The 71,656-nt window shown below is 44.2% G+C and overlaps 4 protein-coding genes and 2 long non-coding RNA genes across 7 annotated transcripts; 2 read left to right on the forward strand and 4 right to left on the reverse strand.

Annotated features, from left to right (window-relative positions):
- Positions 1-10,810: 10,810 nt before the first annotated feature.
- LOC130189771 (mitochondrial import receptor subunit TOM20 homolog) lies at positions 10,811-18,582 on the reverse strand. The gene is made up of 4 exons (XM_056408706.1): positions 18,574-18,582; positions 15,091-15,321; positions 14,931-14,953; positions 10,811-10,883 (listed from the first exon to the last, which is right to left on the reverse strand). The coding sequence occupies exons 1-4, from the start codon at positions 18,580-18,582 to the stop codon at positions 10,811-10,813; spliced, it is 336 nt and encodes a 111-aa protein (XP_056264681.1).
- Positions 18,583-26,995: 8,413 nt separating this feature from the next.
- On the reverse strand, positions 26,996-29,025 carry LOC130189764 (uncharacterized). Its single transcript, XR_008830865.1, has 4 exons — positions 28,950-29,025; positions 28,716-28,811; positions 28,394-28,578; positions 26,996-27,583 (listed from the first exon to the last, which is right to left on the reverse strand). It is a non-coding gene; the product is annotated as an uncharacterized LOC130189764 (long non-coding RNA).
- A 6,907-nt stretch (positions 29,026-35,932) lies between these two features.
- LOC130189759 (E3 ubiquitin-protein ligase TRIM47-like) lies at positions 35,933-37,578 on the forward strand. Its single transcript, XM_056408694.1, has 2 exons — positions 35,933-36,033; positions 36,566-37,578. Exon 2 carries the CDS (start codon positions 36,568-36,570, stop codon positions 37,576-37,578), a length of 1,011 nt encoding a protein of 336 aa, XP_056264669.1. The 5' UTR covers positions 35,933-36,033; positions 36,566-36,567.
- On the forward strand, positions 37,521-38,267 carry LOC130189772 (E3 ubiquitin-protein ligase TRIM21-like). The gene is made up of 2 exons (XM_056408707.1): positions 37,521-37,782; positions 37,839-38,267. The coding sequence occupies exons 1-2, from the start codon at positions 37,617-37,619 to the stop codon at positions 38,243-38,245; spliced, it is 573 nt and encodes a 190-aa protein (XP_056264682.1). The 5' UTR covers positions 37,521-37,616; the 3' UTR covers positions 38,246-38,267.
- Positions 38,268-39,186: 919 nt separating this feature from the next.
- LOC130189773 (BTB/POZ domain-containing protein 3-like) lies at positions 39,187-40,102 on the reverse strand. The gene has a single exon (XM_056408708.1). The coding sequence runs from the start codon at positions 40,100-40,102 to the stop codon at positions 39,725-39,727; it is 378 nt and encodes a 125-aa protein (XP_056264683.1). The 3' UTR covers positions 39,187-39,724.
- Positions 40,103-47,664: 7,562 nt separating this feature from the next.
- On the reverse strand, positions 47,665-49,716 carry LOC130189765 (uncharacterized). Of its 2 annotated transcripts, XR_008830867.1 has the most exons (4): positions 49,625-49,716; positions 49,391-49,486; positions 49,069-49,253; positions 47,665-48,254 (listed from the first exon to the last, which is right to left on the reverse strand). It is a non-coding gene; the product is annotated as an uncharacterized LOC130189765 (long non-coding RNA). The 2 variants fall into 2 exon arrangements; XR_008830866.1 differs by having other exon boundaries at positions 49,391-49,716.
- Between the last annotated feature and the right edge of the window lie 21,940 nt (positions 49,717-71,656).

A 71,656-nucleotide genomic window follows, 5' to 3' on the forward strand; every position in this document is an offset into this window, starting at 1 on the left:
ACTCCCCTCAAAGAGGAAGCCTTCAGAATTAGGATTACATTCCTGTATTTGAATTGTATTGCTGGATCTCAATTCCTCTGATTCTTCCATCTGCAGTCAATCTGCTCGCATGATTTACATCATCAAAGTTGTGCCTTCCAAGAGCTGTTCCAAATGAAAAGTGAATGTCAGATGTATGAACCGTCCTGACTGAGTTTCCACTGAAGCTTTATACCTGCTACAAGCTCAGGTCAAAATGGTGTTTAGTATGATGTGATTTATAGGTTGGCTCAGATTGTTTATCATTGATGTTTGTTCCTGCTGTTTGATTGTAGTGCTCAGACATCAGCTGTGTTCTTAGTGAAGCAATAGGTGTCAGATTGGCATCCAAACTGAGGGTGTCAGGTATGAGGGGCCGTGAGGGACATTATTCAGAATACCCTCTCACACACACAACTGAAATGCTCTCACACACACTACTGAAATGCTCTCACACACACACACTAGTGAAATGCTCTCACACACATTAGTGAAATGCTCTCACACACACACACTAGTGAAATGCTCTCACACACACACACTACTGAAATGCTCTCACACACACTAGTGAAATGCTCTCACACACACTAGTGAAATGCTCTCACACACACTACTGAAATGCTCTCACACACACTCGTGAAATGCTCTCACACACTACTGAAATGCTCTCACACATACTACTGAAATGCTCTCACACACACTCGTGAAATGCTCTCACACACACTACTGAAATGCTCTCACACACACTACTGAAATGCTCTCACACACACTCGTGAAATGCTCTCACACACACTACTGAAATGCTCTCACACACACTACTGAAAAACTATATGCTCACACACACAACTGAAAATCTCTCACACATACTAGTGAAAATCTCTCACACATACTAGTGAAAAGCTCTCACACACACACATGATATGAAAAGCTCTCATACACACATATGAAAATTTCACTTGAAACGGAAGGTGCAGTGTTGCCAGGTCCGTGGTTTTCCCGCGGCATTGGGCAACTTTTGAAGTGTTGCCGCGGGTTGAATTTTGTGTCCGCTGGTTCGGGTAGACCTATTTTGCATGCAAATTACATGAATATCTTTCAATAAAAATCCATATTTTAAATGAAATAATTTATTTATACCCAAATCCTACCATAAACTGCTTTTAATGCTGGCATACTAAACATTTGGTGTTACTTTGTAGATATTACAATACATTTGGCAATGATAGCAATGCTGTTGGACTTTAAAAGCAGTGTATATGGTTTGGCACGGCATGTTTTGAGTTCTGATATTGGGCTGTTTTTGGGCTGGGTTTTATTGGCCATTGGGCTGGTTTTGTCACACAGACCTGGCAACCCTGGGAAGGTGTTTCAGTTGAAACGGAAGGTGATCAAGGATGGCAGATCAACAATGTGCTCAACAGCCCTTAAGCAACGGCGTTACTAAACAACATATTGGCCTCAGCGGAGACAATCAGAACACTGTCTAATGCCTCAACTGTTCGGCAGCAGCCGGTGTTACACCCCTACTGGTTTTCAAACCTACTGGTTTCACGCTGGTGTTGTGTTCTCTTAACATCTGCAGCGGGCTCTGTCTCGCCACCAGATTCGTCACACATTCACAAACATATTGCTGGAGATCTTCAAGCCACCGCTCATATCCATTTCGGCGATTACGATTGTATGAGTGAGCAGTGCATCACAGCCACGGATGAAGAAATACATTTTCGAAAAAATAAAAATAAAAAGATCGCCCGACCTGGTTTCGATCTCTTTCACGCAAAAGGAGTCTGCACTCAAAGACATGCAGTCTGTGCGCTGCGCCACCAGATATTAGTTTCAGTCCAAGTAATTTATATATTGATCCATTAAGTCGAAGGGATCTGAAACAACTTGTTACCTTGAGCGGATATGTACACTTTGAAACATGTTTAGCGATGCTTGTTCGCAACATAAGAAATGTGACTTAATGTTTCAAAGTATGAATGTATCTGGTGGCGTCTTTGAGTGCAGTCTCCTTTTGCGTGAAAGAGATTGAAACCAGGTCGGGCGATCTTTTTATTTTTATTTTTTCGAAAATGTATTTCTAGTAGATGGCGTTGGTCAGGTGGTCCACGCCTTTCTCTCGTCGCCTGTGGAGCGCAGCACAGACACGAGGAGTGAAGACGAGCACTCGGGGCGTCTCACAGGAAGCCCCTCTTCTTCTTCTTCTTCTTCTTCTTCTTCTTCTTTTTAGGCGGCTGGCATCCAAACTGGTGCATTACCGCCACCTACTGCCTTTCTTTGCGAACTAGAAATATCTAGCACTTTATCTCCTCGAAAAGAAATAGAAATAATAATAAACTAAACTAAGAAGGGAGCCCTGTCAACTTCAGTGCCCTAAATTCTTCTCTTCAACCCTGTCTCCTTCAGATACTGCAGCACCCTTCCTGCCCCCAAGGATAATGCATCCCTCAATTGCACCCCTCCTCCTGCCAGCCTCCTCTTCAACCTGCCTCGCTCGCTTCTACATTTCTGGCAATGCCACATGACATGATCCACCGTTTCTGCTGTCTTGCAGTACTCACACAGTCCGGTTGGTGTTTTTTAATTAATTGCATTGTTTTGTTTAGCTTTGTATGTCCAATCCTGAGTCTACTCAATATGTTTTCCTCTCTAGTGCTAAATATTGTTGTCCTCCCCTTGTTAACCTCCTTCTGAATAGTATACAGATGTCTTCCTGTGCCTCCTGCCTCCCAACTGTGCTGCCATTCCTTCATAATGTTTATTTTTATGATTGATTTAGCTTCTGATTTGCTAAATAAAATGTCCTTCTTGTTCTGACATTTCAATGCTTGCTTTGCTAGTTTATCTGCCGCTTCATTTCCCTTTACCCCTCTATGTGCCGGCACCCACATGAATGCTACCAACATACCCATATGCTTAAGACGGAAAAGTGCTTTGTGTATTTCATTGATTAAGTCCTGCCTGCTGTTAGATGTGAGTGATTGTAATGACATTAATGTTGAACTGGAACCGAACAAATGATGACCGTACTTATCTGACCCTCCTCCACCCTCTGTAGTGCTGCTAGAATGGCCAATGTCTCGACTGGATACACCGACAGATGGTCCGACGATCTCCGTTTGACTTCATAACGAAAAGATGGGCTGGTGACCGCAAAACCGGTTCTACCTGGACGAGGATCTTTCGATCCATCCGTGAACGACGGAGTAAATGATTTATATGTCGTCTTTAGCCGATCCTCCACCATTCCTGCAATATTATCAATGTTTTTAAGTGCTTGGGTTTTCTTCAGTGAGAACAAATTGATCAACTGATACTGAGGAAAATAACCAAGGAGGTGTTACCGATAGCGACGCGGTAGCAGTGGATTTGATCTGATTCAACCCCATCTCCCTTGCAGATTGTCCACGACTCCACGCGAAGCAGCCCCGTTTGTCCCTTTGGCTTTCCCAACACGGCATGAGCCCCTTTGGTTGGCTGCTTGTCCACGGAATGCCCTTCAGATTGGCCCAATAGCTCAACATTAACTGTTTACGTCTCAAATGCAGCAGCATCTCACCCACCTCCACCTGGAGAGCAGACACAGGACTTGTTCTCAAAGCCCCACAACAAAGTCTCAGAGCCGGAGATTGCACCACATCCAACTTTTTTCGTGACGTTTTTGCCGCAGTTCCAAACGCTATACACCCATCATCAAAAACTGATCTCATCAGCGCAATATCAATATTCTTCATTGCAGGCCTGCTGGCTCCCCATTCCGACCCGGTTAGACACCTCATCACATTTAAAATATTTGTACATTTCCTAACTATCATCTGAATCTGCTTATTCCATGTTAGCTTATCATCGAACCACACCCCTAGAAACCTCAAAACCTTCACTTGTTCAATAATTTGCCCATATAGCTTTAGCTGAGTAACCACTCCTCTCTTCCTAGTAAACATGATTGTTTTAGTTTTCCCCACAGAAGACTTGAATCCCCATGCATAAGACCATCTTTCCACTTCATTCACGGCCTCTTGTACCTTCCCTTTAATGTGGTTTATGTTCTTCCCCCTCTTCCACAACGCTCCATCATCTGCGAATAGGGATCGTCCAATATCACTCTGAACTCGAAGGAACACATCATTCATCATGATGGAGAACAGTATTGGACTGATGACACCACCCTGAGGTGGACCATTCTCCACCGGGTATCTTCTCGATAGTGCTGTCCCAATTCTGACTTGGATAACTCTGTCAAGTAAAAAGTCTTTCATCCAATTGTATACTCTGCCCCCTATTCCCATAATATTCAACTTAATCATCAACCCTTCCTTCCAAACCATGTCATAAGCCTTTTCCACATCAAAGAACACCGCCATCACTGACTCCTTATTCACCTGGGCTTTTTTGATTTCTGTCTCTAAACAAATAATTGGGTCCATAGTTCCTCTACCTTTCCGGAATCCACTTTGATGAGGTGTTATCATTCCCCTGGTCTCCATATAATAGCTTAATCTCTCGGTTATCATTCTCTCCATCATTGTACCTACATGAGAGGTTAGTGCTATGGGTCTATAATTTGTTGGATTTGATGAATCTTTGCCCGGTTTCCTGATTGGAATAATCACAGCTTCTTTCCATGATCTAGGAAGTCTCCCCATTTCCCAAATGTTATTATAAAATGATACCAATTTCGTCATTGCTAACCTCCCTAAATGCTTCAGCATTATATAACATATTTCATCCTTCCCTGGTGATGTCAATCCGGCTCTTTCTATCACCATTTTAACCTCTTCCAAAGTAAATGGGGCATCCATTGAACTATTAGTATTGTCTCTTCTTTCCAGAGCACCAGGATGAGCCGACCGTGTCCTTTCCCTCCCTAATTTACCCTCTACAGCAGTGGTGCCAGGGTTACGGCCCGCGGGCCGGACTCGCACGCCTGTACGTCACATCCGGCCCGCGGGTGATAAGGGGAGAATTTTATATTATTTTATTTTTCATCTAATTATATTTTTTTAGATTGATTTTTGGTGGAATCTGTCGACTGCACGTCACACCCGGTCCGCGGGTGATAAGTAAGGTTGGGTACCGGAAACCGGTGCCACATTACAACCGGTAATACTCGGACAAACGCAACGCACATTTCGTGCTTCTTTCCGTGCCTGAGCCGATTGAAATTGAAAAAAACTATTGTTGTGAACTTCTCTGGTGACTCCGCCCTGTCAGCAGGTTGCGAGCCTCTCATATTTAAGTTTGACAGCGGAGGCGTGGCCGTGTGTGACTGCGTGAACCCGTGTGGAGCACACCAGCGTCAGGCTGGACGACGGGGAGACCGGCACCGGTCCCCTGAACACGGGGAGACCGATGATGACGAGCAGCCGGAACTCAGATTAGTACCGGAACGTTGATTGCAAGTCTTGCATTCATAAAAGTAGCCCAAGACATAATAAATTAGCCATTATAACTGTAAATAACCCCTTAAAAGGTTTATTGTTTTGTGTCGATTGCCTTATTTTGTATCTTCTTTATTGGTTTTGATGTATGCCTTTTTATATTGTATTGTTTTAATGGTTTTGTATATGTTTTAATCTACTTCCGGTTTGAGCTACATTTGACTTTTATTTTGAAATGTTAAAAGGAAGCGCACCTTTATTTTATGTTAATATACAAACTTGACGGTACGGCTAAATGTTACGGACGGATGCACATTTTATTTAAAGTTTGATAGTTTTAATGGACCCGTATGAGGCTAACGCTCTTACGGTGGTGACAAGGAGGTTTTAATTCAAAGGATTTGGTTCATGTTTATACAACGGAAGAAAGGAAATAAAGAAGTTCACCAGCAGTAAAGTCTCACGCCGATTGATATACGGGGATCCGTTACAATAACCATGTTTAAGCTAGCTCGTAGCTTGCGCTAGCTACGCGCTACGAGCGTGACAGTCTGTCAGCAGATGTGTTGGTGTCCAGCGGTCCCGGCTGTATTCCCGGTGTTACCGGGAATATAATGACGGAGGAATAAAGACCGTGGGGCGTCACTTTGTTTCAGTGTAACTCGCTGTCAGAAGCAAAACTTTATTTGTCACGTGTCATCTTCAGTCCCTCTGATTGGTTGTTCTCTTTGCCCATCAACACAGTGACAGGTTAACCCTATAAAGTCTGCACATGACAATACATATCACATCATATAATGGAGAACATGTATTGTGTATGTTAACAGTCTGATATCCGTTGTGTCAGTGCTCCATGATAACGGCTTCTACAGGAATATGGCCAAAGAGGTTTTAATGTCCTCATTGTGCGTTTAAAAAAAGTATCGGTTCAGGCACCGTTTAGCACCGGTATCGTTTAAAAGTACCGGTTTAGCACCGGTGTCGTTTTAAAAGTACCGGTTTAGCACCGGTATCGGAAGAACAAAAAAAACGATACCCATCCCTAAAGGGGAGAATATATATTTTTATTTTAATATTTTTTTAATTTTCGGTGGAATCTGTCTGTTGGTCTGTTGCTTCTTCCCGCCTCAGCTGAAGCAGCCCCGGTAGTGCTGATCGAGATGTCGTTTTCAAAAAAGAGGAAGGTTGACACTGAAGGTCGCATCTTTCAGGAAAGATGGAAGGAACAGTATTTATTTTGGGAAGTAGGAGGCAAACCCGTGTGTCTTATTTGTTCTCAACAAGTGGCTGTAGCTAAGGAGTATAACATAGCTGATGATATGAATTGTTATATGAATTTGATGACATCAATGTGCTTTGTTGATATGAATTGTTATATGAATTTATCTCATGTGAGTGTGGGGAGTTATGATATGTTTGGGATATGTAATCCCAATTTAAACCAATACAAAATAAAAACTAAAAAAATATAATAAAACAGTTTACACTTGTGTTATTTATAGGAAATGTGTTTTGTTGGCACCTATAGTCTATTTTGGTGCATTTCTAATTTATATATGTAGGCTACTTGCATGGATAGGAAAATGTTACGTTTTTAGATGGTAACTGTCTCCTGCTTTAGGCTATGTAATTGTAGGCCTCCTTGTGAGGCAATTTTGGTGCCAATGCAATTTCTTAATGATGTGTCGGCCTTCATGAATAATTTCAAATAGCCTACCTATCCATGTGTTGAGTCAGTGTTTGGCCTTTTCAGTCCGAAAGTGTTATCCGGCCCCCTGAGATCTCACTTGAAAGAAATCTGGCCCCCTGTCCAATTTCACCCTGGCATCCCTGCTCTACAGGAAGCCCTCCTCAGGGAGAGACTTTAACTCGCTGAGGACCAATGAGAATGCACGGGCGGCAATCAAACTGAAGGTGCAGCCGGTGTCGGTGAGGAGGCGTTACCCTGAGCCAGCAGCTCCTCCCCCAGCTGGATCTCCTCCAGGAAGAACTTCTGCACGGCCTCGGCGTCCTTCAGGTCCGGGAGCTGCAGGACAAACAACCGTCAGCCACGGGAACTCGAGCTCCTCGCTCGGGTCCTTCCGGGTCCCTGAGGTCAGACCTCACAGGAGGTCATCGTCCCGAGAGGAGCTCTGATCTGTGAGCCAGTTGAAGTCCAGCTGCATGCTGGGAGAAACGCTCCTTCAATCCCCATTATCCAATAAGGAGCCAGATAAAAGCAACCAGCTGATCACCGACTGCTGCCTTCAGAATAAAAGCCTAAAAATGATGCTGACTGCTTCTACTACCAATATAATCATCAGTTACATAACATACAGTGTAGATGTTGACATGATGTGATGAAGACTTTGTAGAGAAACCACACAGCTCACTAATCTGCTCCGAGTTGATTGACAGGTGATATCAGGAAGTGATCCAACAGGTGTGAGCTCACCTTCACCATGCCCGCCGTCTCTTTGGTTGCCTTCTGCTTTCTCCGCCCTGCGACACACACACACACACACACACACACACACCGTTTTACGACATTAAAAACAAAGACAGTTGAGACACATAAGTCCACTTAGAAGACAAACTTTGTTTTCTTTCTAATGTTTTTAACTATTCCTTTAAAGCGGTGGCTCTCAAACTGTTTCTGTGGCGCCCGACCTTGAAGAAAGATGTTCATGCCCCACCGCCCAACAAAATGGTCTCTGCTGACTTTTTATTGAAAAAAACGTTTTGTGATTACTCCATCTGTGCCTTTTCAAATAATAGAATAAATCAAATTGCAATTACATTCAAGGAAACCAAATGTGCAATCACTTTGTTAGAACAATGCAAATAAAGTTATATACTCAATATACTCTCAGTTTATACTCAATGTTGAGCTTTTGTTTTGAAGGGCAACAGCAGAGAAAACTCCAAGCATGTACCTCAGTGGTCGCCAACCCGTCGATCGCGATCGACCGGTCGATCTCGGAGACGTTCGCTGTCGCTCTCAAAAATGAAATGAAAATAAAATCAGAAACACATTGTTCCTCATTCTCGAAAACGTTATAAAGTGTCTTCTGAAACGTTTTCTTCCTGACTGGAAGATCGACGTCAGAAAAGATCTCCGCCTGATTTTAATGAACGCCTGAAAACGGGTTCTCTAACACAGCGGCGTGGTCAGATGTGCGCCCCGAAAGAGGGGAATGTAGTCCACAGCAGGGCCGGAGTGGGGCCACTTTTCAGCCCGGGAATTTCAGGCTCAAGACCAGCCCACTTTTCTCATGGTAGTGGAAATTGGATAAATGAAGCAACAGTTCAGCTCTTACTATCCTGTAGTTCTTTTATTAATACCATGGTCCAACAAATAATGTAAAGGTTAAATACAACAATAATAATCCACTTAAGATGAGAAGTTAACAAAAAATATGCATAACATTAAAAAAGGCAGAATAGCATAGCAGGGGTGTCAGACTCAGATTAGGCAGTAGGCCAGATTTGTTGGAGTGAGACCTCATGGGGGCCGTCATTGTCATGGTCATTATCATTTTTCTGCATGAGTATTATAAAGTGGTGATTTACTCCTTTACTACACCCACTTCTGAGCAAACAATGCATATTGGTTCATCAAGTACTGTCATATACTGCTCTTTCTTAGAATATATAACTTTAATTCATATTGTTTCCTGTTATCCTCTCTACCTGTCCCTGTCGTCATGGCCTCCTCATTGTAAATGTCGGGCTCATCATTTTCAGCAGGAGACTCTTATCTGCTGCTCCGAAGCTACAAAGAAAAATTAAGTCATATTACTGCATATCAATATCAATATTTCCATAATATTTGCAAAGTCTATGGATCGCCATATTTTGGGTGAGATAAAAAGGGTAATATTTTAATTCAATTTAATATTTTGCTTGGGAATAGGTTGACAACGCTACAATGATATTAATCAAGGCTACAACGTTAGCCGAATAGTTATGTTGCTAATCATTAGGCCTTTGTCTCTCTTTACCAGTTGCCACTTGTGTTTGTCCTCTTGAAAATAAATCTGTCAGCTTGGCACATTTGGCAGCATCCTCCTCCAATGCCTTTCTTTTTTTCAACCTGGCTTTTCCAGCCCCTCCTGCCCTCTTCCTCCCGTCCATCCTCCCTGACGCGTATCGTTGCGGTCGGGCCGCCCAGCTATCCGTAGCTGAGAAAACTTTGAAAAGACCGCGAAGGGCCGAACCAACTCGATTAGGAAGTGCTCCTCTCCCAAATTGAGTTGGTTGGTTCCATAATGGACTGAACCAACTCTATTATTTGGGAGGGGTGAACTTCCTCGCATGGTACAACCCATGCAGAGGCTGCGGTGTCAGAATGCGGAACGTGTTTAACCCACTTTAAGAGAAGATGGACTAACGTGACAAATGTTAACAAATACAATTCTCGACCGGCCCAGAAGTGAAGCGGCCCACCGGGAACTCTCCCGATTCTCCCGATTACCCACCCCGGGCCTGGTCCACAGTGGTCCTACAGGTGGGGCGTGCCCCTCTAGTGGGGAAAAGTGGTACTACAGATGGGGCGCAGGGGAAATGCAGAAAGACCAAAGTGTTTTGATTTCATTCAATTATAATTAGGCCAAATAAAAAGGCCTCAAGCTGCAAATCCAGTCTGGACAGTCGTTTTCTTTCAACGCCTCAATAGGTAGATCTTGCCTGTCACGAAGGCCGAGGTCAGGGATCTTGGGCTCAAAAAGGTTGGTGACCACTGATGTACCTGAAGGTTCAGGCATTTCAACATATATTTATTAACGACTACGTTTTATGTCGGTGTACTTTGAACTTGTGTATTATGTGAAGTTCTCATAAAGCTCTTTCTGCATTTCCTCCTGCCGGTCTTTCATAAGAGCTGCAGATAAGAGTGAATAAGAAGTCCTCATGATGTCAGCAGTGTTGGAATAAATGTTAAATATTCAACTACAAAGTAGAAAAGCATGTTTGATACTTGTTTTGAATCATACTGGGATGTTTGCAGAAATTGATTGAATGGCCCTACCCAAAAAATATTTCACCTGCCGCCACTGGCAGACGACTGTGTGAGTCTCAGGGAGGTGAAGGTGAGGTTTACACCCACAGAGCTGCAGGTAAGAGGCGGAGCCACCCTGAAGAGGAGAGCTGCTGCGACACACTCAGGAAACGAGAGTTACGGTAAATGTTCACATTTAATGACGTTCGACAATTAAATGCAGTTTAAGAATTCTTTAACTAGTTTCCTGCAAGAAAAAAAATCTATATCAATAACATACGGCCATTTAGTTTGTTTAATAAAAGAACAAAGACCCGTTCTTTGGGAAAGGGAACCTTACATTGACTTCTGTTGTAATCTGGCGCTATAGAGAAAGTTACAGGGGGCGGGGGCTGCCGGGGGTAGATAGAGCTTCTGTTGGGGACTATTTTCAGCGGCGGATGAATCGACATCTGGTGCTGTCGTGTGTTTGTGGCAGCAGGGACGGAGAATTGAGTCTGAACCTGACGTTTAACGACAGTGAGAACAAGAAGGAGAACTCTCGCACTCGTCCTTCACGTGGTTTTGTGTTTTCGTGGCAGCCCGTCGTGAAGAGCACAGAAGCAAAGGAGCCACAGGAGGAAGCTGCAGAGGTCAAAGGTCAGAAGAAGAAGACGAAGAATCAAAAGCCGCTTCCGGAGAAATCGGAAGCCGACCAGAAGCTGGAGACCAGGTGAGGCGTTCAGGGACATCTTTCGATCTGTTAATCCACGGAGCCGCCGTCTCTCTCCTGGTTGTTTATGTGAATGAACGGTGGTGCCATCCGGACCATGTGTGCGTGAAGGAGCGCTTCTGTAGCCCGAACATTGAACTGTTGGCCGTGGGGATGCGCCCGTACTATTTGCCGAGAGAGTTCACGTCCGCCATTGTGGTTGTCGTGTACGTGCCGCCATCAGCTGACGCTGAGGAAGCTGTGGACACCATCCACTCCACTGTGTCTGCTCTGCTGAATCATCAGCCTGGAGCATTCATGGCTATCACTGGTGACTTTAACCACACCACATTGGAAAAAGCTCTGCCAACCTTCCATCAATACATAGACTGCCCAACAAGGAACAATAAAACTCTGGACTTGCTGTATGCTAATACTAAGGACGATACAGCGCCACTGCCCTTCCCCTCGGCAGGTCTGATCATGACCTGGTCCGCTGACACCCAGGTATGTTCCTCTGGTGAAGAGGCTGCCGGTGACCACCAGGACTGTGAGGAGGTGGTCTCTGGAGGCTAACGACGCCTACAGGACTGCTTCGAGTCAACGGACTGGGATGTGTTGTGGACCGCACGGGAGGACATCAACAGTATGACCGACAGCATCACGGAATACATCAAGTTCTGTGAACACACCACCATCCCATCACGGACTGTGCGCTGCTTCCCCAACAACAAGCCCTGGATCACCAGGGACCTGAAGGCGCTTAACATGAAGAAAGCTGCTTTCAGGTCTGGAGACAGGGATGAGCTGAGGAAAGCCCAGCGCAACCTAAAGGTGAAGCTCAGGAGGGCAAGGACTCCTACAGGAGGAAGCTGGAGGCCAAACTCCAGCTGAACAACACAAGGGAGGTGTGGTCTGGCATGAAGCAGATAACTGGCTTCAAGGTGGGAGGAGACAGCCAGGGCTCCTGGAGAGGGCCAACGAGCTGAACTGTTTCTTCAATAGGTTCAGTTCACAGCCCTCTCCTGTCTCCTCCACACATCACACCTCCCAAACACCTCCCCCCCTCTCCCCCCTCCCGAGCTGCACATCCACCGAGCCCTCAATAACAAAGGGCTCCTCCACCTCCCCTCTCTGTGACGACTGACCAGGTGAGAAGACAGCTGGAGAAACTACACCAGCGCAGAGCTGAAGGTCCTGATGGCATCAGCCCCAGGGTCCTAAAGACCTGCGCCACCCAGCTGTCTGGTGTCCTGCAGCGCCTCTTCAACCTCAGCCTGAGGCTGGGGGAAGTCCCGTGCTGTGGAAGACGTCGTGCCTGGTCCCTGTCCCCAAGAAGTCAACACCATCTGGCCTCAACGACCACCGACCGTCGCCTCACCTCCCATGTGATGAAGGTGCTGGAGAGGCTGGTCTTGGCCCACCTCCGCCGCAGGTGAAATCGTCGCTGGACCCTCTGCAATTTGCTTACCAGCCTCATGTGGGAGTGGACGACGCCATCATCTACCTGCTGCAACGAGCTCAGTCGCACCTGGATGGAACCGGTGTCTCTGTGAGAGTCACTTTGACTTCTCCAGTGCATTTAACACCATCCAGCCACTGCTGCTGAGTGAGAAGCTGCGAGGGCCGTGGACGCTGGCCCACCATCTCCTGGATCACTGACTACCTCACAGGCAGACCACAGTTTGTCAGAATGGGGCGTGTGCTGTCTGGAACGGTGGTCAGTGATGTTGGAGCCCCACAGGGAACTGTTCTGTCTCCCTTCCAGTGACTTCCAGTACAACACGGAGTCATGCCATCTGCAGAAGTACTCTGATGATTCTGCAGTGGTCGGGTGTATTAGGGATGGACGGGAGGAGGAGTACAGGGCAGTGGTGAGCGACTTTGTAAAGTGGGCCGATGAGAACCACCTGCGGCTGAACGTGGCCAAGACCAGAGAGATGGTGGTGGACTTCAGGAGGAAGGCGACAGCTCCTACACCTCTGAGTGTCCTGGGAGTGGACGTGGACATGGTGGAGGACAAGTACCTGGGCGTCTCCATCGACAGCCGACTGAACTGGAAGGCCAACATCAACGCTGTGTACAAGAAGGGGATGAGTCGACTTTTTCCTGAGAAAGCTTGATCCTTCAACGTGTGCAGCAAGATGCTGGAGTTATTCTACCAGTCGGTTGTGGCCAGTGTGCTGCACTTTGCCATTGTCTGCTGGGGAGCAGCATCGAGCCGGTGACACCAGCCGCCTCAACAAACTGGTTAGGAAGGCTGGCTCCATCATCGGCTGCCAGCTGGAGCACCTGGAACAGGTGGTGGAGAGGAGGACGTTGAAGAAACTGGTGTCCATATTGGACAACCCGGACCACCCTCTCCACCACCTCCTACAGGGACAGAGGAGTACTTTCTCCAAACGTCTCACCCTCCGCTGCCACAAGGACAGATACAGGAGAACATTCCTGCCGACGGCTATGAGGCTCTACAACAGTTCACCTCTTGCCAGATCACCCTAACCCTTCTTATATTTGTGTTTTTTTATTTTTTTATTTTTATTTTTATTCTTGTGTGTTGCTGCTACTGGCTCGACAAATTTCCCCTTGGGGATTAATAAAGTATATATATATCTATCTATCTATCTATCTATCTATATCCTCGTAACTATACTCTACCCTGTGCAGCACTCACTGTCCAGATTAAACATGACTGTTACCTGTTGTTTTGTTACGATAAGGACACACATAACTACACACAGGAGTGTGTCTTTTGACGACACATGAAGCAGCTTGCTCCAGCCTTCATTTAGGATTTCGACGGCATTAACGAAACGTTTTCCACCTTCATGACGATCATATCACTTGTTCACTGGTGATAAAAATATCTAAACCGACAATACAAAACAATATAAACACGGATTTTCAAAGAATCGAACAGCCGACTTGTGCACCTGCTGTTCTGTTCGTTGCTTGTGAACTACCATTGAGCTATAGGTATTTCACCCGATAACCCGATTTACATTACAATGTACTTTGCAATAACAAAAACTGACTTTGAGCAAATTAAGTAAGTAATATAGTAACTTTGGAAGACATTAATATTTATATAATATATTCTAACACCGACTGCCTTTTCTTCTAACATCATAGACCCACCTAACTCAAATACGTGATTGCATAGGCAACAGCTTTATTAAAGTTGATGCGACAATAGGAAACGAGTTCCTGATTATCACTATGAGTGATTTATCTATTCATCTAAAACTTAAACTGACTGTAATCAACCCATATTCCTCTATAGCTCAATGGTAGTTGGGATGCAAGTTAGGAGGCCCTGTGGTCAGATGATCGCAGGTTCGATTCTTGGCGTTAATCTTAATCCATTTTTTATTGTTTGTATCGCCAGTGAACAAGTGATATGTTCATGAAGGTGGAAAACGTTTCGTTAATGCCGTCGAAATCCTAAATGAAGGCTGGAGCAAGCTGCTCACCCGTCATGTGTCAAAAGACACTGACTCCTGTGTGTAGTTATGTGTGTCCTTATCGTAACAAAACAACAGGTAACAGTCTTTAAAACATTAGCGTTACATAAAAAGAACGTGACAGAGAGGTTGCGATGGAAATGTGCATTTCCTAGTTAGTCAGACGGGTCCTGAGAGGCAACTCGAGGCCACTCCACGGCACATCTGCCTCATGCACGCGTGCAAAACCAGTTCATTCAAAAACCAGTTAATACCGCACACCGGAAGTGATGGACGTCGGCCGGCGTGATGGAGGCCGAGGCGTTGGCGAGGTCGTCACGGAGGGTCCACGTGAGGAAGAGGAGGAGGAGGAGGGCTCGGGGGCGGTCTCCTCCTGGTCCTCATGTCGTCCTCGCCAGACTCTGGCGCTCACGATCCGCTGCAGGACCGGAGCACAACACACAGCGGGTTAGTCTCTTCTCGGTGGCCCGTCGTTATGTTCTTCTGCTCCCGCTTGTTCCGCGTGGAGAACCGAAGGACTCGCGGAGGTCCGAGGGGAGCGCTGGGCCCGCCTACCTGGCTGATGCTGGGCAGCTTGGTGAGCAGCATCTGGAAGACGGGCGGAGGCAGAGTCTGCTGCAGCACCTGCAGCAGCTGCTGCGGCTGACCGCACACGGCGATGGCGTTGGTCAGGTGGTCCACGCCTTTCTCTAGTCGCCTGTGGAGCGCAGCGCAGACACGAGGCGTGAAGACGAGCACTCGGGGCGTCTCACAGGAAGCCCTTCTTCTTCTTCTTCTTCTTCTTCTTCTTCTTCTTCTTCTTCTTCTTTTAGATTTTTGTTTTTAGGCGGCTGGCATCCAAACTGGTGCATTACCGCCACCTACTGCCTTTCTTTGCGAACTTGAAATATCTAGCACTTTATCCCCTCAAAAATAAAATAAATAAAAATAAACTAAACTAAGAAGGGAGCCCTGTCAACTTCAGTGCCCTAAATTCTTCTATCCAACCCTGTCTCCTTCAGATACTGCAGCACCCTTCCTGCCCCCAAGGATAATGCATCCCTCAATTGCACCCCTCCTCCTGCCAGCCTCCTCTTCAACCTGCCTCGCTCGCTTCTAAATGTCTGGCAATGCCACATGACATGATCCACCGTTTCTGCTGTCTTGCAGTACTCACACAGTCCGGTTGGGTGTTTTTTAATTAATTGCATTGTTTTGTTTAGCTTTGTATGTCCAATCCTGAGTCTACTCAATATGTTTTCTTCTCTAGTGCTAAATATTGTTGTCCTCCCCTTGTTAACCTCCTTCTGAATAGTATACAGATGTCTTCCTGTGCCTCCTGCCTCCCAACTGTGCTGCCATTCCTTAATAATGTTTTCCTTTATTATTGATTTAGCTTCTGATTTGCGAAATAAAATATCCTTCTTGTTCTGACATTCCAATGCTTGTTTTGCTAGTTTATCTGCTGCTTCATTTCCCTTTACCCCTCTATGTGCCGGCACCCACATGAATGCTACCAACATACCCATATGCTTAAGACGGAAAAGTGCTTTGTGTATTTCATTGATTAAGTCCTGCCTGCTGTTAGATGTGAGTGATTGTAATGACAATAATGTTGAACTGGAATCCGAACAAATGATGACCGTACTTATCTGACCCTCCTCCACCCACTGTAGTGCTGCTAGAATGGCCAATGTCTCGACTGGATACACCGACAGATGGTCTGACGATCTCCGTTTGACTTCATCACGAAAAGATGGGCTGGTGACCGCAAAACCGGTTCTACCTGGACGAGGATCTTTCGATCCATCCGTGAATGCCGGAGTAAATGATTTATATGTCGTCTTTAGCCTATCCTCCACCATTCCTGCAATATTATCAATGTTTTTAAGTGCTTGGGTTTTGTTCAGAGTGAGAAAAAATTGATCAACTAATACTGAGGAAAATAACCAAGGAGGTGTTACCGATAGCGACGCGGTAGCAGTGGATTTGATCTGATTCAACATCATCTCCCTTGCAGATTGTCCACGACTCCACGCGAAGCAGCCCCGTTTGTCCCTTTGGCTTTCCCAACACGGCATGAGCCCCTTTGGTTGGCTGCTTGTCCACGGAATGCCCTTCAGATTGGCCCAATAGCTCAACATTAACTGTTTACGTCTCAAATGCAGCAGCATCTCACCCACCTCCACCTGGAGAGCAGACACAGGACTTGTTCTCAAAGCCCCACAACAAAGTCTCAGAGCCGGAGATTGCACCACATCCAACTTTTTTCGTGACGTTTTTGCCGCAGTTCCAAACGCTATACACCCATAATCAAGAACTGATCTCATCAGCGCAATATCAATATTCTTCATTGCAGGCCTGCTGGCTCCCCATTCCGACCCGGTTAGACACCTCATCACATTTAAAATATTTGTACATTTCCTAACTATCATCTGAATCTGCTCATTCCATGTTAGCTTATCATCGAACCACACCCCTAGAAACCTCAAAACCTTCACTTGTTCAATAATTTGCCCATATAGCTTTCGCTGAGTAACCACTCCTCTCTTCCTAGTAAAGCAGATTGTTTTAGTTTTCCCCACAGAAAACTTGAATCCCCATGCATAAGACCATCTTTCCACTTCATTCACGGCCTCTTGTACCTTCCCTTTAATGTGGTTTATGTTCTTCCCCCTCTTCCACAACGCTCCATCTTCTGCGAATAGGGATCGTCCAATATCACTCTGAACTCGAAGGAACACATCATTCATCATGATGGAGAACAGTATTGGACTGATTACACGACCCTGAGGTGGACCATTCCGAATATGTGGTTCTTTTCCAGGTACCCCCCAGGGATCACCCCGAAACAGGCGAATTCGAAATAAAGGTCTCAGAGTCTGGGTCTCTTTTTGGGGTTATAGCCCACGTCGACCCAGTCCCGAATATGGCTCTTTGGTCTTTGTACCCCCCAGGGATCACCCCGGAATAGGCGTTTGAACGCGGCTCTCTAGCGCCACCAAGGTCCCAGAGTTTCGGTCTCTTCATGGGGTGATAGCCCCGGTCCACCCGGTCCCGAATATGTCCTTGTGGTCTCCGTAGCCCCCAGGAATGACCCCGCAATAGGCGGGCTCTCTAGCGCCACATAGGTATGAAAAGGCGGTACTTGTGCTGTAACTCCTTAGGGGAAGGTCCGATCGGGCTGAAATTTCGTACACATGTTCTGGGGGACTAGACGCTCATGACCCATGGGTCAAATATTTTTTAAATAGGGGCCCGTTCGAGATATAGGTCTTATTCGAAATAAAGGTCCCAGAGTCTGGGTCTCTTTTTGGGGTGCTGGCCCAGAGGCGCCCCATCCCGAATATGTGGTTCTTTTCCAAGTATCCCCCAGGGATCACCCCGAAACAGGCGAATTCGAAATAAAGGTCCCAGAGCCTGGGACTCTTTTTGGGCTTATAGCCCAGGTCGACCCAGTCCCGAATATGGCTCTTTGGTCTTGGTACCCCCCAGGTATGACCCCGGAATAGGCGTTTGAACGCGGCTCTCTAGCGCCACCAAGGTCCCAGAGTTTCGGTCTCTTCATGGGGTGATAGCCCCGGTCCACCCGGTCCCGAATATGTCCTTGTGGTCTCCGTAGCCCCCAGGAATGACCCCGCAATAGGCGGGCTCTCTAGCGCCACATAGGTATGAAAAGGCGGTACTTGTGCTGTAACTCCTTAGCGGAAGGTCCGATCGGGCTGAAATTCGGTACACATGTTCCGGGGGACTAGGCGCTCATGACCCATGGGTCAAATATTTTTTTAATAGGGGCTCGTTCGAGATACAGGACTTATTCGAAATAAAGGTCCCAGAGTCTGGGTCTCTTTTTGGGGTGCTGGCCCGGATGCGCCCCATCCCGAATATGTGGTTCTTTTCCCTGTACCCCCTTAAGAAGAGGCACCAAGGGGTACATTCTAAATAAAGGTCCCAGAGTCTGGGTCTCTTTTTGGGGTGATAGCCCAGGTCGTCCCGGTCCCGAATATGGCTCTTTCGTCTTGGTACCCCCCAGGGATGATCCAACAGGTGTGAGCTCACCTTCGCCATGCCTGCCGTCTCTTTGGTTGCCTTCTGCTTTCTCCGCCCTGCCACACACACACACACACACACACACACACACACAGTCAGAGTCCAAACTACCAACGTTTTACGACATTAAAAACAAAGACAGTTGAGACACATAAGTCCACTTAGAAGACAAACTTTGTTTTCTTTCTAATGTTTTTAACTATTCCTTTAAAGCGGTGGCTCTCAAACTGTTTCTGTGGCGCCCGACCTTGAAGAAAGATGTTCATGCCCCACCGCCCAACAAAATGGTCTCTGCTGACTATTGAAAAAAACGTTTTGTGATGACTCCATCTGTGCCTTTTCAAATAATAGAATAAATAAAATTGCAATTACATTCAAGTAAACCAAATGTGCAATCACTTTGTTAGAACAATGCAAATAAAGATCTATTTCGACCTCACTCTGACCGTCACCACGGTCTTCACCTTGAATGAAGCCTTCTTCTTCCTATCTGCGAGATCATAATATCAACAATGTCATGTGACTGACCGTAAGAGGCTGGCCGTAGGCTATAAAGCAACCGGAAAACCACGCCTCTTCCTCTTTGCCTTCTCGCCTCATTGGAGATCGGTAAGTATGTCGGGAAGCCAATAATCCGTCACTTAGTGTGCAGGTGACTTGTGTCCCTGAGGATTTCTGTGGTTTTTCCCATGAGTTATGTATGTAACTCTCTGGCTGTTGCAGGTAAGATAAATGATATCACCTGCGGCTGATTGCCATAGCCTGTTTGGCATTTTTGCGCCCTGGTACGTCCGCGTACAGGAAAGGGGTGATTTTTGGTTCTTATGAACTGTATTTGTGTTTATACTTCGAGCCAGTGAGCATATATCCACATTGACTACTGTTCGCAGCAGGAGGGGTTAATTGGTACTATTATGGCTCCCCAGACCTGTCTGTTCTGTGGGGCAGCCATGGACATTCGTGACGGTCACCGTGAGTGTCCGTCTTGTTTGGGCATGGCCCATTTAATGGATGACGTTGATTGCCCATGTCCAGCAGCCATTGATCTGCCTCTGGAAGAAAGGGCCCGAAGGGCTAGGCTTGAGGGGCATTCCCAACACACTGTGGCAGCTGCTCCCCCTAGTAGGGAACGAGAGCGTTGCATGGAAAGCCGCTCCCGCAAGCGTAAACGGGGGCACTCCCAGGGGCGGGGAAAAAAACGTGCCCCAGAGACTAACTCTAAGCCACTGCAGAGTCCAGCCCCACCTGTAGATGGGGCAGGGGGGCAGGAGGATACTCGGTGTCAAATCCTGGCCGCCATTCGTGGTCTGGCAGACAGGGTGAGTAGAATGGAAGCTCAGAGAGCAGCTCCACTGACTGCGGCTTGTTCGGGGGGGATCTCCCCGAGGGACTTGCCGGCATATGAAGAACATCAGACAGACCATCCTGATGCTATATCGCTTTATGCACAGGTTTCTCTCTTGGGGGACGAGTGCCACCCAGAGATTGCCGAAGAGTCACATGGCCTTAGCCTATCTAACGCAGGTGAGTCTGCGTCCATAGACAATGGTACTGGCGATTGTGTTCCCAGTGATGTGTGCCCTGACTCCCAGAGTGTCTTGGAGAAAGCTGAACAGTCTCTGCATACTCGAGAGAGCGTGCAGCGCACATTCAGTCGGCCTGCAGCGATGAGGCAGAGACCAACCGGCCAGCAGCACCAATTTCAGGCTGCCTGGGGTCATCCAGAGCGCTGGATGCGTGGCAGGCGCCAGGGCTCAGGCGCACATGGTTCAGGTGATGCTGCAGGAAGACTTCGACTGCAGCATCAAGGGTTTCAGCCCCGGCCTACAGCATCGGCGGCGGCCCCCACCTTTTTCCAGGGTCCATATGACGTTAGTCAAGCACTCAGTCCAGGCAAAAGTTCTGTCCGAGGAGATTGCAATCCTCCTTCGGAAGAAAGTAATTACGAATGTAAGGCCCAGCGAACAGCAAGCTGGCTTTTATTCAACATATTTCCTTGTTCCCAAAAAGGATGGTGGGATACGTCCCATCCTGGACCTCCGGCGCCTAAATTCTTACATTAAGGTTCTGCCGTTCAAAATGCTGCACACACGGCACATTCTAGAGTCGATAGAACAAGGGGAATGGTTCACCACTATCGATCGAAAAGACGCGTACTTCCACGTCCCCATTTGTCGGGCACATTGGCAGTTTCTACGGTTCGCTTTTCAAGGGCAAGCTTACGAGTTCAAGGTCCTTCCGTTTGGTCTCTCCCTTTCTCCGAGAGTCTTCACCCGAGTGGTAGCAGCCGCTCTGTCACCACTCCAGAGGGCAGGTTTAAAGATCCTGCCATACCTGGACGACTGGCTGGTCTGCGCTTCATCTCGCGAACAGGTCATGCAGCATACCGGGAGGGTCTTAGCTCATGTCCAAGCCCTTGTTTTCAGGGTGAACTTAAAGAAAAGCAACCTCGAACCGAGGCAGGAAACTGTATTCTTGGGGCTTTGCCTGAACTCTCTTATGATGAAGGCGTCCCTTACCCCTCAGAGGGTGGCGAGAATCCTAACGGTCTTGCGTATCTTCCGACTGGGCAAACGCCTACAGTTGGTTCACTTTCAGAGACTGCTGGGATTGATATCAGCAGCAGTGTTGGTGATTCCGCTGGGCCTGCTCAGGGCTCAGCCCCTACAGCGGTGGCTGAATGCGTTCAACCTCCATCCACGGAGGGACAGGCATGTGAAGCTCAGAGTGACTTAGTCATGTCAGAAAGCTTTGAGGCCATGGTGGGACCACAAGTTGCTCACACAAGGTGTACCCTTGGGCAATCTGCCTTCAAGGAGGACGTTGGTGTCCACAGATGCCTCCATGACAGGCTGGGGAGCAGTCTGGGAGGGCAGAATGGCGAGAGGTGTTTGGAAACCTCCATGGGACACCGAACACATCAATGTGCTCGAGCTGAGGGATGTGCATCTGGCTCTCAGGGCTTTTCTCCCATTCATACGCGGCAGGCATGTCCTGGTGAAGTCGGACAGCTCTGCCGCAGTTTACCATGTCAATCATCAAGGAGGCACAAAGTCTCGGCGTTGCCTCAAGGTGGCACAGAGGCTTCTGCCTTGGGCTTTTCCACGTCTGGCCTCGCTAAAGGCTGTCTATGTACCAGGGGTGCTGAATCAGGCTGCAGACCTCCTCTCCAGATCGGGGCCTCTCCCGGGGGAATGGAGACTACACCCAGAAGGGGTGGCGAGTTTGTCAACTCAATTTGGCATGGCTCAGGTAGACCTGTTTGCATCCAAGGAAACAGCCCATTGCCAGCTGTGGTTTTCCCTGAGGCCCCCAGGCGGTCCTCTGGGCCTGGATGCTCTGTCTCACGAGTGGCCGAAGGGGTTACTGTACGCTTTCCCCCACTACCATTGATTCCTCATGTGTTGGACAGAATCAACCGGGGGCACTACAAGGTTCTGTTGGTAGCCCCACGGTGGCCGGGGAGACATTGGTTTCCGGCCCTCCTTCGCCGAGTTCACGGCCGACCTTGGCCCTTGCCACTCAGGGCGGACCTTCTGTCCCAGGCGGGAGGAAAAATGTGGTACCCCAAGCCAGCTGTTATGCAGCTGTGGGCTTGGCCCCTTCTCAGTCCGCCTCTCATGACCTGAGTGAAGCTGTTCGGGAGACCATAGATAATGCTAGAGCACCCTCCACACGCTACAATTACAAGCAAAGGTGGAAATTGTTCTCATCATGGTGCCACCATAAAGGGGCAGATCCCGTCACCTGCCCGGTGGCTTTGGTACTTGACTTCCTCCAGTCGCTGCTGGAGGCAGGTAGGGCAGCTAGCACCCTGAGGGGCTACACTGCAGCTATTTCTACTTTCCATGACACACTGGGGGGGCTTTCGGTAGGGAAGCACCCCATAGTGTCCCAGTTTCTAAAAGGTGCTAACCGTCTACGCCCAGGCAGGAGTTTACGGGCTCCATCTTGGGACCTACCTTTGGTGTTGAGGTCCTTGGCTACAGCCCCATACGAGCCACTGGAACAGTCAGATTTTAAGTTTCTGTCACATAAAACTGCATTCCTTTTGGCCATTTGCTCTGCCAAGAGGGTGAGCGAGCGACACGCACTGTCTGTGAGCAGCGAGTGCTTGAGGTGGAGAGCAGAATATGCAGGGGTGTCCCTGTGGCCGAACCCGTTCTTCCTCCCTAAGGTGGTCAGCCCTCAGACAGTGAATCAGGCTATTGAAATGGAAACATTCCAACCTGATCCATCTTGCCAAGAGGGAGCGGCTCTTCATACATTGTGTCGAGTCAGGGCACTGAAGGCCTATGTTGATCGTATTTCAACATATATTTATTAACGACTACGTTTTATGTCGGTGTACTTTGAACTTGTGTATTATGTGAAGTTCTCATAAAGCTCTTTCTGCATTTCCTCCTGCCGGTCTTTCATAAGAGCTGCAGATAAGAGTGAATAAGAAGTCCTCATGATGTCAGCAGTGTTGGAATAAATGTTAAATATTCAACTACAAAGTAGAAAAGCATGTTTGATACTTGTTTTGAATCATACTGGGATGTTTGCAGAAATTGATTGGATGGCCCTACCCCAAAAATATTTCACCTGCCGCCACTGGCAGACGACTCTGTGTGAGTCACAGGGAGGTGAAGGTGAGGTTTACACCCACAGAGCTGCAGGTAAGAGGCGGAGCCACCCTGAAGAGGAGAGCTGCTGCGTCACACTCAGGAAACGAGAGTTAACTTCAGAGTCAGAAACACTGCAGTCGAGACGAGTCTCTGCTTTTCTCTCTGAGACGATTCAAAGTGACGTCTTCAGGTTTTTCTCAACAACTCAACAGAGTCTCTTCCAAACACTGGTGAGTACATCTGATCATATTCACACCTGTGATCACCAGGATTAACACAACACTTTAGCTTTACTCGGGCAGGAAGTTCCTCTCTTATCACTTCATACCTGATGAATTATTAACAATATAACTATGGCTGTCTGTCCACAGTCCCACGACACAGAAACTCACTTTAACTGCTTTAAACTGTCTCAGGAGGACTTTAGTAACTTTGACATCTGTCTGAAAAGAAGTGTTTTTAGTTTCCGTCGGAAGGTTTTAGAGACTCTCTGCTTTCCTGATGTCAGTGGGGAGCTCGTTCCACCAATGAGGAGCCAAGACAGCAACCAGTTGAGACTTTTTCGAGTAATTAGCTCGAAGTGACAGAGTCACGAGTCGATTGGTTGTTGTGAACGTGTTGGGGTGTGAGGCTTGACCAAGTCCTGGATGTAGACGGGGCCCGATCCGTTCGCAACTCGGTACACAAGTACCAATGTTTTGAAGTGGATACGGGAAGCCACTGGTAACCAGTGAAGGGAGGCGAGTAGTGTGGGTGAATGTAGGTTAAATACCAGTCGAGCTGCTGCATTCTGGATGAGCTGCAGAGGTCGGATGGCACTAGCAGGTAGACCTGCCAGGAGGGAGTTAGTAGTCCAGGGGTGAGATGATCAGAACCTGGACCAGAACCTGTGCCTCCTCCTGAGTGAGAAGAGGTTGATTCTCCTGATGTTGAGCAGCATGGACCTACAGGAACGTGTTGCAGGTGTAATGTCGGCAGTCAGGGAGAGTTGACTGTCGAGTGTCACACCAGGTTCCTGCAGTCGAGGTCGGTGTCAACAGAGATATTGAAGGTAATAGTCAGGCTGTGGGTGGGAGAGTCTTTACCTGGAAGGAGAAGTAGTTCAGTCTAGTCAGGGATCATTTTCAGGTGCTGTCTGGATCTCCACTGAGAGACGCCCACAGTTGGTGTCATCAGCATAGCTATGGTAGGAAACGCCAGAGCTGAGAGAGTTGGTGTAAAAAGTAGGGATGCACCGATCTGATCGGCGCCGATCCATATCGGCCGATATTCCCATTATCGGTTTTGATCGGCGTTCTCAAAACGGACGATCAGATGACGTAACATCTGCGAGAAAAACTATCAGAGACGTTTCAATCGCGGCGCATTGCAACGGAGATGATGCGCCCGGCGAGGGCCGCAGAGTGAGAGGTCAGAGGGGATCCTCACCACCGAGCGGCGTCCCCGTCCCCCGAGTTGAATCTCTGGGTCGACTCAGCCGACTCTCACATGTCTGAGCCCCTAGAGACTGATGCTCACGGTAAACACATTCGATCCTGAGCGCGCGAGGGTTTTGATAACGTTAGCGGAAGGATTTACGTGACAACATCCGGTTTTGCAAAGTTAGCGGAAAGAATCACGTGAAACAACATCCGTTTTTCAAAATAAGATGTCGACAAATCAAACATGAACATATAAAAGTAAACAATTAACTGATTTTGTATCTTTATAGATCGTTTCTGAGATTTAGCTTAAATTATGCTAACATTAAAACATTTTTACTGTACCAAGGAAGAGTTTATAAAAATAAGTCAGACTTTTGTATTGTAGCGTGAGACATTCTTGCAGCTCTCTACGTTGTTGCAGTCACCAAAGTGGTTAGCTAGTAGCTCCTAGTAGCTTAGCATTCACGGGAGAAAAAGGGCAGACGACCAACGTCTCTTCAGTCCGGGAACTCAACCGGTGTTTTATTCTGCGCATGAGCACAACAGCACCCCAACGGACACAGGTACACATGAACGTGTTACATTACAGCACAGAGCACTCAACATGGCTTTGCTACTAAGGAATATGCTCAACACTCCCACTCAAAGACATGTGTATAGCTCTCTATGGTGGTAAATAAAACCCCAAAAATACACAACTTCAAAATAAAACATTTTGCATACTGGCAGTGTTCTAAAAAAAAATCATCAAAACATTTCCATCTGTCAGTTTACATTACTCACCAAACAAATACCCCTTGAAACTCTCAAACGTATTCCTCGTCACTGGCTTGGTAAGAACATCAGCTACCATGTCTTCAGTAGGACAGTATTTTATAGATATGTTCCCTTCTGCGTGTGCAGACCGTATGAAGTGATACTTTATATCGATGTGTTTGCTTCTCTGTCTGCATACTGGGTTCTTGGATAAAGCTCTCGCCCCCTGGTTGTCCTCATAGATCTTGACTGGTACATGCTGGTTACCACTATCTATTCCCTTCAGTAGTTGTACAAGGTACATACTCTCCTGAGTGCCATGTACTCTGCTTCGCAGGTGGATAATGCCACTGTTGGCTGTTTCCTACTCTTCCACGATATAACTGGACCATTCTCAGTTCAGCTGAAACAGTATCCACTTGTGCTCCTCCGATCATCCTTATCGGCTGCCCAATCAGCATCACTATATCCCTCCAGCTGTCGTAAGCTTTCCTCACATTTCTGATCGTGTAGTTCTTGATCTATCGTACCCTTTAAGTACCGCAGAATGTGTTTTGCTGTGGCCCAATGTTGTTGCTTTGGTTCTGCTAGATACTGAGATCGTTTACTCACAACCCAGCTCAGGTCAGGTCTGGTACATGTCATGATATCAAGCGACCTACTATCTCTCTATATCCTGTCGAATCAATAACTTCACCCTCACTGTCAAAATGTAGCTTTTGCTCACATGGGGTGGATCTCGGTTTGCATTCGGACATTCCAAATGTTGCTAATATTTTCTCTGTGTCTCTTTTGAGTCATTTTGATCTCTCCCTCACTCTGTCTGAAATCGATACCTAGGAAGTGTTTAAGTGGACCCATATCTTTCATCTTGAACCTTCTCTTCAACATTTCTTTGACATCACTGAGTACACTGCAAAAACTCGGCCTCAAAAAACAAGAAAAAAAAGTAATAAAATGAGGGAATATTACTTGAAATAAGCCAAATTATCTGCCAACAGAACAGGAAAATTTGACTTGCCAAGATTTCTTAAAACAAGTAAAAGTATCTAGCCTTGAAGAACCCACAAATATCTTAAAACTAGTGTAGCCAGATGAAAAACAAGTAAATTTGTCTTGATACAATGAAACAATTTAAGAATTATTTTCTTAATATGTAGGAAAATGTGCTTAAATTCAGCAAATACAAGTACCATCATCTTGCAATAAGGATATATGTTAGGCAATATATCTTAAAATAAGTAATGTTACACTAAACACAAGTACATTCGTCTTGATACAATGAAAATGTAAGAATTATTTCTCAATATGTAGGCAAATGTGCTTAAAATCTGGAAATGAAAGTACCATCATCTTGCAATAAGGCTATATGTTAGGCAATACATCTTAAAATAAGTAATTTTACACTAAAAACAAGTACATTTGTCTTGATACAATGACAAATTTAAGAATTGTTTTCTCAATATGTAGGAAAGTTTCCTTAAATTTAGCATCCAATGCTTATGCAATATTCTTGGAATATCATGAAATTTACAGAGAAAAATACCATAATATGCTTAAAGTCAGTAATTTGACAATGTATATCATACTAGAAATGTGTAGTTCTTCTGTAAACCCAATGAAAAACACAGTACAACTGTATAATATATTATGGTACTTTATTGAAAAGTTCCAATTAACGGTGAACATACAAGACATGACAGTAAGTTTTGTAAAAACAACAGTTATACTGTAAACTTTATTACAGTTACGGTATTTTATTACAAAGTTCAAAGGAAGTTGCTGGCAACTAAAGTCACCAGAATTCCTTTGCAAAAACATGGTACAGTGTATAACAATAGGTTGGCATAGATTTTACAGTCAACATTTGATTATTGTAAATTACAAATGGAAATATCTTAATAACACCTTTGGAAAACAAGATACAAACCATCGTTGATGAAAACCTTAAGAAACTAACATTCTGTGAAAACAGGTTGAACTGATCCACTCACATGTGTTGTATACTCACAAAGCATTGTTGAGATCTTGAAGAAACAGGATGTGGACATGAAGGATATCCCATGAATAAGCAAAAGATTAGCCACTTGCCCAGAGTTGATGAAGAGCAATGAGTCTCTGTGTCCAGACTTGACTGAAGAGGGCACCCAGCATGGTAGAGTCTCACACAGACACAAAGTTCAGGAAGTTCTTCTTGAAAACTCGTATGTTGACATCAGGTGATCCTCTCTGCAGCCAAAAAAACAAAGCAAAGGCAAAGTTAGATTGATGCAGTGCTTGAGCATGATGCTGAAACAGATACACATTCACTGCCTTCTGGTAAACTGAGCTCCAATGATAAAGTCACCTTTATAGTTAAACAATATTAATAAGTCAGGTTCAATGTTGAATAAGGACATATTTTAGCATAAAGGCATTACAATGTGTTACATGTCTGTAATCTTGCAGCCCACAGATGAGTCCACTCAGGCAATCAAGACCATCATCACGTTTCACGTGGTTCGGGTTTCCAACCAGGGTAACAGCCCATCCAATTAATTCCATCATTTAAAAACATGTTTGTATTTTTTTAAGATACACTAACATAAAACCTTTTGATATACCCCTATAAGCAATAACACAATTTTTATTGCAAAAAAAGGATAAACTAGATTACAGTCGAGCCTGTTGTGGATTTGTATAACTGAAATACTCAGTGTACAATAGCTGATATATCTTCCTCCGCCTTACATTTAAATTGTTTTAATGAGACCCAGTCCAATTGCAAACAATGCCCTCCTGCATTTACCATTACATTTATAGTACATGTCACCTGTGTGCAAAGACAGAGTTGCAAACCTATTTAGGGTGGATTTGGGAAAGATAGTACACATGACGATATGCCATCGAATTAATTAAATGTTTCTGCTATACGTGGATCTAATTTAAGGGGGATATCAGTTCAAACCACAAGAAAATTAATAGAGGATGATCAATTGAGGGAGGTTTGAGTTGTGCTTGCACCTATCATTTGCTATACTGAACTACATCACCGCTTACCTCGATTTAGCCTCGACAAGACTGGTGTCTGAGTCATTAGGTCCAGACTGAAGACAGGTGGGGACCGAATCTCCTGCAGACATGCCATGATGTTCAGGAAACTGGAACTTAAGGCAGGCGTAGTCATCATTACTGCTTGAAGACTCACAGGTCAATCGGTTGTCTGTGGGCTGACATGATTCTCTCTACAGCCAGAAAAAAGACAATTGAAAAGAGTAACAATAATATAACTTTAAATAGCATTTACAACATGACAAAGTGGTTACAACAATAACAATTTATTCTGTTGTTAAATTAACACACTGAACTTAAAACCACTTACCACCGTTTATCCTTGACAACTTGTATCCGATCATGGGTCACACTAGTGGAACAGCAAAGAAGGTGTTGAGGTTCATGCTGGTAGTCGTAGTCACACCTAAAAAGACAGAGTAAATAGATAAAGGACAAGGGGAAGACGTACATCCTCTTCAGTAAAACCAAAATCATCTCAAGCATCAACTTTTGCTCTTTTCAATGCCAAGGTTGTAAATCAAAATGAAAAGGCTAGATTCACACTCAAGTGCCCCATGTTGTCGTCATCATAGCGGCCAAGGTTTGATTTCCGGTGGGCCTTTGCTGCAGATCCTCCCCTGTGGTGCTTGTGTGCTTTTGTGTGTTTCTCTCTAACACAAATAAAGAAAAAACATCAGAAAATATGTCATGCTTCTTGCATTTAAATGGATTATAATCTCACCGTGTTGCTGGGTGTCATTAAGGTCACGAAGTTGTTCCAGAAATTGGATGACAATGTCTGAAAGGTGGCAGGAGAAAATAATTAGCATTTGACGATGAACTAAATGTTCTTAATTTTCTGTACATAAATGTAAACATCGACTCAAAGGGCACTCTTTGGTGACGTCCTCATCTGATAATGTGGACGGTAAATGAAGATTTGATCATGAAACCATCCCCTCACTGGACAGCTCACGGAGCTTCTGAGGAGCTGTGAGCTGTCATGTCCGCCACAGCGCAGTTATAAGCGTCATGTTAACAACAGTCACGTGAACAGAGTCCCGACCACGTCAACAGCATCAAGTTAAGAGCGTCACGTGAACAGACCTGTACAATAACGTGTCTGGTCACGTGACTGTCCGGACTGACCGCTCCGGTATATGTGAGCTTGTCTATACATGTCTGCTTGGAACCAGTTTCAAAGCACTTCAATAGAATGGTCGTTATTAGATGAAGTGTGTAGCACGTGACCCCTCAGGTGTCTTAACCCACCTGCCACAGTAATGAACCTATAACACAAGCGTTAGCTAAACATTACCTGAGCTAACATGTGGTAAAGTAAGCTAATGTTGGCTCGTTCAACACAGAAACCGACAACCTACGTTACATCGACGATGTTAAAGAAACGTGAAGACACTTAACCATCAGATAGCTAAGTTAACTTACTCTTGACGTCCAAGGCGACACAGAACTGCAGAACACCATGCCTCGAATTCAAAAGTAGCTACCCGCTAGCTCACACGAGGCTAGCTCAACTCCTCACCAGAAAGCCGAGTAGAAACCTCAAAGTGTCACTAATGTTGCCCGTTCAATACAACGTTACTCTCTGAAATTAAATTAAGTTGGCATTCTTACCTCAAGAAGAGCTGTCATGTCAGGAGGCTGTTGTTCAATCTGTGGCGTTTCGTGAGTCACTGAGTGAAGTAGGAGAGCAGCGCGCAGCTCAAAGTGCGGAGAAGTGGCGCGAAACCGGGTTCAACAGTTCAATCTGTGATCGTTGCTTTCTGATCACTGCACCTGGCCTCGCCTTTGAACTCTCTCTCTCTCTCTCTCTCTGTTCTCTTGTCTGTCTCTGGCTGTCTGTGCTGTTTTCTTCTCTAGTAACTAGATTATTTGAAGAATACAATACAATAAAATAAAATCGCAGGACAGGACATATTACATTTAAGAATTTAAATAATAAAGGACATTTAAAAAATAATAAAAATGAAAGTAAATACAGTGTATCTAAGTGTATATTAAGTGAAAGCGGTGTAATGTTCATTGATGTTGTTCAATTTGAGGAGGATCTGGCCAGAGGTGATTTATTGTAAAGTCTAATAGTTGCCAGGAATGTTCTCCTGTAACTGGAAGGTTCTCCTGTATCATGAAGGTTCTCCTGTATCAGGAATGTTATCCTCTATCAGGAATGTTCTCCTGTATCAGGAAGGTTCTCCTGTATCTGTCTTTGTGAAGCGGAGCTGAAGCAGTTTGTTGGAGAACGTGCTCCGCTGTCCCTGCAGTAGGTGGTGGAGAGGGTGCGGTCCATGTTCTCCAATATGGACAAACATTTCTTCATGTCCTCCTCTCCACCTGTTCCGGATAGTCCTCTTTGCAGCCAATGATGGAGCTGGCCTTCCACACCAGTTTAGTGAGTCGGTTGGTTTTCTCCAGTTACAATGCTGCTCCCCCAGCAGACTACGGAGAAGTTCAGAGCACTGGTCCAACAGCCTGGTAGAACATCACCAACATCTCAGAGCACTGGTCCAACAGACTCGTAGAACATCATAATTGAGATTTTTCATATATTACAAACATTTGAGGACTTCCTTGAAAACCTTCAAAGGAGTGCATTTGTTTTCTTCTCGTTTTTTAAACCGCTACCAAGCAGGGATGCTAAGTGCTAGATATTGCCAGCCTACATGGTTGGGCCCCATTTGGGAGGGGCTACAACCTGGAAAAGAAAGCTAAAATCTGACATGTTTAGAATAAAAGAAGCTAAAATCAGCCCAAACTCTTAACAGGGTCTCAGATTTACAAAGCCACACACCCTCTTCAAGTCCTGGATTTCAGACAGCCAATTAACTTTTGTGGGTGTTTTGGGGGAAATGTCACCCCTTCATCTCATTGTAGGCCCTGTCTTGAGTGTTTGTGTTCAATTTTGGATATCCAGGACTAATATTTAGGAGATTATGACCATTTTTGCAAAAAATATGCGAATATAAGAGAATGAGGCCCAATTTGACCATTTGGACCTTTTTTGGGGGCCCTTAAATTGCAGCTATCAGTCCCAAACTTTAGGGTATTCATATTCAGATGTCCTCTAGAGGATCCACATCTCTAAGTTGCTTGAAAGTACGAAAATTAAATAAAAGACTGGTTTTAAGGATTTTCCTCTTGTGAAGGTTTTGGAGATTTCACCCCATGACCTCAATGTATTATATTTAGGTAAATATTATAAGGTTAATTTGAAAGACAATTAGGAGGTTACGGGTCAGTTGGCTGAGTAGTGTGTGTGTGTGTGTGTGTGTGTGTGTGTGTGTGTATGCATGTGTTTAAAAAGATGTTAGTGTCAGAATTTATTTTAATTTATTCATTATCATTTCTGATTACAAATATTTGACACAGTGCTGTCGTTGATGTACATTTTATTAATAAAAGTACACTTGTTCTCTGATCTTGAGAATTCACATTTATCTTTTATTGAAGACGGAATCTGACAGATCTGCTCACTGATGTCATCGAAGGTATAGGCGCCAAAGTACTGAATGGTAATATGTCAGAATTTGGACTGGTGAAAAACATATTTCCTTTTGATTCCAACGCAAGTAAAATACCATCTTGGAGATAGAATAGAATTGCACAACAGTTCAAATGACTCAGTGTTTTCCCCAGATATGTCTATTATATACAATTGTGTTCTGTATTTGGTCTAGGAATACATAATTGCTCCGCTGTGTTTTAATATTGACACCAAAACAATAAACTCCATTGAGTTTTTATTAGTGCTGTGAAAAATAACGCGTTAACTCAGTTAATTAAATTACAGGTTTAACTAGTTTTTTTTTTTTTTACGCATTTAACGCATGCGCAGAATGAGCTTCCAATCCGTCTGTTGTTGGTCATCTCTAACCAGCAGCATGTCATTCTGTCTCTACGTGTCGCAAGCCTTTTATTCTTTTAATATTGCTGATTATGGCTTACAGCTTAAGAAAACTCTAAAATCCTATCTCATAAAATTTTAATATTTCCTCAGACCAAGTAAAAAAAAAGATTTATAACAGCTGAGTGTTTGTCAAGGCTCAGGAAACCCTTGCAGGTGTTTCGAGTTAATTAGACAATTCAAGTGATTTGTTTAATACCCTACTAGTATACTTTTTCATGATATTCTAATATTTAGAGATAGGATATTTGAGTTTTCTTAAGCTGTAAACCATAATCAGCAATATTAAAAGAATAAAAGGCTTGCAATATTTCAGTTGATTTGTAATGAATCCAGAATGCATGACATTTTTGTTTTTTTAATTGCATTGCAGAAAATAAAGAACTTCATCACAATATTCTAATTTTCTGAGACAGTCCTGTATGTGATTAATCATAATTAATCCACAGAAACCTGTGATTAACCTGATTAAAATTTTTAATTGTTTCACAGCCCTAGTTTTTATCTGTTTTTAATTTGTAAAGAGATGGAAAGGATGGGAAGCTTGAAATAAGAAAGTCTGACTAACAAAGCAGTTCTGTACTTGTCAGTGTTGACCAAACAGCCTTATGATTATGTCAATTCTTGTTTCAAGCATTAACTTGCTCAAAACAAGTAATAACATCTCATTAACAAGTTTTAATACCTTATTAAGATAATTAAGGACTAAAACACTTAAAACAAGTGAAATGCTCCAACACGAAAACTGCCTTGTAAGAAGAAATATCTTGTCAGTCAAAAAACAAGCATAGATTGCCTTAATTTGAGATATTTCATCTTACTTAGATTTTAATTTTTGCAGTGCAGCCGGTCGGGAGGAAGGCCAACGTCCGCGAGCAACGCGCGCATCACGGCGCTCAGCAGCTCGTCAGGCGTCGTGTCCTGCAGACAAGCAGCAGGGCTCGTTAACCCCAAAGGTCAGAGGTCAGAGGTCAGGGGAGGAGTTAGAGTACAGGGAGTATTCGTAGCTTCATGGAGTTAAAGTACAATAAGTATTCTCAGCTTTTAAAGTACAATACGTTTTCTCAGCTTCATGTAGTTAAAGTACATGAAGTATTTTCAGATGTATGAAGTTAAAGTACATTACGTATTCGTAACTTCATGTCGTTAAAGTACAATAAGTATTCTCAGCTTTATGTTTTTATTTAAAAGTACAATAAGTATTTTCAGATGTATGTAGTTAAAGTACATGAAGTATTCGTAACTTCATGTAGTTAAAGTACATGAAGTATTCTCATCTTCATGTCGTACAACTAGCAGCAATAAAGTTACACATGTTTTCTGAGCTCATGAGTACTCGTTAGTCCCAGTTACCTTGAACGCCCCTCTCTTCGCGTTCCCGATGGCGGTCCTCCGTCCGTGAACCACCACCACGTCCTGCGGGCTGCTGCCCGGCGAAGCCGCGAAACTCGTCCGCCCGCGTACATCCCGCGTGTACCGGGGAACCGGAGGACGACAAGTGGCGGAAATGACTTTTAAACTGTGCATTATGACAAAACACCAGAGTTTAATCTGCGAGATTAATACATGGAGTTCGTACTCTGCTCCCAGCTGTCAACTGGCGGGACGGAAAGCGCGGAGGGACAAACTACAGCGAATCGAGTCCGAGCGGTCGATGCTCTGTAGATGATCAGCGATCGAGTAAATGACACGTGAATTAAGACAGATATGAGCGTGAAGGTGTGTGAATTAATGATATTGTGTGTGTGTGTGTGTGTGTGTTTGAGTGATGGTGATCTTGTGTCAATGTGTGTGAATGAATGATCTTGTGTGAGTGTGTGTGAGTGAGCGTGTGAGTGTGAATGATGTTGTGTGTGAGTGTGAATAAATGAAGGATAGTGTGTGTATGTGTGAGTGTGTTTGAGCGTGTGTGTGAGAGTGTGTGTGTGAATGAATGAATAATTAACAACCAGCACGAGCCGCTGCAAAAATGGAAACAATTGACTGTTTTCTCTTAATTTCCACAAAGTCCATAAGACAGAAACACAGACCCAAATAATGCAACGCAACGTTTGACGGAGTGTTTTCATTGGACACCAGGGGACCGCAATGCATTGTGGGATTCCAGACCGGCAACGCAACAACTTGAGGGTTGAAAGTGGCACAATTATAACTTGATGCAAATCACAGTTATTTAGCTTGAACGTGTTTTCAACGAGAAGAAGCAGCAGACAACAAATAGTTATGAGTTGATGGACAGGTGACGTCAGGAAGAGTTCAACAGGTGTGAGCTTTGCCCTGCGCTTTGTCTCTCAGGTTGCCTTCTGCTTTCTCCGCCCTGCGACACAAACACAGTCAGAGTCCAAACTATTAACGTTTTATTAAAAACAAAGAGACAGTTGAAGCACACAAGTCCCCTTAAAAGACAAACTAAAGCTACAAAACTAAAAGAGCTGCAGACAGGGTTGCCAGGTCTGTGTGACAAAACCAGCCCAATGGCCAATCAAAACAAGCCCAAACCAGCCCAATGGCCAATAAAACAAGCCCAAAAAACAAGCCCAATATCAGAACTCAAAATATGCCCGTGCCAAACCATATACACTGCTTTTAAAGTCCAACAACATTGCTATCATTGCCAAATGTATTGTAATATCTACAAAGTAACAACAAATGGTGAGTATGCCAGCATTAAAAGCAGTTTTCCCGAAACAGTTATTTCACCTAGGTCCTAAAATGGCCTTGTGTAATTAGATACAGTATATTATCATAAATAAAATATAGCTCTGTGAAGGTGTAGACCAATTCACTGACGGACAACTAACCTGTTGCTTTGTCTTGAGGCTTTCTTCCCTTTTCTCTTTCCCTGCCTGGACAACATGAATGTACTGTTTTACTTCATATGCATTTACTGTAGTTAATGCAATACCTTATTTCAACTGAAACACCTTATGTTGCTTCACTATATTTTTATCAGATACTTATAGTTCAAACAATGTACGCACTGACAACTGGAGAACGGAGCAGCATTTCAATGTGTTTCCTGCTTTGCTGTGGTTTTGAAGATCACTGTAGTGCGCCATCTCGGTTTTGCAGTACCGACAAAAAGCTTTGTATCATCCCCAGCCACACGTTCTATCCATTCTTTAATTCCGTTTTCACTTTCCCATTCTTTCAGATATTTCTTCCCGTATTTAGCCCACTTACCGGGTGGCATGTTTCTCCAGTGTAGCTAGCTACACTAACTACCAGACCAGAGTTGGGATCGAGCGGGTCGCGGGAGACTGAGAGCGGCGAGAGCTTTAGGTGCGTGTGTGTATGTGGGCGTGTCCCATGTCCATGTGTGTACGTGCTGATCTGGAGTCAGTTTGGTAGGATTTGGGTAGAAATAAATTATTTCATTTAAAATATGGATTAAAAAAAAAAGATATTCATGTAATTTGCATGCAGAATAGGTCTACCCGAACCAGCGGACAAGAAATTCAACCCGCGGCAACACTTCAAAAGTAGCCCAATTCCGCGGACCTGGCAACACTGCCTGCAGCTTTACTGTGTTTCATAAGAGCTGCAGATAAGAGGCGGAGCCACCCTGAAGAGGAGAGCTGCTGCGTCACACTCAGGAAACGAGAGTTAACTTCAGTCAGAAACACTGCAGCCGAGACGAGTCTCTGCTTTTCCCTCAGAGACGATTCAAAGTGACGTCTTCAGGTTTTTCTCAACAACTCAACAGAGTCTCTTCCAAACACTGGTGAGTACATCTGATCATATTCACACCTGTGATCACCAGGATTAACACAACACTTTAGCTTTACTCAGGAAGTTCCTCTCTTATCACTTCATACCTGATGAATTATTAACAATATAACTATGGCTGTCTGTCCACAGTCCCACGACACAGAAACTCACTTTAACTGCTTCAAACTGTCTCAGGAGGACTTTAGTAACTAGTAACTGAATCTGTGGTTTTCAGTTTTGTCTCACGCCGACTTCCCTGCTATTGTTACTGTTCATGATCACTTCCTCTATTTCCGCTAGTAGTTTCACAATAAGAGTTTATGGCTTTTATTGTGAAGCAGCTGGAGGAAATGTGATGTGTTAGTCATCAGTAAGCAGAGCTTTGTTGTCAGAGCTGCTCTTCAATTATAAAGTGGTCTACACAACAGGAAGTGGACATAATCTGTGCCGTTTGTCGTTCTCATACTTAAAAGAACAATATTTACAGATAGACATAAAACTATTTTGAATATTAAAAATATATTTTCTTTCCTCAATGTGTGTAGATATGGCTTCTTCAAACTATCTGCCGTCTGAAGATCAGTTCCTGTGCTCCGTCTGTCTGGATGTGTTCACTGATCCAGTCACAACACCATGTGGACACAACTTCTGCAAAAAGTGCATCAATGATTACTGGAATACCAACAACCAGAACATGTGTCCACTGTGTCAAAAGGTTTTCTTCTCAAGACCTGAGCTGCTCGTCAACACTTTGTTCTCTGAGATGGTTTCTCAGTTCAGACAGTCGACTCAGCAGAAAGCCAGCAGCAGCAGCTCAGAGCAACAAGAGTCCAGACCAGGAGAAGTTCCCTGTGACGTCTGCACTGGAACCAAACTGAAGGCCCTGAAGTCCTGCCTGGTGTGTCTGGCCTCCTACTGTGAGACTCACCTGGAGCCTCACCTGACAATGTCAGGCCTGAAGAGACATCAGCTGATGGACCCTGTGGAGAACCTGGAAGACAGGATGTGTCTGAAGCACGATAAACCTCTGGAGCTGTTCTGTAGGACCGACCAGACGTGTGTCTGCATGCTCTGCACTGTGTTGGACCACAAGATGCACAATGTTGTTCCTCTGAAACAAGAATGTGAAGGAAAGAAGGTGGAGCTGCAGAAGACAGAGGCTGAAACTCAGGAGATGATCCAGAAGAGACGCCTGAAGATTCAGGAGGTCCAACACAACGTGAAGCTCAGTGAGGAAGATGCAGACCGAGAGAAAGCAGATGGTGTTCAGGTCTTCACTGGTCTGAAGGAGTCTGTGGAGAGAAAACTGAAGGAGCTCATCACTACGATAGAAGAGAAGCAGAGAAGCACCAAGAAACAGGCTGAAGACGCCATCAGAGAGATGGAACAGGAGATCTCTGATCTGATGAAGAGGAGCACTGAGGTGAGAAGCTCTCCCTCTCTGAAGACCACCTCCACCTCCTCCAGAGTGTCCAGTCCCTCAACATCCACCATCCACCACCCACCAAGGACTGGTCTCAGGTCAGTGTTCCTCCAGCATCACATGAGGGGACTGTGAGGAGAGCTGTGTCTCAGCTGGAGGAGACGCTCAGTAACATGATGAAGACGCTGGTTGAAGTGAAGATGAAGAAGCTGGTTCCTGAAACTGAGCTGAAGAGGGTCCAGAAGTTTGCAGTGGACTTGACTCTTGATCCTGAAACAGCTCATCATGACCTCAACTTGTCTGGTGACAGGAAACAAGTGAATGATACTGATGTGAATAGCAGCCATTCTCCCCAACAATCCACAGAGGTTTTCTTCTTGTCCCTGTGTTCTTAGGAACACAAAGTTTCTCTTCAGGCAGATTTTACTTTGAGGTTCAAGTTAAAGGAAAAACTGAATGGGATTTAGGAGTGACCAGAGAGTTGAGCAAAAGGAAAGGACCAATCACACTGTGTCCTCAGAAGGGTTACTGGACTATATGGTTGAGAAATAGAAACGAGTATGAAGCTCTTGATGATCCTCCAGTTCTTCTCTCCCTGAGGTCTCGGCCTCAGAAGGTGGGGGTGTTTGTGGACTATGAGGAGGGTCTGGTCTCCTTCTATGACGTAGAAGCTGCAGCTCTCATCTACTCCTTTACTGGCTGCTCCTTCAAGAAGAAACTCCTCCCATACTTCAGTCCTGGTCTTTATAATGGTGGTAAAAACTCTGCTCCTCTGATCATCTCTCCTGTTGGAGTAAACTAATCATTCTCTTTGGTTATTGTAATGATTTAGACTCAACCCTGTGTGGGTTAATGGAATTTTAAATCTGGATGAATACATCGTGCTTATTAATAAAATGTACATGATGTATGCTTTTTTTATAGGTACATTTGATTTTCTGATTAATATGAATATCAACAGAGACATCCAAAAATATGCTTCTTCAATATAGAATCATATAAAAACTGTTTATTTAATTCTTCCCCTCCACTTTGAAAGAGAAGAAGAAGAGATCACAGAACTATTTACACGTCTGCAACATGGAGGAGACAAGAACAAGGATGTGGTACAAGCACCAGGTCACGTCTTTCACAATAAAAGCACAGGAATCCTTGACCATTCTTTAAATACACACTAAAAAATAAAAATAATAAAGTGTAGAGTTATGAATGAAATCCTTCAGACAAAAGACGGAAGAAGTCGGGAGTGAGATTAAGCTCTCGTGTTACACATAAAATAAAAAAGGTTATTTATTCGTTTTATAATCCGGAATTCAGAGCTCGTCCGTTGCCTCCGCGCGGCTCTCAACATGGCGTTGTCGCCTGCTCAGGTAGAGCGCGCCCACGGGGTCTTTACGGTGATGCTCCGAGTGTCACGGAGGAACAACAACAACAACAGTAAACACCTGCACAGGTGAAAACAGAAGCAGGTGCTTCGGTTTGCGTGTTTTTTTAAAGTTCACGTCTCGAACGCGTTTTCAAAGGCGGATCGTGGTGAGAGAAAAAGTCAGATGAGCGACATTTAAACGTTTTTAACGTCAAACTGACGGAGCCAGAACAACCTGCCCTGCGCCGCGCATCGGAAAACATCGAGAAGTGTTTTTTAAACGTCGTCGGGGTCAAGCAGGAAAGTGAGGAAGAGACTCGTCTTCTTCAACTCCCGTGACGAACCGTTTGAACACGCCTGACCTCTGGGATTAAGAATAATAATAATATCAACAAAGTAAACAGATTAATCATGAGGAACATTGAGCGTGACAAAAGGACAGACAGACAGATTCAGACCCCGCCTCCTCACACGAGGTCAGCCAATCAGCACAAAGCAATGCAGAGATTGGTGTGTGTGTGTGTGTGTGTGTCTTTGTGGGATTATGATCATAATGTACCATCACACCATGAATAAATGTGCAGTTACACGTGACTCTCCCTTCCTTCTCTGGGCGTCTTCGGTCAGGAATGCTTTGTTCCAATATGACATTTTCACTTTGAGTTCTCGGGTATCTGACACACGGCTTTAGCCGAGACACGGAGCGTCCTGCCCGGGCGTCTCATCCAATCACCGCCGTGTTGACCCGACCTCGACAACCGCTGTAAACAAACAACAACAGAGGCGTGAAGGAACGGGAGCTTCCAGACTTCTTCACGCTCCCATCAAACCGTCTCCAGAGGCTCAGCGGGGCAAAGTCGCGAGTCCCTCCCTCCTCGGAGAATCGTCTTCGCCCCTTCAAAATAAAAGCCCCGCTCAGGCGTAGAAGACCAGCTCGGGGATCTGGCCCCCCTGCACCCCGGTGCCGTTGGTGCTGTCCGAGGAGCACTGGAACTGGAAGGTCACCTTGCCGCACTGCACCTCCGTCACGCCCTCCTGGCCGAAGTAGCTCAGCTCGTTGCCGTCCAGCACCGCGCTGGCGGTGTAGAAGGTGTCGGGCTCGATCTGCACCGGGTAGTCGAACGACACGGCGAAGGTGCTGCTGGAGCCGTCCGAGAAGTACTCGATGACCCGCTGGGCCACGGACACGCCCTGGCGCTTCAGCTCGATCTTGGCGCTGTACCGAGCGCATTTAAAAAGGGGTTTAATTGATGACTTCTTCTTCTTCTTTTTAGATTTGTAGGCGGATGGCATCCAGTGAACGGTGCATTTCCGCCACCTACTGCAGTGGAGTGTGGACCAGAGACCCTATCCCCTTACAAAACCAAACAAAATCAAACCCAACAAAATACCCACAAAACAAAATCAATAAAACAAACAAAACAAAAGGGAGATTCAAAAATGTCAGTGCTTTAAATTCTATTGCTTAATCCTGTTTCTTTCAAATATTGTAATACCTGTCCTGCCCCCAATGTTAACGCATCTGTTAGATTTAGTTCCTCCACTCCCAGCTTCCTCTTCAACATGTGTCGCTCAAGTGTGTATTTCTGACAATGACAAATGATCTGTTCTCCAGATTGTGGTCCTTGACAGTCTCACATCGTCCTGTTGGCTGTTTATTGACTAGATGCATTGTTTAGTTCAGCCTTGGCCCGATCCTCAGTCTGGTGACTCTGTGTTCTTCTGCTCTGCTTCTTCTAGCTGGCCTCCCTTTGCCAACTTCCCTCTGCACAGCATACAGATGTCTTCCTGTTTCCCCTACATCACAACTATGCTGCCATTCCTTCATCATGTTTCTTTTGATAATTGTTTTAACTTCTGCTTTGCTGTGTGAATGTCCGTCTTGTGCTGCCTTTCTAACGCTTGTGTTGCTCGTGTATCTGCTCTTTCGTTTCCTTGCACCCCCCTGTGTGCTGGTACCCACATAAATGCTACGACAATACCCATATTCTTTAGACGGAACAGTGTTTCATATGTTTCATTCATTAAATCCTGCCTGCTATGTGAAGTGAATGATTGTAATGAGGATGTTGTTGAACTAGAGTCTGAACAGACGATGACCTTTTGACCCGAACCTCCTCTCCCCACTGCAGTGCTGTTAAGATGGCCAACGTCTCCACTGTAGACACAGACAGATGCTCTGAGGTTCTCTTCTTAACTTCATATCTTAAGGACGGTGATTGCAAACCCAGTTCTCCCCGTCAGGGTCTTTTGATCCGTCTGTAAATGCTGGAATAAATGATAAGTATGTCGTCTCCAGTCTATCCTCCACCATTCCTGCCACGTTATTATTGTCTTTAAATGCTTGGTCTTTGTCTAAAGAATAAAGATCAACTGACACTGAGGGAAAGAGCCATGGTGGTGTAATTGATAGCGGTATTGCAGGGGTGAATGTGATCTGATCCAATGACATATCTTTGGCTAACTTCTCACTGCTCCATGCGAAACACTCCTGCTTGGCCCGGTCTCTTTCCCAACATGGCAGAAGCACTTTTTTTGTTGGATGATTATCTCCAGAATGCCCTTGCAGGTTGGCCCAGTAATTTATAGTTAGGAGCTTGCGTCTCAGATGCAGCGGCATCTCACCCATCTCCACCTGCAGAGCAGCCACCTGGTCTTAAAGCACCACGACAGTCTCAGAGCTCGGGATCGCAACACTTCCAGCTTCTTTAGGGACGTTTTTGCAGCTGATCCAAATACGACACAGCCGTAGTCAAGGACCGACCTCATCAGAGCGATATCAAGATTTTAATCGCAGCCCTGCTGGCTCCCCATTCTGACCCTGTTAGACACCTCATTACATTTAGAATCGTTTTACATTTCTTGACTATCCTCTGAATATGCTCATTCCATGTTAATTTATCATCGAGCCACACACCAAGGAACCGAAAAACTCTCACTTGTTCAATCTTTTGTCCGTACATCTCGATCTGAGCATCAACTCCTCTTTTCCTAGTAAACATGATTGTTTTAGTTTTCCCCACAGAAAATTTGAATCCCCATGAATACGACCATCTTTCTACCACTTTCACAGCCTCTTGTACTTTACCTTTAATGTGATTTATGTTCTTCCCCCTCTTCCACAGTGCTCCATCATCAGCAAATAGAGATCGGCCAATACCACCCTGGACTTGAAGGAACACATCATTGATCATGATGGAGAACAGTATGGGACTAATGACACCACCCTGAGGTGTCCCATTCTCTACCAGGTATCGTCTAGATCAGCGGTTCCCAAACTTTTTAGGCCACGCACCCCCTTCTACATCCCGACCGGGTTCACGCACCCCCAATCCCCCACACCTTAAAAAACACGCAACAGAGCCTATTTATAGCCGCATAAATCGGACCAATGCGAGAACTGTTTGCTCATATGGCTTGTTACAAGATTTAGTCCGCTGTATAAATTTCAGTTCCACAAGGCGTCACTTTTAAAGAGCAATAAGAGGCAGATTGCATTTCACATTTATTTACTTAAACACAGTAAGCCATGTAAAGAACAAAGAGTGGCACATGCATAGGCTCAGAAACAGATATAAATAAAAAAGGAGGAGTCCATATGAGGATTTTCACATGCAGCGCAGGTGGCTCAGCCTGCAGCAAGAGAGATAGAGAGGGAGGGGGAGAAAGTGAGAGACGTGAGTATTCCCAGTAACCTGTAGCAATAATAACAATAACATTTGGCCACATACATCTATTAATGCGACGGATGGGCCTGCATCTTTGCACAAAGCTCTCCCATGTTTGGCGCAATTGAAGACAGTTTAAGCCTCAGATCTTCCTCAACAGCATCCAGTCTTTGCCGATATTTGGTCTTCACTGGTGTCAGAGCAGAGAAACCACCTCACTGCACAACACGCACTGTGGCTTCGGGCAATCTGCATTGCCAATCCAAGTGAAGCCCAGACCCAGATAATTGTCATCATATTTCCTCTTTTTTTCCCAGTCTGATGCTCACTCTCGTTTCCTCTTTTTCCCCCTTGACTCCGCGATGGGCCTCTGTGCTCCCGGTTTGTCTGTGATATCCCTTCCTCCTGCTCCGTCTCCTCCGTCTCCTCTTTCTCCGACTCCCGGTCGATGTCTTCTCCCGGTCTCTCCCCAACGCACCTCTCCGTTTCTCTCGCCTCCGGTTCCTCTCTCTCTCTGTCCCTCTCCTCTTTTATTGCTGATAGCTTCAGATGTCCCACCTGACAGCTTCCCCGATTTCAGCCAGTTTAACATATTTTCATGGATGTTGCTGAATGAATGAAATTACGTTAGGTGCACAAGCTAGGCTAGCTAGTTTGTACGAAAAAGACAGTCTGGCGGCCGGACCGGAAGTGCATCTATTTATTAAATTGTACGTTTTTAATTTTAAATTTAAATCTTACAAAGGGAATTTTTATAATTAAAAAATCCTACTCAATTAAAAAAAAAATATGTTTAATATTAATTATTACACCATTAGACCACATTTTTCCTCTCGCGCACCCCCAGGGGTGTGCGCACCACACTTTGGGAATCCCTGCTCTCAGGTAAATGGGGCATCACTAGGACTATTAGTATCGTCTCTCTTTCCAAGAACATCGGGGTGAGCTGATGGCGTCCTTTCCCGTCCTCTCTTACCTTCTACCGTCAGGTTGTGAGCGCTGTGGATTTCTGTTGGTGCTTTTGCAATCCTCTCTGCCCTCTCCCCATCTGCCGTTTCCTCCCCCTCTTCAACACTGGATACTGCCACACTTTCCTCATTCCTCTCATGCTTCTAATCATCCCCCAAATCTCTCCCACAGGTGTTGCTCTTCCAATTCTGCTACAATAATTCTGCCAGCTTTCCCTTTTTGCTTTACGAATGATTCTACGAACCTTTGCTTGTGCTGCTTGTATTCTATTGAAGTTTGGAAATGATGCGATCTTCTTCATACCTTCAGAGCTTTGTTCCTTTCTTGCACTGCTCTCCCACACTCCTCAGTCCACCAGGGGACCGCCTTTCTTTTCATCCTTCCTTTACTTTTAGAAATTGTTTGCTTCGCTGCTTCCAGTATTGTAAATGTCATTTTTGTATCAATCTCCTCAATATCTTCATTTAAGTCTGTAACGGATCCCCGTATATCAATCGGCGTGAGACTTTACTGCTGGTGAACTTCTTTATTTCCTTTCTTCCGTTGTATAATCGTGAACCAAAACTCTTGACTTAAAACCTCCTTGTCACCACCGTAAGAGCGTTAGCCTCATACGGGTCCATTACAACTATCAAACTTTAAATAAAATGCGCATCCGTCGGTAACATTTAGCCGTAACGTCAAGTTTGTATATTAACATAAAATAAAGGTGCGCTTCCTTTTAACATTTCAAAATAAAAGTCAAATTTAGCTCAAACAGGAAGTAGATTAAAACATATACAAAATCATTAAAACAAGACAATATAAAAAGGCAAAACCAATGAAGCAGATACAAAATAAGGCAATCAACACAAAACAATAAACCTTTTAAGGGGTTATTTACAAAGTCTATTTTATCCATTTCTTGCTCGCATATATATTTGAAAAGTTCCCATTTTGCCCTATTAAACACCCACTTCCCTCTCACCTCTCCCTGTTCCTGACTCCTTTGTAATGCTATTTGACACTTTATTGGAAAATGATCACTGCCCACTGATGTTTCCTCTTCTCCCTCCCACTCGCATATCCCTGCTAAACTCCTCGATACAATGGTGAAGTCTAGCGCCGACATGTTCCCTGTGTGCACATCGAGTCCCTCTGCCATCGTTTAAACAAACCAAATTGTGTTCCTCAAGTAACTCTTCCATTACCTCCCCATTGAGATCTGTTCTTGCTCCACCCCATAATGTACTATGTGCATTAAAATCTCCACATACCACCACCTTGTTGCCACCTATCCTTTCAATTTGTGCCAATCTATTCACCTCTAATTTTTTACAGGGATTATAAAAATGTACAACTATGACCTCTCCTTCCCTTGCCCAGATCTCCAGTTACATCTTGGAGCTCGGTCCCTATCTTCACCTCTAAATGTGACGTCTTCACTAATAAATGTGGCACATCCTCCTCCCTGACCACCCTCCCTATCACACCGAACACACGCATATCCAGCTAGTCTGAAGTCCACATTTGGTTTTAACCATGTTTCCTGTATGCATATGACATCTGGCTTACTACACTGCAAAAACTCAGCCTCAAAAAACAAGAAAAAAAAGTAATAAAATGAGGGAATATTACTTGAAATAAGCCAAATTATCTGCCAACAGAACAGGAAAATTTGACTTGCCAAGATTTCTTAAAACAAGTAAAAGTATCTAGCCTTGAAGAACCCACAAATATCTTAAAACTAGTGTAGCCAGATGAAAAACAAGTAAATTTGTCTTGATACAATGAAACAATTTAAGAATTATTTTCTTAACATGGAGGGAAAATGTGCTTAAAATCAGCAAATACAAGTACCATCATCTTGCAATAAGGATATATGTTAGGCAATATATCTTAAAATAAGTAATGTTACACTAAAAACAAGTTCAATTCAATTCAGTTTATTTGTATAGCCCAATTTCACAAATTACAAATTTGTCTCGGAGTGCTTTACAATCTGTACACATAGACATCCCTGCCCCAAAACCTCACATCGGACCAGGAACAACTCCCAAATAACCCTTCAGGGGGAAAAAAAGGGAAGAAACCTGGAGGAGAGCAACAGAGGAGGATCCCTCTCCTAGGATGGACAGATGCAATAGATGTAATGTGTACAGAAGGACAGATTTAGAGTTAAAATACATTCAATGAATATGACAGAGTGTATGAATAGTTCATAGTAGGCATATTCCACGATGGAGACCTCCACGATCCATCAGGCAGATGGCGGTGGGGAGGAGGAGGGCGAGTCTCAACAGGACAGTGGCGTAGTCATGAGCAGGAATTACGACCCAGACGATCCATCAGGCAGATGGGATCTATGCGTCTCATAGGGTCCGATGACCCCATGAGACGTAAAGTCAAAAGGACTTCCGGGAGAAAGCAGAGTTAGTAACGGTGATTGAGAGTTGAAAATTCATCCTTCAGGAGAGAAAAAGAGGAGATAGGTACTCAGTGCATCCTAAACGTCCCCGGCAGCTATAAGCCTATAGCAGCATATCAAGGGCTGGACCAGGCAAACCTGATTCAGCCCTAACTATAAGCTCTGTCAAGAGGAAGGTCTTAAGTCTACTCTTAAACGAGGTGACTGTGTCTGCCTCCCGGACTGAAATTGGAAGCTGGTTCCATAAAAGAGGAGCTTGATAACTAAAGGCTCTGGCTCCCATTCTACTTTTTAAGACTCTAGGAACTACAAGTAGTCCCGCATTTAGTGAGCGTAGCTCTCTAGTGGGGCAATATGGTAACAAGCTCTTTAAGATATGATGGAGCATCACCAATCAAGGCTTTGTAGGTTAAGAGAAGAATTTTAAAAGTGATTCTTGATTTTACTGGGAGCCAGTGCAGAGCAGCTAGTGCAGGAGTGATGTGATCTCTTTTCTTAGTTTTAGTGAGAACACGAGCTGCAGCATTCTGGATCAACTGGAGGGACCTAAGAGATTTATTAGAGCAGCCTGCTAATAAGGAGTTGCAGTAATCCAGTCTCAAGTAACGAACGTGAACCAATTTTTCTGCATCTTTTGAGACAAGATGTGCCTGATTTTGAAATATTACGTAGATGAAAGAATGCAGTCCTTGAGATTTGCTTTACGTGGGAGTTAAAGGACAAGTCCCGATCAAAGATAACGCCAAGATTCTTTACAGTGGTGTTGGATGCCAGGGCAATGCCGTCTACAGAATCCACATCACCAGATAATTGATCTCTGAGGTGCTCAGGGCCGATTAAAATTACTTCGGTTTTGTCTGAGTTTAACATCAAGAAGTTGCAGGTCATCCATGTTTTTATGTCTTTAAGACATGCTTGAATTTACAGAGTTGGTTGCTCTCCTCTGGATTTATCGATAAATATAGTTGAGTGTCATCTGCATAACAATGAAAGTTTATGGAGTGTTTCCTGATAATATTGCCCAAAGGAAGCATGTATAAGGTAAATAAAATTGGTCCAAGCACAGAACCTTGTGGAACTCCGTGATTAACGTTGGTGGTTATCGAGGCGTCATCGTTTACAAATACAAACTGAGATCGATCTGATAAATAGGATTTAAACCAAATTAGTGCCGTGCCTGAAATGCCAATCGACTGCTCCAGTCTCTGTAACAGGATGTCATGGTCAATGGTGTCGAATGCAGCACTAAGGTCTAACAAGACCAGGACAGAGAGGAGTCCTTTATCTGCTGCCATTAAGAGGTCATTTGTAATTTTCACCAGTGCCGTCTCGGTGCTGTGGTGTTTTCTAAATCCTGATTGAAATTTCTCAAATAAACTATTATGATGTAGAAAGTCGCACAACTGATTTGCGACCACTTTCTCAAGGATCTTGTACATTCATCTTGATACAATGACACATTTAAGAATTATTTCCTCAATATGTAGGCAAATGTGCTTAAAATCTGGAAATGAAAGTACCATCATCTTGCAATAAGGCTATATGTTAGGCAATACATCTTAAAATAAGTAATTGTACACTAAAAACAAGTACATTTGTCTTGATACAATGACAAATTTTAGAATTGTTTTCTTAATATGTAGGAAAGTTTCCTTAAATTTAGCATCCAATGCTCATGCAATATTCTTGGAATACCATGAAATTTACAGAGAAAAATACCATAATATGCTTAAAATCAGTAATCTGACAATGTATATAATACTGGAAATGTGTAGTTCTGTAAACCCAATGAAAAACACAGTACAACTGTATCATATATTATGGTACTTTATTGAAAAGTTCCAATTAACGGTGAACATACAAGACATGACAGTAAGTTTTGTAAAAACAACAGTTATACTGTAAACTTTATTACAGTTACGGTATTTTATTACAAAGTTCAAAGGAAGTTGCTGGCAACTAAAGTTACCAGAATTCCTTTGCAAAAACATGGTACAGTGTATAACAATAGGTTGGCATAGATTTTACAGTCAACATTTGATTATTGTAAATTACAAATGGAAATATCTTAATAAGACCTTTTGGAAAACAAGATACAAACCATCGTTGATGAAAACCTTAAGAAACTAACATTCTGTGAAAAACAGGTTGAACTGAACCACTCACATGTGTTGTATACTCACAAAGCATTGTTGAGATCTTGAAGAAACAGGATGTGGACATGAAGGATATCCCATGAATAAGCAAAAGATTAGCCACTTGCCCAGAGCTGATTAAGAGCAATGAGTCGCTGTGTCCAGACTTGACTGAAGAGGGCACCCAGCATGGCAGAGTCTCACACGGACACAAAGTTCAGGAAGTTCTTCTTGAACACTCGTATGTTGACATCAGGTGATCCTCTCTGCAGCCAAAAAAACAAAGCAAAGGCAAAGTTAGATTGATGCAGTGCTTGAGCATGATGCTGAAACAGATACACATTCACTGCCTTCTGGTAAACTGAGCTCCAATGATAAAGTCACTTTTATAGTTAAACAATATTAATAAGTCAGGTTCAATGTTGAATAAAGACATATTTTAGCATAAAGGCATCATTACAATGTGTTACATGTCTGTAATCTTGCAGCCTACAGATGAGTCCACTCAGGCAATCAAGACCATCATCACATTTCACGCGGTTCGGGTTTCCAACCAGGGTAACAGCCCATCCAATTAATTCCATCATTTAAAAACATGTTTGTATTTTTTTAAGATACACTAACATAAAACCTTTTGATGTACCCCTATAAGCAATAACACCATTTTTATTGCAAAAAAAGGATAAACTAGATTACAGTCGAGCCTGTTGTGGATTTGTATAACAGAAATACTCAGTGTACAATAGCTGATATATCTTCCTCCGCCTTACATATAAATTGTTTTAATGAGACCCAGTCCAATTGCAAACAATGCCCTCCTGCATTTATCATTACATTTATAGTACATGTCACCTGTGTGCAAAGACAGAGTTGCAAACCTATTTAGGGTGGATTTGGGAAAGATAGTACACATGACGATATGCCATAGAATTAATTAAATGTTTCTGCTATACGTGGAACTAAATTTAAGGGGGATATCAGTTCAAACCACAAGAAAATTAATTGAGGATGATCAATTGAGGGAGGTTTGAGTTGTGCTTGCACCTATCATTTGCTATACTGAACTACATCACCGCTTACCTCGATTTAGCCTCGACAAGACTGGTGTCTGAGTCATTAGGTCCAGACTGAAGACAGGTGGGGACCGAATCTCCTGCAGACATGCCATGATGTTCAGGAAACTGGAACTTAAGGCAGGCGTAGTCATCATTACTGCTTGAAGACTCACAGGTCAATCGGTTGTCTGTGGGCTGACATGATTCTCTCTACAGCCAGAAAAAAGACAATTGAAAAGATTAACAATAATATGACTTTAAATAGCATTTACAACATGACAAAGTGGTTACAACAATAACAATTTATTCTGTTGTTAAATTAACACACTGAACTTAAAACCACTTACCACCGTTTATCCTTGACAACTTGTATCCGATCATGGGTCACACGAGTGGAACAGCAAAGAAGGTGTTGAGGTTCATGCTGGTAGTCGTAGTCACACCTAAAAAGAAAGAGTAAGGAGATAAAGGACAAGGGGAAGAGGTACATCCTCTTCAGTAAAACCAAAATCATCTCAAGCATCAACTTTTGCTCTTTTCAATGCCAAAGTTGTAAATCAAAATGAAAAGGCTAGATTCACACTCAAGTGCCCCATGTTGTCGTCATCATATCGGCCAAGGTTTGATTTCCGGTGGGCCCTTTGCTGCAGATCCTCCCCTGTGGTGCTTGTGTGCGTCTAACACAAATAAAGAAAAACATCTTAAAAATGTCATGCTTCTTGCATTTAAATGGATTATAATCTCACCGTGTTGCTGGGTGTCATTAAGGTCACGGTTGTTCCATCCAAATTGGATGACAATGTCTGAAAGGTGGCAGGAGAAAATAATTAGCATTTTACGATAAACTAAATGTTCTTAATTATCTGGACATAAATGTAAACATCGACTCAAAGGACACTCTTTGGTGACGTCCTCATCTGATAATGTGGACGGTAAATGAAGATTTGAACATGAAACCATCCCCTCGCTGGACAGCTCACGGTGCACGGAGCTTCTGAGGAGCTGTGAGCCGTCATGTCCGCCATAGCGCAGTTATAAGCGTCATGTTAACAACAGTCACGTGAACAGAGTCCCGACCACGTCAACAGCATCACGTTAAGAGCGTCACGTTAACAGCCGTCCCCACAGCATATGACACAGCGCAGTTTAAAGCGTCACGTGAACAGACCTGTACAATAACGTGTCTGGTCACGTGACTGTCCGGACTGACCGCTCCGGTATATGTGAGCTCGTCTATACATGTCTGCTTGGAACCAGTTTCAAAGCACTTCAATAAAATGGTCGTTATTAGATGAAGTGTGTAGCACGTGACCCCTCAGGTGTCTTAACCCACCTGCCACAGTAATGAACCTATAATACGAAAGTTAGCTACACATTGCCTGAGCTAACATGTGGTAAAGTAAGCTAATGTTGGCTCCTTCAACACAGAAACCGACAACCTACGTTACATCGACGATGTTAAAGAAACGTGAAGACATTTAACCATCAGATAGCTAAGTTAACTTACTCTTGACGTCCAAGGCGACACAGAACTGCAGAACACCATGCCTCGAATTCAAAAGTAGCTACCCGCTAGCTCACACGAGGCTAGCTCAACTCCTCACCAGAGAGCCGAGTAGAAACCTCAAAGTGTCACTAACGTTGCCCGTTCAATACAACTTTTACTCTCTGAAATTAAATTAAGTTGGCATTCTTACCTCAAGAAGAGCTGTCATGTCAGGAGGCTGTCGTTCCCTCTGTGGCGTTTCGTGAGTCACTGAAGTAGGAGAGCAGCGCGCCGCTCAAACTGCGGAATAGTGGCGCGAAACCGGGTTCACCAGTTCAATCTGTGATCGTTGCTTTCTGATCACTGCACCTGGCCTCTCCTTTCTTCTTTTTTTCTTCTTCTCTTTAAGTTTTTAGGCGGATGGCATCCAGTGAACGGTGCATTTCCGCCACCTGCTGTAGTGGAGTGTGGACCAGAGACCCTATCCCCTTACAAAACCAAACAAACAAAACCAAACTCAAAAAAATATATATATATATACCCACAAAACAAAAGCAATAAAACAAACAAAACAAAAGGGAGATTCAAAAATGTCAGTGCTTTAAATTCTATTGCTTAATCCTGTTTCTTTCACATATTGTAATACTTGTCCTGCCCCCAATTTTAACGCATCTGTTAGATTTAGTTCCTCCACTCCCAGCTTCCTCTTCAACATGTGTCGCTCAAGTGTGTATTTCTGACAATGACAAATGATCTGTTCTCCAGATTGTGGTCCTTGACAGTCTCACATCGTCCTGTTGGCTGTTTATTGACTAGATGCATTGTTTAGTTCAGCCTTGGCCCGATCCTCAGTCTGGTGACTCTGTGTTCTTCTGCTCTGCTTCTTCTAGCTGGCCTCCCTTTGCCAACTTCCCTCTGCACAGCATACAGATGTCTTCCTGTTTCCCCTACATCACAACTATGCTGCCATTCCTTCATCATGTTTCTTTTGATAATTGTTTTAACTTCTGCTTTGCTGTGTAAATGTCCGTCTTGTGCTGCCTTTCTAACGCTTGTGTTGCTAGTGTATCTGCTCTTTCGTTTCCTTGCACCCCCCTGTGTGCTGGTACCCACATAAATGCTACGACAATACCCATATTCTTTAGACGGAACAGTGTTTCATATATTTCATTAATTAAATCCTGCCTGCTATGTGAAGTGAATGATTGTAATGAGGATGTTGTTGAACTAGAGTCTGAACAGACAATGACTTTTTCGACCCGAACCTCCTCTACCCACTGCAGTGCTGTTAAGATGGCCAACGTCTCCACTGTAGACACAGACAGATGCTCTGAGGTTCTCTTCTTAACTTCATATCTTAAGGACGGTGACTGCAAACCCAGTTCTCCCTGTCAGGGTCTTTTGATCCGTCTGTAAATGCTGGAATAAATGATAAGTATGTCGTCTCCAGTCTATCCTCCACCATTCCTGCCACGTTATTATTGTCTTTAAATGCTTGGTCTTTGTCTAAAAAATAAAGATCAACTGACACTGAGGGAAAGAGCCATGGTGGTGTAATTGATAGCGGTATTGCAGGAGTGAATGTGATCTGATCCAATGACATATCTTTGGCTAACTTCTCACTGCTCCATGCGAAACACTCCTGCTTGGCCCCGTCTCTTTCCCAACATGGCAGAAGCACTTTTTTTGTTGGATGATTTTCTCCAGAATGCCCTTGCAGGTTGGCCCAGTAATTTATAGTTAGGAGCTTGCGTCTCAAATGCAGCGGCATCTCACCCATCTCCACCTGCAGAGCAGCCACCTGGTCTTAAAGCACCACGACAGTCTCAGAGCTCGGGATCGCAACACTTCCAGCTTCTTTAGTGACGTTTTTGCCGCTGATCCAAATACGACACAGCCGTAGTCAAGGACCGACCTCATCAGAGCGATATAAATGTTTTTAATCGCAGCCCTGCTGGCTCCCCATTCTGAACCTGTTAGACACCTCATTACATTTAGAATCGTTTTACATTTCTTTACTATCCTCTGAATATGCTCATTCCATGTTAATTTATCATCGAGCCACACACCAAGGAACCTAAAAACTCTCACTTGTTCAATTTTTTGTCCGTACATCTTTATCTGAGCATCAACTCCTCTTTTCCTAGTAAACATGATTGTTTTAGTTTTCCCCACAGAAAATTTGAATCCCCATGAATACGACCATCTTTCTACCACTTTCACAGCCTCTTGTACTTTACCTTTAATGTGATTTATGTTCTTCCCCCTCTTCTACAGTGCTCCATCATCGGCAAATAGAGATCGGCCAATACCACCCTGGACTTGAAGGAACACATCATTGATCATGATGGAGAACAGTATGGGACTAATGACACCACCCTGAGGTGTCCCATTCTCTACCAGGTATCGTCTAGATCAGGGGTGGGCAAACTTTTTGACTCGCGGGCCACATTCGGTTCTAAAATGTGACAGAGGGGCCGGGTCAGGAGCATTTGGACACGCAATGTAATTTTTTTAACCTGGAGATTGCGTCTGTTTTTTATACATTTCAATTTAAGGTGCAAAGTTAAAGTAATCAACATTTACTGGAAAGAGATCAATGGAATCACTTTCAACATTCAAAACAAATAACCCAACGAAATACTCAAGCTCAATAATCTGGTCAGCATGTGTATGAACCCGTCACAAACAGACTGACAGCGCTTTACTCGAGAAAATATGACCCTAAAGCTGACAATTGAAGTTCTATTTTTTTAAATTATTCATATCTCTTCTGAAAACACACCTTTACTCATGTGGACCAACTGTTTTGGTGTTTGAAATTGGTTTACCAAAGGTCATAGGTTCACAAAAGCAGTGTAATATCTGAATACAATGCTAGATACATGTACTTGCACCTGTCCATCCTGGAGAGGGATCCTCCTCTGTTCTCTCCTGAAGGGTTCTTCCCTTTTCCCCCCTGAAGGGTTATTTGGGAGTTGTTCCTGATCCGATGTGAGGTCAAAGGTCAGGGATGTCTGTGTACAGATTGTAAAGCACTCCGAGACAAATTTGTAATTTGTGAAATTGGGCTCTACAAATAAACTGAATTGAATTAAATAAATGAGGAAAACCACATTTTGTATTACCGTTTTGAGTAAAAATGATGCGTCTCACACATTCACCAAAATTATAAATATGGGACTGAGAAATGACTTCATATTGCAGATAAAGTTTCATGGGGTGTGTGCAAATAAAAAATGACCATTACATTTATTTATTTTTATAAATATGTATTGTACATTAAATAAAAAAAAATCTACATTATATACATGTTGAGAAATAGAAAACAGAACACAACTATTGACAGACTATTTACAATATGGCTTCACTATAATAACATCATGTCATCGTGTCACGAGACCTCTGCTGGCCGGGCAGGTGGAGCTGCAGGCTGCGCTGTAGGCGCTGGTGAATCCTCTCTGTAAAATACAAGACTAGTCAGCACCGCGCGCACGTTACGGACACCGTGACGGACACCGTGACACGTAACGTGTAGTAAAGACTCTCACCCTGTCCAGGTGGACCTCTTCTGGCTGCGTGTTCCTCCTCGTGGCTCCGCAGCCCCTCCAGGCTCCGCGCTGCTCGCCAAAATCACTGCGGCTGTTTCTAAATGAGTCTCACACTGTGTGGTGGGAGGTCCTTTGTGATTTACTGAGTGTTCATTGGTTGGTATTTTTCGAGAAATGTTGACAGACAAACGGATTGACAAATCACGGTGAAGGGTTTCGTGTGACGAGTTCTTTCCGCGCCAACGCACACCGGAAGTAAACAAAGTCGCGATTTGGACAAGTTCGGCGGGCCGGATTAAAAAGCCTAACGGGCCGGATGTGGCCCGCGGGCCGTAGTTTGCCCATGTCTGGTCTAGATAGTGCTGCCCCAATTCTGACTTGAATAAACCTGTTCATTAAAAAATCTTTAATCCAATTATATGTTCTCCCCCCTATTCCTCTCATATTTAATTTGATCAATAACCCTTCCCTCCAAACCATATCATAAGCCTTTTCCACATCAAAGAACACCGCCACCACTGACTCCTTATTCACCTGGGCCTTCCTGACTTCTGTCTCTAAACCAATAATTGGGTCCATAGTACCTCTACCTTTCTGAAATCCACTTTGATGAGGTGATATCATTCCCCTGGACTCCATATAAAATCCTAATCTGTCTGTAATCATTCTTTCCATTATTCTACCTCCATGGGATGTTAATGCTATGGGTCTGTAATTCATTGGGTTTGATGAGTCTTTACCTGGTTTCCTGATTGGGATAATCACAGCTTCTTTCCAAGACCTAGGTAGTGTCCCCACTTGCCAAACCTTATTATAAAAAAATAACAATTTCATCATTGCTATACTACCTAAATGCTTAAGCATTATATAACAAATGTCATCCTTTCCTGGTGATGTCAGTCCTCCTCTTTCTATTGCTCTTTTCAGTTCCTCTCAGGTAAATGGGGCATCACTAGGACTATTAGTATCATCTCTCTTTCCAAGAACATCGGGGTGAGCTGATGGCGTCCTTTCCCGTCCTCTCTTACCTTCTACCGTCAGGTTGTCAGCGCTGTGGATTTCTGTTGGTGCTTTTGCAATCCTCTCTGCCCTCTCCCCATCTGCCGTTTCCTCCCCTCTTCAACACTGGATACTGCCACACTTTCCTCATTCCTCTCATGCTTCTAATCATCCCCCAAATCTCTCCCACAGGTGTTGCTCTTCCAATTCTGCTACAATAATTCTGCCAGCTTTCCCTTTTTGCTTTACGAATGATTCTACGAACCTTTGCTTGTGCTGCTTGTATTCTATTAAAGTTTGGAAATGATGCGATCTTCTTAATACCTTCAGAGCTTTGTTCCTTTCTTTCACTGCTCTCCCACACTCCTCAGTCCACCAGGGGACCGCCTTTCTTTTCATCCTTCCTTTACTTTTAGAAATTGTTTGCTTCGCTGCTTCCAGTATTGTAAATGTCATTTTTGTATCAATCTCCTCAATATCTTCATTTAAGTCTGTAACGGATCCCCGTATATCAATCGGCGTGAGACTTTACTGCTGGTGAACTTCTTTATTTCCTTTCTTCCGTTGTATAATCGTGAACCAAAACTCTTGAATTAAAACCTCCTTGTCACCACCGTTAGAGCATTGGCCTCATACGGGTCCATTACAACTATCAAACTTTAAATAAAATGCGCATCCGTCCGTAACATTTAGCCGTACCGTCAAGTTTGTATATTAACATAAAATAAAGGTGCGCTTCCTTTTAACATTTCAAAATAAAAGTCAAATTTAGCTCAAACCGGAAGTAGATTAAAACATATACAAAATCATTAAAACAATACAATATAAAAAGGCATACATCAAAACCAATGAAGCAGATACAAAATAAGGCAATCAACACAAAACAATAAACCTTTTAAGGGGTTATTTACAAAGTCTATTTTATCCATTTCTTGCTCGCATATATATTTGAAAAGTTCCCATTTTGCCCTATTAAACACCCACTTCCCTCTCACCTCTCCCTGTTCCTGACTCCTTTGTAATGCTATTTGACACTTTATTGGAAAATGATCACTGCCCACTGATGTTTCCTCTTCTCCCTCCCACTCGCATATCCCTGCTAAACTCCTCGATACAATGGTGAAGTCTAGCTGTTAACAAGTGTGCTCTCAACTTGTATTATGTTTCTGTCTTGTTTTGTTTATTGATTGAATACTGACACCTGTGATCAGGCACGTGCACAGATAGAGCCCTAGTGGTGCTCAAGCACCAGCCCCTTTGCCCTGGATGAGTAAAGTGCCAAATGTGGAGGCGGGCCGTATCTGGCCCGCGGGCCTTAGTTTGAGGACCACTGCTCTTGGCTGTTGATGTCTATCAATATCGCTCATTTTGAAAATGACGTAAGAGGGCAATAATGATCCGTATCAGACTAGCGAGGAGGGCAATATGTGGCTGGCATGACGCCCATTAGCCAATCAGAATGCTTGTACTGTTGTTGTAATATAATAATTCATCTTTATTCATAAAGAAAATGTAAGCTAGCGGTCTGATGCTGCCAGAGGAGACGCAGGTTGAGGACAGCTTGATCAGTGTATTGATGCTTATGCTTCAACTCTGTCAGAATTTTTTTTTGGCATTGTGTGCCCTTTTTTGGGGTTTGAGCACCTGCCCCCCAAAATGTCTGTTCACGTGCCTGCCTGTGATTGTTAATGTGGGCGTGTACCTGTAATGTGATTGGAGTGTTGATGAATAAATCTCATTGAGTGAGCGCAGCTGTTGCTGTGTGCTTGAAGTCAGTCACGTCGTTGCGTCTACTCTGTGAGCAGGTTATGGGCCCAGAGTAAGTTAGTCAAGATACACCGCGTGAGCGTACTGAAGGATAGCACCATGAGTAACACTAGAAGATCAGGAGAATATAGCGGTCGCTGGTCGCGGCTTGTGTTTGACGGGGATGAAAAGAATTTCGAACTCTGGGAAACTACGTTTTTGGGCCACCTCCAGCTGCAAGGGCTGAAAGGGATTATTACTGCGGAGCCCGATGACGTGGAGGCAGAGGAGGAAGTGGCCTCAAATGCTGAGGCATATGCTGAATTGATTCAATTCTTGGATGACAAAAGTTTATTGCTAGTATTGCGAGAGGCAGCCGATGATGGGCGCGCAGCGCTAAAGATTTTGAGAGACTATTATGCAGGTAAAGGAATGCCACGAGTAATAAGCCTGTATACTGAGCTGACCTCGCTTTCAAAAATCAAGCAGCGAGAGTGTGACGGAATATGTTATTCGTGCGGAAACCGCTATCACGGCATTACGAAATGCTGGAGAGACTTTGAGTGACGGGCTGCTGGTAGCTATGGTTCTGAAGGGGCTTCCTGAGACTTTTAAACCTTTTTCCATCCATGTAACACAATCGGATGAGACAATGAGGTTTGCCGAATTCAAAACAAAGCTGAGAAGTTACGATGACATCGAAAAGATGCGTGCCCCAGCCGCTGAGGACAATGTAATGACGGTGCGGGCGCGACAAAGGGCTGCGAGACCCGACAGTGCAGGCCCAACTGAACGTGGAGCTGAACGGGCTGCAGCGGACGTGGTGTGCTATATATATATATATTGGGGCGGCTGTAGCTCAGTGGGGTAAGAGGGCCGTCCTGCAACCGCAAGGTTGTGGGTTCGATCCCCGCTCTCCCCATTAGTTGCAAGTCGAAGTGTCCTTGAGCAAGGCACTGAACCCCCAGTTGCTTCCCGGGCGCTTCACCGCAGCCCACTGCTCCTGAATAACTAAGGATGGGTTAAATGCAGAGAACTAATTTCCCCTTGGGGATTAATAAAAGTGTATATTATTATTATTATTATTATAGGTGTGGCCTGAAAGGACACATTGCCCGCGCTTGTCAGCGCAAACTGTGGTGCAGCCACTGCAAAAGCAACACACATCGAGACATGACCTGCAAAAGGAGACGGCGCCAGGACGCAACGTGGAGGGCCGCCGAGGAAGTGACAGACGAGTACGTCTTCCTGGTGACCGATGGGGCGGCAGGATTCCAGCCGAGCAGCCAGGGTGTCTGCATGAGGGGCCTGATGGTCGACTGCGGGGCAACCTCGCATATCGCCACAGACATCGCCAAGTTCAAGAGGTTTGATGACGAGTTCCAGGCCGGGACGCATTGCATAGAGCTGGCTGACGGCACAAGGTGCAAGGGAGTGGCAGAGCGTCGAGGTGATGCCGAGGTCTTCTTGATGGACAGCCGAGGACACCACCTCAAAACGGTGCTGAGACGGGCGCTGTACATTCCCTCTTATCCGCAGGACATCTTCTCGGTGCAAGCAGCGGCTGACAGCGGGGCGACCGTGACTTTCAAGAAAGGCGAGGACATTCTGGTGCACAAAGACGGTACACAATTTCCCATTCATGTACATGATAGACTGTATTACTTGCATACAATACCTGATAGATGTGATGACCGAGTTAAGGGATGTTATGATTTCAAAACATGGCATGAGATACTGGGTCACTGTAATTTTGACGATGTGCAGAGGTTGGAAGGTGTTGTTGATGGCATGAAAATTGAAGGTCCAAGAAACAAATCTCCATCTTGTGAAGTGTGCACCCAAGGCAAGTTTACGCAGACCAGAAACAGAAAACCTGATGCACGGGCTAAAAGACCTCTAGAGCTCGTGCACACCGATTTGGCAGGTCCAATTCACACAGAGTCCAGAGAGGGGTACAAATATGTTGTGTCATTTACTGATGATTTTTCGAGTGCAGTGTTTGTATATGCACTTAAGAGTAAAAGTGACACACTGCAAGCAACAGAGAGGTTTCTTGCAGATACGGCCCCATGTGGTAAAATTCAACGTCTTAGATCTGATAATGGCACTGAGTTTACAGGAAAGCATTACAAAACTCTGTTGTTAAGAATGGTATTAGGCACGAGACCTCTGCACCATATTCCCCCCATCAAAATGGTACAGCCGAGCGAAGTTGGCGTACACTTTTTGACATGGCACGGTGCATGCTGATAGAGAGTGGGCTACCTAAGGGTTTGTGGCCTTACGCAGTGCAGACAGCAGCCATAACCAGGAACAGGTGTTTTAACAATCGCACCAAACAGACACCAGTTCAGATGTTAACAGGGAGACGACCCAATCTATCCAGGATGCACAAGTTTGGTTCAGAGTGTTTTGCTTATAAACAAGATAAAAGAAAGCTGGATCCAAGATGTGAAAAGGGTGTTCTTATTGGTTTTGACAAAAGCAGTCCAGCATACATTATCTATTTCCCTGAGAGCAGGAAAGTGCAAAAGCACAGGTTAGTCAAGTTTGTTTCTAAGATCTGTGTTGAGCAACAGACTCAGACCAGCATTGTGGACGATGATGATGATGATCTGGAGCAGAGGGCCAATAGGACTAGGCAGAATGGGAATGCAAGTCCAGTAAGTGACCAGGTTCCAGTCAAAGAGGAGGAACTGAGTAGCAGTCCCCCGACCCAGACAGTTGAAGCTATGCCTGAGCCTACAAGGTACCCTTCTAGAGTGAGGAGGAGGCCAGCCTATCTCCATGACTATGTTTCTCAACAGGCATCTGATGAGGAACTGATTGATGTGACCAATGAACCTGATTTGAGCCACCTGTGTGTGGGCGTGAACTGTTTATTTGAGTGTCAATAAAAAGCCTCACTGGAGGGTGAGGGCAGTACTCTATTGGCTGTGTAACAGACAAGTCACGTATCCTGTGTCTCCATTTTTCTTAATTCCTCCGTCTAGTAAGTCTTATTGTTGGTGCTATTTGTGTTATGTTTTATCCGCTATGCTCTTAGCTCTGCTAAGAGGTTATGGGCCCAGGTGATGGCGAAAACCTATAGAGCAAAACATTTAAAACTAACACTTAAGACTAGGTGCGTAGGCACCAAACATGACTAGTAGCAGAAAGCCAGTAGAGCCGAGTGGGAGCCGCTGGTCGCGCTTGTTATTTGACGGGGATGAAAATAATTATGAATTGTGGGAGACTAAGTTCTTGGGCCACCTTCGTCTGCAAGGGTTGAAAGAAACCATTCTGAGAGTGCCTGTGACAGAGGACGAAGAGGAACTGCTGCGGAATGAGGCAAAGAATGAAGAAGCATATGCTGAGCTTATCCAGTTTCAAGAAAACAAAAGACTGAATGGTATTTAGGAGTGGCCAGAGAGTCAGCCAACAGGAAGGGACAAATCACACTGAGTCCTGAGAACGGTTACTGGACTATATGGTTGATAAATGGAAACGAGTATAAAGCTCTTGATGGTCCTCCAGTTCTTCTCTCCCTGAAGTCTGGGCCTCAGAAGGTGGGGGTGTTTGTGGACTATGAGGAGGGTCTGGTCTCCTATGACGTAGAAGCTGCAGCTCTCATCTACTCCTTTACTGGCTGCTCCTTCAAGGAGAAACTCCTCCCATTCTTCTGTCCTGGTCTTAATCATGATGGTATAAACTCTGCTCCTCTGATCATCTCTCCTGTTGGAGTAAACTAATCACTCTCTTTGTTTATTGTAATGATTTTCTTCATTGAAGAGCATAAATGTACATATCTTGTCTTAATATCATGCAGTTGAACTTGACATCTTACTGTTTACTGTGGTGATTGATTTACACGTCATTATTAAATGTATCCCGTTACATATAAACACATTAATCTCTTAAACTCTGCATCATGACACATATGTACAATATCAATTCAAATCTTTGTTAAATCTAAGACATTTATTTCCACGTCCAGAAGAAAGATGCAGAAAAGTAAAGCCTGGTTGACAGAAGTTGTTTCATGACAAATAAATTGTATTCTGTGACTTCCATAATAAAAGATGTTTACAAGCAAAACAAGACTTTTAAAATAAATATAATTTTTACAGTTCTTACAAGTCCATCTGAAACCATGAGTCAATTGACAGAAAATGAAATGGAAACTATTTGTAATGGTTTAATAAATGTTACCTGTAAAAACATTTCATGTTTCCAGCTTCACAAATGTGAAGTTTTGCTACTTTTCTTTTTAATAATGTCAATGCTTTAGTCATAATGTTGAGGTTTGGCCAAACAAACATTGTGAAGGTGTCAGTTCAGGATGCCGACTGGACACGAGGAGCTGGAGTCCAGATGTGGCTCGTCGTGTCCCAAGTTCTCAGGTACAGAAATAAAAGACATTGGAAATGTTTTCTCACTACAAGCTATTTACTAAACGGATGACACAGCGACCAGCAAGAAGTAGAAAGAGGCGGAATTTAATAACAAGAAAATAATCTCACAAGACAACTTCAGTCTGTCCACATTGTTTTATTTTCTGTCGGCCGGCGTGATGGAGGCCGAGGCGTTGGCAAGGTCGTCACGGAGGGTCCACGTGAGGAAGAGGAGGAGGAGGAGGGCTCGGGGGCGGTCTCCTCCTGGTCCTCATGTCGTCCTCGCTCAGACTCTGGGCGCTCACGATCCGCTGCAGGACCGGAGCACAACACACAGCGGGGTTAGTCTCTCTTCTCGGTGGCCCGTCGTTATGTTCTTCTGCTCCCGCTTGTTCCCGCGTGGAGAACCGAAGGACTCGCGGAGGTCCGAGAGGAGCGCTGGGCCCGCCTACCTGGCTGATGCTGGGCAGCTTGGTGAGCAGCATCTGGAAGACGGGCGGAGGCAGAGTGGTCCGTGTACGTAATGTTATTTTGTTTTTTCGTTTCATTCCAAATACGGAATACGGAAATCACGTGGTTTTTTCGTTTTCTGTTTGAAAACCAAAAACGGAAAAACGGAATACCACCTCCGTATTTCGTTTCTGCCGTCTGAAACCAAAAACGACAGAACGGAAGTGCTTGAAATGAAAGTCAAAATAAAAGCCAGTGATACATATTCGTATTAACCTTAGAAGAATATTAATTAATCAATATAAAGAATAAAGAAATAAACGTGGATATTTTAATGATGCAAACACATAGCAGGGTAACGTTAGAAGAATATTAATTAGTCAATATAAAGAATAAATAATTAAACCTGGATATGTTAGCGACAGTGGTGACGACGGGAAGTTTAATATTCATGTACACAGCAAGAATCACCTTCTCACTTAATCACAGTTCCTACTATAGATTAATCAAAGTAATGTTTCTGTGCAGAGTTGTTGCTGTTATTTATATTTCCACCGCAGAGTAAACGGTTCACCTTTATACCGCTAGATGGCAGTATACCTGTTATTGATACATATGTATTTAATGCCGTTTATTTCCTCTGATATTTATGTTCATGGTTAATTTATGTTTATATGTGTGTGTGTGTGTGTGTTTATGTGTGTGTTTATGTATGTGTGTGTATGTATATATGCGTGTGTGTGAGTGTATGTATGTATATATATGTATACGTATGTATGTGTGTATATATATGTATATATATATGATTCTTTGAAATACGTTTTTTTCGAGAAATCATAGGTTAGGGCACTTATAAGCTCGTTAGCTTCAGCCTCGACCCTTTCGGTCAGCCACTTTCTTCTTTTGTTGAATTATGATTGTTGTATATTTTGCTGATCGAAATAAACTAAATCATCATCAACATGTAACCAGTTCTGTTGTGACTCTGCTGTCAGTGTCTTACTCCTCTGACTACATCACATCATCATCAACATGTAACCTGTTCTGTTGTTACTCTGCAGTCTTAGTCCTCTGACTACATCACATCATCATCATGTAGTTCTTTGGTCTCCAGAAGGATGGAGCTCTGTGTTGTGTGAACATGTTTTGAGGAGCTGACTCCATGAGTTATTGTATCAGAGTGAAACATGGAGAGCACAGCTCCTCACATCTCTAACATGTCTCACATAGTTTATAGTAGTGATTGTTAGGCGTTGTTGTCTGTGTTTAGCCGTATGGCTTTATCTCTGCATGTACATTTAGATAAGCCATATTCAGCTCAGAGCCTTCTTTAGTTTAGAGCAGCAAGTCATGGCCTTCTTTAGCTGCCTTAGAGCAACAGGTCATGACCTTCTGTAGCTCAGAGCAGCAGGTCGTGGCCTTCTTTAGTTTAGAGCAGCAGCTCACATGTACTTATATCTGATCCAATGACATCTGCACAATCCTAGATTAGTCAAGAATGACAATCTTTGGTATTTTCTAATTCTTTATGTCAAGCACAAGTTAACTACAGCCCTAAAAGAGGAAGCCTTCAGAATTAGCGGAAGCATTGCATTAGGATTACATTCCTGTATTTGAATTGTATTGCTGGATCTCAATTCCTCTGATTCTTCCATCTGCAGTCAATCTGCTCGCATGATTTACATCATCAAAGTTTTGCCTTCCAAGAGCTGTTCCAAATGAAAAGTGAATGTCAGATGTATGAACCGTCCTGACTGAGCTTCCACTGAAGCTTTATACCTGCTACAAGCTCAGGTCAAAATGGTGTTTAGTATGATGTGATTTACTAGGTTGGCTCAGATTGTTTATCATTGATGTTTGTTCCTGCTGTTTGATTGTAGTGCTCAGACATCAGCTGTGTTCTTAGTGAAGCAATAGGTGTCAGATTGGCATCCAAACTGAGGGTGTCAGGTATGAGGGGCCGTGAGGGACATTATTCAGAATACCCTCTCACACACACAACTGAAATGCTCTCACACACACTACTGAAATGCTCTCACACACACACACTAGTGAAATGCTCTCACACACACTACTGAAATGCTCTCACACACACACACTAGTGAAATGCTCTCACACACACTACTGAAATGCTCTCACACACACTAGTGAAATGCTCTCACACACATTAGTGAAATGCTCTCACACACACACACACTAGTGAAATGCTCTCACACACACTAGTGAAATGCTCTCACACACACTAGTGAAATGCTCTCACACACACTACTGAAATGCTCTCACACACTACTGAAATGCTCTCACACACTCGTGAAATGCTCTCACACACACTACTGAAATGCTCTCACACACACTACTGAAATGCTCTCACACACACTCGTGAAATGCTCTCACACACACTACTGAAATGCTCTCACACACACTACTGAAAAACTATATGCTCACACACACAACTGAAAATCTCTCACACATACTAGTGAAAAGCTCTCACACACACACATGATATGAAAAGCTCTCATACACACATGAAAATTTCACTTGAAACGGAAGGCATTTCACTTGCAACGGAAGGTGCAGTGTTGCCAGGTCCGTGGTTTTCCCGCGGCATTGGGCAACTTTTGAAGTGTTGCCGCGGGTTGAATTTTGTGTCCGCTGGTTCAGGTAGACCTATTTTGCATGCAAATTACATGAATATCTTTCAATAAAAATCCATATTTTAAATGAAATAATTTATTTATACCCAAATCCTACCATAAACTGCTTTTAATGCTGGCATACTAAACATTTGGTGTTACTTTGTAGATATTACAATACATTTGGCAATGATAGCAATGCTGTTGGACTTTAAAAGCAGTGTATATGGTTTAACACGGCATATTTTGAGTTCTGATATTGGGCTGGATTTTGGGCTGGTTTTATTGGCTATTGGGCTGGTTTTGTCACACAGACCTGGCAACCCTGGGAAGGTGTTTCAGTTGAAACGGAAGGTGATCAAGGATGGCAGATCAACAATGTGCTCAACAGCCCTTAAGCAACGGCGTTACTAAACAACATATTGGCCTCAGCGGAACAATCAGAACACTGTCTAATGCCTCAACTGTTCGGCAGCAGCCGTGTTACACCCTACTGGTTTTCAAACCTACTGGTTTCCCTACGCGTGCGTTGTGTTCTCTTCACATCTGCAGCGGGGCTCTGTCTCGCTCACCAGATTCGTCACACATTCACAAACAAATTGCTGGAGATCTTCAAGCCACCGTTCATATCCATTTCGGCGATTACGATTGTATAAGTGAGCAGTGCATCACAGCCACGGATGAAGAAATACATTTTCGAAAAAATAAAAATAAAAAGATCGCCCGACCTGGTTTCGATCTCCTTCACGCAAAAGGAGTCTGCACTCAAAGACGCGCAGTCTGTGCGCTGCGCCACCAGATATTAGTTTCAAGTCAAGTAATTTATATATTGATCCATTAAGTCGAAGGGATCTGAAACAACTTGTTACCTTGAGCGGATATGTACACTTTGAAACATGTTTAACGATGCTTGTTCGCAACATAAGAAATGTGACTTAATGTTTCAAAGTATGAATGTATCTGGTGGCGCAGCGCACAGACTGCGCGTCTTTGAGTGCAGTCTCCTTTTGCGTGAAAGAGATTGAAACCAGGTCGGGCGATCTTTTTATTTTTATTTTTTCGAAAATGTATTTCTAGTAGATGGCGTTGGTCAGGTGGTCCACGCCTTTCTCTCGTCGCCTGTGGAGCGCAGCACAGACACGAGGCGTGAAGACGAGCACTCGGGGCGTCTCACAGGAAGCCCCTTCTTCTTCTTCTTCTTCTTCTTCTTCTTCTTTTTAGGCGGCTGGCATCCAAACTGGTGCATTACCGCCACCTACTGCCTTTCTTTGCGAACTAGAAATATCTAGCACTTTATCCCCTCAAAAAGAAAAGAAAAGAAATAAAAATTAAAAAATTAAAATAAACTAAACTAAGAAGGGAGCCCTGTCAACTTCAGTGCCCTAAATTCTTCTATCCAACCCTGTCTCCTTCAGATACTGCAGCACCCTTCCTGCCCTCAAGGATAATGCATCCCTCAATTGCACCCCTCCTCCTGCCAGCCTCCTCTTCAACCTGCCTCGCTCGCTTCTAAATGTCTGGCAATGCCACATGACATGATCCACCGTTTCTGCTGTCTTGCAGTACTCGCACAGTCCAGTTGGGTGTTTTTTAATTAAGTGCATTGTTTTGTTTAGCTTTGTATGTCCAATCCTGAGTCTACTCAATATGTTTTCTTCTCTAGTGCTAAATATTGTTGTCCTCCCCTTGTTAACATCCTTCTGAATAGCATATAGATGTCTTCCTGTGCCTCCTGCCTCCCAACTGTGCTGCCATTCCTTAATAATGTTTATTTTTATAATTGATTTAGCTTCTGATCTGCTAAATAAAATGTCCTTCTTGTTCTGACATTCCAATGCTTGCTTTGCTAGTTTGTCTGCTGCTTCATTTCCCTTTACCCCTCTATGTGCCGGCACCCACATGAATGCTACCAACATACCCATATGCTTAAGACGGAAAAGTGCTTTGTGTATTTCATTGATTAAGTCCTGCCTGCTGTTAGATGTGAGTGATTGTAATGACATTAATGTTGAACTGGAATCCGAACAAATGATGACCGTACTTATCTGACCCTCCTCCACCCACTGTAGTGCTGCTAGAATGGCCAATGTCTCGACTGGATACACCGACAGATGGTCCGACGATCTCCGTTTGACTTCATAACGAAAAGATGGGCTGGTGACCGCAAAACCGGTTCTACCTGGACGAGGATCTTTCGATCCATCCGTGAATGCCGGAGTAAATGATTTATATGTCGTCTTTAGCCGATCCTCCACCATTCCTGCAATATTATCAATGTTTTTAAGTGCTTGGGTTTTCTTCAGTGAGAACAAATTGATCAACTAATACTGAGGAAAATAACCAAGGAGGTGTTACCGATAGCGACGCGGTAGCAGTGGATTTGATCTGATTCAACATCATCTCCCTTGCAGATTGTCCACGACTCCACGCGAAGCAGCCCCGTTTGTCCCTTTGGCTTTCCCAACACGGCATGAGCCCCTTTGGTTGGCTGCTTGTCCACGGAATGCCCTTCAGATTGGCCCAATAGCTCAACATTAACTGTTTACGTCTCAAATGCAGCGGCATCTCACCCACCTCCACCTGGAGAGCAGACACAGGACTTGTTCTCAAAGCCCCACAACAAAGTCTCAGAGCCGGAGATTGCACCACATCCAACTTTTTTCGTGACGTTTTTGCCGCAGTTCCAAACGCTATACACCCATCATCAAAAACTGATCTCATCAGCGCAATATCAATATTCTTCATTGCAGGCCTGCTGGCTCCCCATTCCGACCCGGTTAGACACCTCATCACATTTAAAATATTTGTACATTTCCTAACTATCATCTGAATCTGCTCATTCCATGTTAGCTTATCATCGAACCACAACCCTAGAAACCTCAAAACCTTCACTTGTTCAATCATTTGCCCATATAGCTTTCGCTGAGTAACCACTCCTCTCTTCCTAGTAAACATGATTGTTTTAGTTTTCCCCACAGAAAACTTGAATCCCCATGCATAAGACCATCTTTCCACTTCATTCACGGCCTCTTGTACCTTCCCTTTAATGTGGTTTATGTTCTTCCCCCTCTTCCACAACGCTCCATCATCTGCGAATAGGGATCGTCCAATATCACTCTGAACTCGAAGGAACACATCATTCATCATGATGGAGAACAGTATTGGACTGATGACACCACCCTGAGGTGGACCATTCTCCACCGGGTATCTTTTCGATAGTGCTGCCCCAATTCTGACTTGGATAACTCTGTCAAGTAAAAAGTATTTCATCCAATTGTATACTCTGCCCCCTGTTCCCATAATATTCAACTTCATCATCAACCCTTCCTTCCAAACCATGTCATAAGCCTTTTCCACATCAAAGAACACCGCCATCACTGACTCCTTCTTTACCTGGGCTTTTTTGATTTCTGTCTCTAAACAAATAATTGGGTCCATAGTTCCTCTACCTTCCAGGAATCCACTTTGATGAGGTGTTATCATTCCCCTGGTCTCCATATAATAGCTTAATCTCTCGGTAACATTCTCTCCATCATTGTACCTACATGAGAGGTTAGTGCTATGGGTCTATAATTTGTTGGATTTGATGAATCTTTGCCTGGTTTCCTGATTGGAATAATCACAGCTTCTTTCCATGATCTAGGAAGTCTCCCCATTTCCCAAATTTTATTATAAAATGATACCAATTTCATCATTGCTAACCTACCTAAATGCTTCAGCATTATATAACAAATGTCATCCTTTCCTGGTGATGTCAGTCCTCCTCTTTCTATTGCTCTTTTCAGTTCCTCTCAGGTAAATGGGGCATCACTAGGACTATTAGTATCGTCTCTCTTTCCAAGAACATCGGGGTGAGCTGATGGCGTCCTTTCCCGTCCTCTCTTACCTTCTACCGTCAGGTTGTCAGCGCTGTGGATTTCTGTTGGTGCTTTTGCAATCCTCTCTGCCCTCTCCCCATCTGCCGTTTCCTCCCCTCTTCAACACTGGATACTGCCACACTTTCCTCATTCCTCTCATGCTTCTAATCATCCCCCAAATCTCTCCCACAGGTGTTGCTCTTCCAATTCTGCTACAATAATTCTGCCAGCTTTCACTTTTTGCTTTACGAATGATTCTATGAACCTTTGCTTGTGCTGCTTGTATTCTATTAAAGTTTGGAAATGATGCGATCTTCTTAATACCTTCAGAGCTTTGTTCCTTTCTTTCACTGCTCTCCCACACTCCTCAGTCCACCAGGGGACTGCCTTTCTTTTCATCCTTCCTTTACTTTTAGAAATTGTTTGCTTCGCTGCTTCCAGTATTATAAATGTCATTTTTGTATCAATCTCCTCAATATCTTCATTTAAGTCTGTAACGGATCCCCGTATATCAATCGGCGTGAGACTTTACTGCTGGTGAACTTCTTTATTTCCTTTCTTCCGTTGTATAATCGTGAACCAAAACTCTTGAATTAAAACCTCCTTGTCACCACCGTAAGAGCGTTAGCCTCATACGGGTCCATTAAAACTATCAAACTTTAAATAAAATGCGCATCCGTCCGTAACATTTAGCCATACCGTCAAGTTTGTATATTAACATAAAATAAAGGTGCGCTTCCTTTTAACATTTCAAAATAAAAGTCAAATTTAGCTCAAACCAGAAGTAGATTAAAACATATACAAAATCATTAAAACAATACAATATAAAAAGGCATACATCAAAACCAATGAAGCAGATACAAAATAAGGCAATCAACACAAAACAATAAACCTTTTAAGGGGTTATTTACAAAGTCTATTTTATCCATTTCTTGCTCGCATATATATTTGAAAAGTTCCCATTTTTCCCTATTAAACACCCACTTCCCTCTCACCTCTCCCTGTTCCTGACTCCTTTGTAATGCTATTTGACACTTTATTGGAAAATGATCACTGCCCACTGATGTTTCCTCTTCTCCCTCCCACTCGCATATCCCTGCTAAACTCCTAGATACAATGGTGAAGTCTAGCTGTTAACAAGTGTGCTCTCAACTTGTATTATGTTTCTGTCTTGTTTTGTTTATTGATTGAATACTGACACCTGTGATCAGGCACGTGCACCGATAGAGCCCTAGTGGTGCTCAAGCACCAGCCCCTTTGCCCTGGATAAGTAAAGTGCCCTTTTTGCTGGAGACACATTTTTTTTATTCATCCGTATTTAAGAATAAACGTTACTCTTTCTGTCATCAAGTCCCCCCAAATGTGTTTTAATATCCGACGGGGCATTTATTTGAGTTCTTGTGAGAATTTCGCCTAGACCCGCTCCGCTGTGCTCACGAGCCCCCCCCCCCCCTCCTCCTCCTCCACTTCCTCCTCCGCGCAGTGCTCCTCGCGCCACCGAACGGCTGCACCTCCTTCTCCTCTGACCTGCAGCACCAGACCAACAGGTCATGACGGTGTTTGTCCCCTGACGTTGTTTTGTGATAAATCAACCACAACATTAGCGCTGCTGAAAACATGACGTCACAACTGGTCCGACGGTTCCTAAAAAAATAAACAAACAAAAACTCCGTGATTTCAAAGCCTCGTCCAGCTGTTGACTGAAGTTAGTTATGTTTAGAGAATAGAGAGAGGGATAGAGAGAGAGAGAAGAGAGAGAGAGGGAGAGAGAGAATTCAAGAGAAAAGAGAGAGAGAGGAGAGAGAGAGAAGAGAGAGAGAGAGAGAAGAGAGAGAGAGAGAAGAGAGAGAGAGAGAGAGAGAATTCTTATTCCGTTCTATTCAACAGGGCTAGTCTAGGATTTGCGTGGCCAGACTGAAAAAAAACCATAAGGCCTCTCTTGTTCAGAGGGCCGGGCCAAATGTGGAGGCGGGCTGTATCTGGCCCGCGGGCCTTAGTTTGAGGACCACTGCTCTTGGCTGTTGATGTCTATCAATATCGCTCATTTTGAAAATGACGTAAGAGGGCAATACTGATCCGTATCAGACTAGCGAGGAGGGCAATATGTGGCTGGCATGACGCCCATTAGCCAATCAGAATGCTTGTACTGTTGTTGTTATATAATAATTCATCTTTATTCATAAAGAAAATGTAAGCTAGCTGTCTGATGCTGCCAGAGGAGACGCAGGTTGAGGACAGCATCATCAGTGTATTGATGCTTATGCTTCAACTCTGGCAGAATTTTTTTTTGGCATTGGGTGCCCTTTTTTTGGGTTTGAGCACCTGCCCCCCAAAATGTCTGTGCACGTGCCTGCCTGTGATTGTTAATGTGGGCGTGTACCTGTAATGTGATTGGAGTGTTGATGAATAAATCTCATTGAGTGAGCGCAGCTGTTGCTGTGTGCTTGAAGTCAGTCACGTCGTTGCGTCTACTCTGTGAACAGGTTATGGGCCCAGAGTAAGTTAGTCAAGATACACCGCGTGAGCGTGCTGAAGGATAGCACCATGAGTAACACTAGAAGATCAGGAGAATATAGCGGTCGCTGGTCGCGGCTTGTGTTTGACGGGGATGAAAAGAATTTCGAACTCTGGGAAACTAAGTTTTTGGGCCACCTCCGGCTGCAAGGGCTGAAAAGGATTATTACTACGGAGCCCGATGACGTGGAGGCAGAGGAGGAAGTGGCCTCAAATGCTGAGGCATATGCTGAATTGATTCAATTCTTGGATGACAAAAGTTTATTGCTAGTAATGCGAGAGGTAGCCGATGATGGGCGCGCAGCGCTAAAGATTTTGAGAGACTATTATGCAGGTAAAGGAATGCCACGAGTAATAAGCCTGTATACTGAGCTGACCTCGCTTCAAAAATCAAGCAGCGAGAGTGTGACGGAATATGTTATTCGTGCGGATACCGCTATCACGGCATTACGAAATGCTGGAGAGACTTTGAGTGACGGGCTGCTGGTAGCTATGGTTCTGAAGGGGCTTCCTGAGACTTTTAAACCTTTTTCCATCCATGTAACACAATCGGATGAGACAATGAGGTTTGCCGAATTCAAAACAAAGCTGAGAAGTTACGATGACATCGAAAAGATGCGTGCCCCAGCCGCTGAGGACAATGTAATGACGGTGTGGGCGCGACAAAGGGCTGCGAGACCCGACAGTGCAGGCCCAACTGACCGTGGAGCTGAACGGGCTGCAGCGGACGTGGTGTGCTGTAGGTGTGGCCTGAAAGGACACATTGCCCGCGCTTGTCAGCGCAAACTGTGGTGCAGCCACTGCAAAAGCAACACACACCGGGACATGACCTGCAAAAGGAGACGGCGCCAGGACGCAACGTGGAGGGCCGCCGAGGAAGTGACAGACGAGTACGTCTTCCTGGTGACCGATGGGGCGGCAGGATTCCAGCCGAGCAGCCAGGGTGTCTGCATGAGGGGCCTGATGGTCGACTGCGGGGCAACCTCGCATATCGCCACAGA

Source organism: Pseudoliparis swirei, chromosome 24 (genome assembly GCF_029220125.1).
Source record: "Pseudoliparis swirei isolate HS2019 ecotype Mariana Trench chromosome 24, NWPU_hadal_v1, whole genome shotgun sequence".
Lineage (NCBI taxonomy): Eukaryota > Metazoa > Chordata > Actinopteri > Perciformes > Liparidae > Pseudoliparis > Pseudoliparis swirei.

What these genes read in the sequence shown, in the direction of transcription:
- LOC130189771 (XM_056408706.1), bottom strand. An exon ending in AGCTGCCCAGCATCAGCCAG is followed by an intron (nt 14,954 to 15,090) that starts GTAGGCGGGCCC and finishes CCGGTCCTGCAG; the next exon opens with CGGATCGTGAGCGCCAGAGT. An exon ending in ATCGTGAGCGCCAGAGTCTG is followed by an intron (nt 10,884 to 14,930) that starts GCGAGGACGACA and finishes GTTAAACGTCAG; the next exon opens with GTTCAGACTCAATTCTCCGT.
- LOC130189772 (XM_056408707.1), top strand. Translation starts at nt 37,617, where the DNA reads ATGATGAAGACGCTGGTTGAAGTGAAGATGAAGAAGCTGGTTCCTGAA. An exon ending in GAATGATACTGATGTGAATA is followed by an intron (nt 37,783 to 37,838) that starts GCAGCCATTCTC and finishes CTGTGTTCTTAG; the next exon opens with GAACACAAAGTTTCTCTTCA.
- LOC130189773 (XM_056408708.1), bottom strand. Translation starts at nt 40,102, where the DNA reads ATGCCATCCGCCTACAAATCTAAAAAGAAGAAGAAGAAGTCATCAATT.
- LOC130189759 (XM_056408694.1), top strand. Translation starts at nt 36,568, where the DNA reads ATGGCTTCTTCAAACTATCTGCCGTCTGAAGATCAGTTCCTGTGCTCC.